Source organism: Hevea brasiliensis, chromosome 7 (assembly GCF_030052815.1).
Source record: "Hevea brasiliensis isolate MT/VB/25A 57/8 chromosome 7, ASM3005281v1, whole genome shotgun sequence".
Lineage (NCBI taxonomy): Eukaryota > Viridiplantae > Streptophyta > Magnoliopsida > Malpighiales > Euphorbiaceae > Hevea > Hevea brasiliensis.
Window position 1 is genome coordinate 3832610 of NC_079499.1, and position 72089 is coordinate 3904698.

The window sequence follows — 72089 nt, forward strand, 5'->3', positions numbered from 1 at the left end:
TATAACACTATTAATACAATATTTTATTGTTGGTTGTAATGCTATTTGTTGATTATCTTTAATATTTTTTAATACCTTATCGATATAAAAGTGTTAAAGATATTGGTTTATATATATATTGATGAGTTCAATGAGTTTTCTTGATTTTATTATAATCTGGAACCTTTAGGCGGGATTATAATAAATAACAGTTTTGTACATAATTGCTTTCTTAGCTAGATCTGCAAGGAAACTTTAGTTTTGTGATTATATTATATACATAATTCATGTTTCCTGTGTTGTTCTATTTTAGCTACTGTTTCTATGCAATTATCTGCTGTGAAAACTCTGAATGGCTCTAAGTTTGATGATTGAAAAGAGTCTCTGAGCATGTACCTAGCAATAGCCCAACTGGATTTAGCCTTAAGGGTTGATGCACCTGCTGAACTTACTAATGAATCCAATATTGCTGAAAAGACTCATCATGAGAAGTGGCAAAATTCTAATAAGGTTTGCTTAATAGTGATGAAGTATAATGTAGATAAGTCCATAAGACAAGGTATTCTTGATAAGGAGACTGTTAATGAATTTCTGTAGACTATTGCTGAAAAGTTTAAAAAGTTTGACAAGGCTCAAAAGAGTCATTATCTTTCTTTGCTGGAGCACACCCAATATGATGGTGTCAGTGGTGTACGAGAACACATCATGACACTTATAAGTTATTTCAACAAGCTTAAGTCTTTTGATCTTGATTTGGGAGAAAGTTTTATGGTCTGGCACATTCTTGAATCTCTTTCACCCCAATTCAAATTCTATTGGAATTCTATCTGATATTAAATGGGATTATCATAATATATATATATATATATATATATATAGGACTGAGAGTTGGAGCCTCTTCCTTAGTAGGTTTATGGACAGCCTGACCCATTACAGGCTTGGCCAATCACATAACCTAATCCATTTAGATATTCCTAATTACTAAATTTATTATTTGATATCATTATTTAATCTGTCAATGAGCTTAACAATTGATTATTATTAATCTACATCCAGATACAAATAAATAATCCAACAATCTCCCACTTGGATAGCAGTAATCAATTTATTAAACTAAAACAACAGATTAATAAAATACAAACAATATCTAATAACAAGTAAGCAATTTAACCTATAAAATCCAGTTAATGAAATGGCAAACAAAATAACATTGAGTTCGATGGGGAAAATAATATTATATATATGTGCTAACAGAATCTCAAAAAACAAAAACTGAATTTAAATGGAATATGTGACAAGATATGTCCAAAAACAATGGTTTAAGCATTCCATACAAATGCTAACCCAAATGTAACATAAAACAGACTCCCATTAAACCAAAGCATCATCAAAAGTTTTCACTACATCCATATGCGCAACATGCTTCTGAAAAACACTAATGGGCATAGCTTTGGTTAACGAATCCGCAATCATTCAGTTCATAGTAATATGTTCAATTCGAGTCTATGATTCATGAATCTTCTCTCGAACAAACAGGAATTTGACATCAAAATGTTTAGTTCGACTATAATTCCTATGATTTTGAGAGAAGCAAACAACAGGAGCATTGTCGCAATAGATGGTTAAGGGCCTTGAGATGCTTTCAATAACAAGCATACTAGAAATCAATTTCTTTAACCGAATAGCTTGACAAGTGGCCTCATAACAAGCAACATACTCTGCTTCCATAGTGGAGGTAACGGTAAGTGTTTATTTGGCACTCTTCCAAGAAACAGCTCCTGCAAACATCATGAAGATATAACCAGAAGTAGATTTTCTATCATCTACGCAGCCTGCAAAGTCAGAATCAGAGTACCTAATGACTTCCAGATTGCCAGATCTTTTGTAAGTCAACATATAATTCTTAGTACCCTACAAATATCTCATAACTTTCTTTGCAGCTTTCCAATGGCTCTATCCAGGATTACTCAAGTATCTACCAAGGACACTAATAGCAAATGCTATATCAGGACGAGTGCATACTTGAGCATACATCAAGCTCCCAATTGCAGAACTGTATGGAATCTTTTCCATTTCAGTCCTTTCCTTGTCATCCTGAGGACATTGAGTTTTAGAGAGTTTCTCACCTGAAAGAACAGATGCAATAAAAGATGAGCAAGTGTGCATATTAAATCTCTTAAGAACTCTATCAATATAAGTTCCTTGAGATAAATCCAATATGCCTCAAGACCTATCACGGTGAATCTGAATACCCAGAATATATGTGGCCTCACTAAGATCTTTCATATCAAAATGACTAGAAAGCATGTATTTTGTCTCATTCAAGAGATTGATGCTATTACTAGCAAGAAGAATGTCATCAACATACAACACTAGAATAATGAAATGGCTCCCACTCACCTTCTGAAAGATGCATTGATCTGAAGCATTCTCCTCAAAATCAAGAGAAGTCAAAACTTGATCAAACTTCAGATAGTATTGTCTAGAAGCCTGTTTCAACCCGTAAATGGATCTTTTCAACTTGCACACTAAGTGTTCTTTACTAGCTTCTATGAAACCATTTGGTTGAACCATATACACATCTTCATATAAGTCTCAATTTAAGAAAGCTGTTTTAACATCCATCTGGTGGAGTTCAAAGTCATAATGAGCAATTAAAGCCATAACCACATGAAAGGCATCTTTAGTGGACACTAGGAAAAAAGTTTCTATACAATCTATACATTTCCTCTGATTATAACCTTTTACTACTAGTCTGGCCTTATACCTTTCTATTTCTCTCCCTAGAAATGTGACCTAAACGTCTATGCCATAACATTGAAGAGTTCTCTTTAACTCTTTGACGTTTGTGTCCAATAACAATATTAATAGGAACATCAACATATTGAAAAAAGGAACTGAATTTAAATCCAACATGTATAAACCATTGCATAAAATAGCGAAACCAACAATATCAAATTTAAAATAAATAACAATTTTTTTATTGCCCTGAAGAAACACATAACCACACTTATCTAAAATAGGTGTTGGAATTAAATTTCTCCTTAAAGAAGGAACATAAACAGTATCATTTAATTCCAATACATGTCCAAAAGATAAATTCAAAGAAACAGTCTCTATTCTACTACTGCAACTCCATTTACTCCTAAAACAGTCTTCTCCTTTTCACTTGGCTTCCTCATGTTTTTGAACCCCTTCCTTCTCATGCTTCTTCTTAAGCTTAAAACAGTCCTCTAACTTATGGCCAAGCTTCTTGCAATAGTTGCACTTGCCTTTGAAGGGCTTCTTCTTAACTGTTAAATTATGATCATGCTTACCACCATTCTTGTTCTCAAATTTACCTTTAGGCTTCTTGTCCTTCTGAAATTTCTCATTAGTCTTGCTACTAGAGCCTTTAAAAATATAATTAACAGAAGGAGTATTACCTTTCCTCATAGATTCCTCTTCTTGGCACACAATGGCTATCAACTGATCAACTGTCCACTCCCCTTGTTGGGAGTTATAAGAAGTTTTAAGAATTTTGAATTGGGGTGGAAGAGATTCAAGAATGTGTCAAACCAGAAAACTTTCTCCCAAATTAAGATCAAAAGACTTGAACTTGTTGAAATAACTTATAAGTGTCATGATGTGTTATCGTACACCACTGGCACCATCATATTGGGTGTGCTCCAACAAAGAAAAATAATGACTCTTTTGAGCATTGTCAAACTTTTTAAACTTTATCTTAGTAGTCTCCTTATCAAGAATACATTATCTTATGGACTTATCTATATTATACTTTATCACTATTAAGCAAACCCTATTAGAATTTTGCCACTTCTCATGATAAGTCTTTTCAGCAATAGTAGATTCATTAGTAAGTTCAGCAGGTGCATCAACTCTTAAGGCTAAATCCAGTTGGGCTATTGCTAGATACATGCTCAGAGACTCTTTTCAATCATCAAAATTGGAGCCATTCAGAGTTTTCACAGTAGATAAGTGCATAGAAACAATATCATTTAATTTCAACACAAGCTCAAGTCTTTTGATCTTGATTTGGAAGAAAGTTTTCTAGTCTGGCACATTCTTGAATCTCTTCTACGCCAATTCAAATTCTATCTGATATTAAATGGATAGCAAGCTTGCCCAATCACATGACCCAATCCATTTAGTTATTACTAATTACTAAACTTATTATTTGATATCATTATTTAATCTGTCAATGAGCCTAACAGTTGATTATTGCTAATCTACATCCAGATACAAATAAATAATCCAATAAGCCCAAATACTAAAAAATATGAAAAATATTTTCGAAAAAAACACTTTTTTGAAAACTAATGGAGTCTTAATCTTTCTTTATTCTCTCTCCCAAAAGATGATAGGGTAAGGGAACAAGAATCATCCTACGTAGATTTTGCAGCTTAGCTTTTTAGTAACATGTAATCTTAGGAAGGTGACTCCATATAGTCTTCATAGTCATGAGTAATGCTTTGATCTCTCTTTCTCTTTCTTACTTAGTCAATATAGATGAGCGTGAAAATGGAAGACCCATTTTAAAGCCATTGCTCCAATACATGATGCTAGTGGCCATTACCTGAATAACCTATCTTTTAGAAATTAGAGATCACAACTTTTATCCATCCTTTAGAAAATATATTTCATTTTAACTCAATCAACCATGTCTCTATATATCAAATTTCTTAATTTCTTAACTTCTATGACTAGATGAGACTGAGATATCATGACCTCTACCTCTTCTCTCTTAAGTTGATGGTTTCTAGACCTGTGAGACGTTGGCTCTGTTGATAGGGGGTGTGTTCTTTCTTGGCTTTGGCTGGTTTTGTCCAGCCATGCATGACTTTGGCACAAGGAATCTCCTTTTTGGCTTTCAGTGAGTTTCTCCAGCCTTTATTTCCTGATTATGGCGGCATTGTGCAAGGTTGATGTCCCTAGGTCTCTACTCGGGATTTTTAGGTCTAGGTTTGGTTGGTTAGGGTTCTGGACTTGATGTTGGGCTTGCTTCTTGAGTTACGGTTTCTTTGTAATTCAGGTCCTCGGCCTTGATATGTGTACTCTTGCTTTATGCAATGAATTTGCAGTACAGAAAAGTTAGATGGTGAATTCATAATTTTTATTTACGATTTTTTTTAAAAAAGAAATTAATTAATTCATCGATTTTAATTTTTGGGTTTGAGTTAAAATTGAAAAAAATATGAATGTAGTGACCCCAAGAAATCTATAAGATAGGGAATCTAATGATCATTTAGCACCAAAAGAATGTTAGCTAACAAAGTCTCTTTCCACACTAGAGGACAATAAAATATGAAAAACATTCATGATTAGTTTGATTGAATAAAAATTCACCAAGCAATGTTAAAAGAAGGAGATACGTATAATATATACATATCTAGAGCGAGCCTGATCAAACAAAATGTTCACTCACCTGTAGTTGCATTTGATGCTGCTGTTTCTTCAATCCTGATAAGATTAAGATGATAAGATCCCATATGCATATGCCATTATCAAACCCCTTTTGCGAAAGTGGGAGAAGTTTTTATTTTAGTTTTTTATATACAAAGGTATTGTTTTAAATAAATTATTTATGAAAAAATTTAATTAAATTTTCACATAATTATATTTGATTTTTTTAAAGTTAAAATTGAAAAATTAAAAATTTTTTTTCTAAACATAAAAATTGATAAAAAAAATTAATTATAAATTAAATGATTAATCTATCTCAAAATTAAATAAACTTTGGGGAAAATTTTAAAAATTAAATTAGAATAATATGAAAAAATAATTTGTTAAACTAAAATTCTGTTTGTTTCACGAAAAATAACTTTTATATAGACCAAAAAAATATTTTTCACAAAAATATTTTTTGTTGTTTAGTTGTAATGTTAAATTAATGATATGTATTTATTTCATATATGTACAAATGTGCTCACATTTTAATAAGATTATCAAAATTTAAAAAATGAAAAATGACTACCTTTTTTAAAAAATAAAAGTCATTTTTCTTAAAAATGATTTAATTTTTCCTTTGATCAGGAAAATATTTTCTATTGATCAATTTTTCTGAGTACCCCAAACACTAAAAAATGCAGAAAATATTTTTCAAAAAAATATATTTTTTTAAAACAAATAGAGTCTAACTTATAAATACAGAGTTTATAAGCATCAAAATAAAAAGATGGTTTTCTCTAACTTTTTTTTCTTTTAAATTTATAAACTAAACTTATAAGTTTAAAAATTGTTACAAATAAATAGATTAACCAATTTTTAGAACTTATAAACTCATAAACTAAGACAAACACCCTCGGGGTATTGTTCAACCATTATTAATTAATTTCATGCCATGATGGTAATGGTTAATAGCAGCAGTCTAAGTCCTTATGAGTTCTTATCATTAAAAAGGTTGGTCTTCGAAGGAATATAAGATCAAATCAAAGAAATGCTAATTAAGTTATTGACCATATCAAGCATATATGTAATCCCAAGTGAAGATCCAGCTGTTAGGACAAGTCAAAACTCAAAGGAATACATATCTATAAAAGTGCTTTCTACCCACCAATATGAGAATAAGGTGCAAAAATCCTTAATTTCTAGCCTCATGTAATTCTGGTAAGATTAGTTGCTTAATTCAAATTGTGCACTTGGAAGATAATTAGAGAGTTTTAGTGGTCTTAGTCATTCAAACAGATTACACAAAGCTTGAGAGAAGCCTCCCACTATAATCTCACGACATTTCTTTTCACTAATTGATATTCTTCTTCATTCATCTTTTCTCTATCAAAATGAAGCAAGTCTCTAATATTAGTAAGAATATACAAATTTTTTTTTTCTTGATAGAGGGATTGGAGGAATGGAGATTCGAATCTAGCATTTGCTATCACTAGACCAAACCAATACTAGACAAATTTTTTTTGTGGAAATAATTATCGGCACAAGAAAGGTTGTTAAAATAATATTTTATTCTCTTAATTGCTCTCAATTAGATGATAACAAGAAATTAAGAAAGTGTACTACAATAAACCTGGCATTTGCTAACATTAGATCATGTCAGACTAGATAAATTTTTCAGTGAAAATTATTATCAATACAAGAAAGGCTGCTAAAATGATATTTTATTCGCTTATTTGTTCTCAATTAGATGATAACAAGAAATTAAGAAAGTGTACTACAATGAACCTGGCATTTGCTCTCATTAGATCATGTCAGACTAGATAAATTTTTCAGTGAAAATTATTATCAGCACAAGAAAGGCTGCTAAAATGATATTTTATTCTCAGTTAGACGAAAACAAGAAATCAAGAAAGTGTCAAGAAAGTGTACTACAATGAAGATTGTTCCTAAGATCATCATTTAATGTGATCTTGTGTTATATTTTTCCCTTCTTTCATGGATGGTGTTGTTGAAAAAGGAGAAGGCTCCCATATTTCTGATCCTTGATTATAGCTAAATAAGGCTCCATCTGAATTGATTAACCATTTGCATTCTGTAAAACACCTATTATAATCTTTTTTTGCATTATATGCATCAAAATGTCTCGGATACGAGTCTTCCCATTGCAAACCGCAGAAAAATAAAGTAGTACCCCAGAAATTAACATTGAAGCTCCATTGAAATTCAGATCCATTTTCCAAAATGACATAGCCAAGGTCATCATCTTTGGATTGACAATGTAAAATGATGGACCTTCCTTCTCCAAGCATATTAATCACACGAACATGAACTGTTGCATGAACAAGAATGATATAAAAGTGCATCAACACAAGAAATACAAGAACATTGTCTATTCTTTTCATGTTCTAACACTTGTTATGCACTATCAAAAGAGAGAGACAAAGAAAGAGCTCTTTGGGTTTCATTTTTATATATGAAAAAGGTATTTTTGTAGTTACTTGTTTGGTGATATATGGTCACCCAAGATAAAAGATAATGAGCATAGCTAACTTTCTTTCATCTCTTGAAATATTTCTAAAATAAGTGGGCATAAGTTGATAGGTGGTAAAGAAATAGACTTTATTTTTCTTGAGTCATCTGTTTTTCCATCCCCAGCCCCTCCATGTTGCATCACATCAATATCGAGTCGCTCGACTTGCTCCAATGGCTATGCCCCAGCTTTGCCAATTCTAAAACCATTCAATGAACTTTATTTATTAGTGAATAAATCATAAAATTCTTCTTGTTCTTATCTAAAATCCATTGGCAATACAATGATGTAACAGAACACTAAAGTTTCGTTTGGAATTGAGATTGAGAGGTTAATAAAGTGTTTCTTAGAAAAAAAATAATATTTTAAATACTGTTAAAAAATTATTTAATTATTCTAAAAATTTTTATAACTAAAAAATGTTGAATTTAAGTTAATTTTTAATATCTTTAACTAATATATTTAAATTGTTAATATCTTTAATATCCGATATGTAGACTTTCTAAAAATTTAACAAATTTAAAGAAAATCAATAAAATATTAGATTACCAATAAATATTAGGTGTAGTGGTAAAGCTCATAACTCATTGCTCTTTCAAGGAAGCTTAAGTTTTATTATAGAGAAGACATTATTAGAGGATAACCATAAACCCTAAAGATATTAGTTTGTGTGAGCCGTAGGTTAGGTTTTAAATAAATGTGGTTAATTAATAAAATAAAGAATGAGGGAAATGTTCCATTTTCTAGTTCCAGTTAATGAGCCTGTGAACTGTTGCCCAACCCATAACGCAAATGAGCCCAACCAACATATCCTTTTAACTACAGAACAGATTTCCCATAAGATACTTGTCGTTTATGATTCCCGGATCTATAATTTGATATGCTAGTTGTGAGGAGCAGTGCTACGACATGTAGTTTTTTGTTCAATCAAACCAGTGGAAATGCCCAAAGCAATATTGAATGAACCATTTCTTCCTCAGGACCTAATCCATCAATAAAAATTACAAGATATCACCAATACAGATAGGAATACGAATCAATGAGAATTATTATGAGTGTTTTTAGCATTGTGATGGGGGAGTCAAAACTGATTTTCAGGAAAAAAATGTATTATCTTAGATTACTGCACCTCCTCAAGTTTGGAGCGTGAAATATTTATAGGAGACTCAGAGAGACTTTGATATCATCTTAAAAAAATCAGTTAGGTTTAAATCCTAAATCCTAAATCCTAAATCCAGACAGAAAATTAGCTTAAGGTCAAAGGATACCCTTATTTCAAACTAATATGGGATCTTAACAGTGCTAAGAAATATTTATTTGTAGTTTTTTTGAATTACAAATAGAAAATTCCTTTTCCCTCACTTGTGAAAGACATGCTTTTCATCATTTCAATTGGGGTAATAACAACAGCCATGGTTTATAATTGAAGTGGAGTCTCATGCACCCTTGGCTTTTGTTCTTGGAGGACACCACAGCCCATTGTAGGCTGAAATCTTTAATAGCTCATCCCTCCTATTGATTAATTGAGTGATGATTTGTAAATTAAGACAGAATTTCCTAGCTTATACTATATCAAATTAGAACTGTAACTGCTAGGAATAAAGTTGAGATCGAACTAGTACCTTGCGATCTGGTTAAAGTTAATTGCCTAGGGATCAGAATCGGATTGAAACTGTGACTGTGATAATAAAAGAAATAAATTAAAACCAATAATTATAATTACATTTTTATATATGTAATGCTTGATATTTAAGAGAGAGGCGGAGCTGTTGAACACGAAAAGGAGAGGCTCCTCCAAGAAATCAGAATAATAAAAAACGCGCAAAGAATTTTTCTCATATAAATGTCGATTTCAGTGGAAAAAGATGTTCGGATGCCAGCCAAATGCAAGAACCAAAGCTATTCCTAGAGTCCAAGTCGAGTTGTTTTTGCTTTTTCTATAATTTGATGGCATTCCTTCTGAATTCTCACTTCAAAGCTCGCTGTTTACAGCACAAAATAAAGTTTAAATAATTATGAGTGAAATTAAGGCATGATTCCCACTAGACTTAAAACAACTAGATGGCTGTCAATTTTCTAGGTTGGAATTTCATGAAGAACATGATTCTTACAACAAAAAAGCATAATAACTACAGAACTTTTTACCCAATAGTGTGCATGCATTTTCTGCTTCATCTATAACAAGAAAGCAAAATAGGCAAAACGCATTTGTGACAAAGCTTACGTTCAAGATTTATGGCAAATATATATGCATTCAAGATTATCTACTGGAGATTTATGCCTCACTTTCTCCTGATTTTCGTTCAAACCAGTTTTTCTTTTCTCTACTTCGTCACAGAAGCTGCCTTCAAGCATGGGTTGAATCCTCATGTCTATGTAACCTATCGATATTTTTTAGGCTGTGCAGTGGTGTTTCCTTTTGCATATTTTCTTGAAAGGTATATGATACAGATGTGCACAAGCATAAACACTCCAGTAGCTATTAACATTATATTGAATATCAGTAGAAAGTTAATATATTGGCAGATCTTGTTATTATATGGGGTATAGAGCTTGACAGGTTTTCTTTCTTTTTTTTTTCCCCTGCAGAAAAGTAAGGCCAAAGATGACATTTCCCTTGTTTCTGGAGATATTTGTACTCTCTCTCCTAGGGTAAGTAGGACAGTACTCCTTCCTCAACATAATACAGAAAGAAAATGGAAATAATTTTGTTTGCAAGAAACAGAAAAGAACTCACACTTTCCTCTTCTGATGAAAACCAGGGCTAGCTTGACCCTCAACATGTACTTTGCAAGCTTGAAATACACCTCTCCTGCCTTTATTACATCAATGACCAACACCATTCCCAGTATTACTTTTATATTTGCTACTATTCTCAGGTGGGAACTTCAACGCTTGAATATTAACTCCGCAAAACAAGAAATCATCCATCTTAATTTTGAAGTGAACACTTAATGTTTGCCGTGTAGGTTGGAGGTTGTTGATGTAAGGAATCCTCGTGGGATAGCCAAAATCCTTGGAGCATTAATGTCCCTGGCAGGGGCCTTGACACTCACCTTTTACAAGGGACCTGAGGTGCGAAGCTTGCAGGGTGCTCCGATTCATATTAGAAGTAATCCTGCTCAACAAAACTGGATAAAAGGGTCATTTCTACTTGCTGCAAGTTGCATAACATTGTCTATGTGGTTCATTATGCAGGTACATATATGTAATTCTTCTTTCAACTAGTTATTTCCAGTATACCTTTTTTGTTTGGCTTTGACTCCATGAAAACAGTGCAATGCAAGGGAAGGCCGTGTACATTTGACCACAAGAACCTATAATATGGAAAGATTTATGCACCAAGACACCCTTTAGCAGAAGATCGATTCTTTGTTTTGAACAGCACATATACTTGGATTATTAAGCTACGATAATTGAACTAACCATGATGCTGCAATTAGAATATTTGGTTCTTCAAAATCATTCATTCCAGGAGGCTAAATTCTTTATCAGAACATAAGAAGCCAATTTTTATCACAGCTTGTACTTAAGAATATGACTGCTAAAAAAATTCATACAATTTAAAATACTTTTTCTATTATGATCTTAGATAATGTGTACCTTGTAGGTATATACATTGAAGAAGTATCCTGCACAGCTATCACTGACTGCCATGATAAACTTTCTTGGGGGACTACAATCAGCTGTCTTCACATTGTGTATACAACACAAACTGGAAGCATGGTACATTACATTCGACATCAACTTCTGGTGCATCGTTTACGCTGTAGGTATATGAAATGAACTGCATATAATCCACATATGTTAATTAGTAACAAAAATAATGCCATAAATGTTGAACGGCAGGGAGTTGTAATCTGTGCTTTAACAGTCTTCCTTCAACTGTGGTGCACAAAACAGAAGGGGCCAGTCTTTGTGACTATGTTTAGTCCCCTTTCAACAATACTGGTAGCAATTCTGGCATACTTTTTCTTTGGTGAAGAGCTGCAAACAGGAAGGTAAAAAATCGTAGTTCTGCCCCATAATTTGCCTAGAAGTGCTGATTGTTCCTAATTTATCTTTGGCTTCTTCAGCTTGCTGGGAGGAGCCATTGTTATTATTGGACTATACCTGCTGTTGTTAGGCAAAGAAGGTGATCAAGATCAGATCAAGTCCCAAGTGCAATCATCCCCAACTTATGATGAGGAAAAGGACCCCCACATAGAAATGGAAACTTCACAAGAAGAGAAAGCAATACAACAGGGTCTTGAGAAATAAACCTGCATCATGAGTCTGGTGTGAGAGAACTTATATTTAAGAAAAAAGGAAATAAATGCAATAACAAATAAGTGAAGCGACTATTTTTTTGGGGCTCTTACTACAAGGAATTCACTGCTTTTTGGGCAACTTACAAATTCCAGGTTGATCATAAGGATTAAATCCCTAGGATACCACCAAATGGATTTATAAAACTCAGCTGTTCACTCCCAGGAGTTCAAACGTTGCATATCAACAAATAGGGGACAAGTGAAATATCAAATAAGCCAAACCTCATTCTCTACTAATGTTAATTTTATACAAGTTAGGCTGCTTCAATAAACTTGCAATTTTTTCTTTTTTTTTTTTTAATTATATTTACAAGAAAAAAAAAAAACAATAACTAAACGTTGATTCCAAAAAACTAGTTAGGAAGACTAATTCAGCATAATTATTCGAAAATCATAAATCTTTTAATCACAAGTATAAAAAACGAAAAACAAAACGAAAGTTGTCATATTCATCCCTGGTTTATGACTCATGTTATGCACATGATGGATGTTGAATCTTGTCTGGGTAACATATCTCAAACTAAGATGCGTTCGTAGAAACAATCATCTAGATCTTTTTCCTCCCACGGAGAATGATGACATGTGATAGACATGCAAGGACTTTGAAGTTCCAAATACAAGTTCTCACGCCGTTAACAAACTAATATATTTAAAAAAAAAGATATAATTTTTTTTTTGGAATTGCAAAATAGCCACTTCAATGATTTGGGCTCAAATGGCAGCCACAATAATCAATGCTAAACTCATCCCTCCCGCCAATACTTGTGAAATAAACCATCAAGTCTATGTAACATGCTGGCTTATAGTGTAAGAAGACCTTGCAATTACAAAAAGGATTTGGCTTTTCACTATATTGTCATTCTGTTAGAATGCTAAACATTTACCAATATCACCAGTAGCTAAACTTCTCTATTAACATTGGCTTAAATACAAGATAAATTAGATTATCCAGGATTAGCACAACAAAAAGGGACAAAATATTCTCATGTGCTTCTACATTAAAATTTCAAGAAGCTTTCTTGTCACTTTGCTTCTTCAAGTCTTGCACGTATGGTTTCAGGGCTTGACAGTTTGTTGATGCTGCAAGACAAGGCAAAATATGATGTCAAGCAAATTAAAGCTGCATTTATCTTCTGATAGTAATTTATGTATCTTTGCTTTCAGTTGCCATTGGAAGATTTTAGCACAATCATTTTTAAGGATAAAAAGCTCCAAGAAATTACCAGAAGAGTAAATCCCCACCAGAGGCCAATTTCTCAGAGATCCATTCGGGAACTAGCTCAAGCAGCAATTTTAGCTGCTCTTCAACTTCTCCTACAAACACAAGGCATTATGAATTAAGCTTAGCTCAAGCTTCCAAATATAGAAAACATTTCTGACGTCTTTAACCAGTTAATAATACTTACTTCTATCAACAATATCAGAATGACTTGCAATTATCTTGTGTATAAGCTCCTCTTTTGTGATCACTGATCGTTTTATTGACTGAAACAAGAAATGAATCATGTTGAAGAGCTTTGGCAGGCAGGCAATCATCTGTCGCCGCTTCTTTGCTTGTGAGACGGCAGGATCTCGCTCTTCTTGGGCCTTCCTTTCTTTTTCTCTTATCTGCAAAAGTAGAGAGAGTTGTTTTATGATACATTACAGTAATTCTATTTCCAATAAGAAGCGCAGATGCCCCTCTTTAATCAGATAATTCTTATCAAGGTTGGAAACAGAGCAACTCAAGGGACTCCAACCTTGTCTCAGCATACTTTGTAGTATAATAGCAATTAGAACAAAATCTTTGTCAACTAATTAACAAGAAATTTACATTAGACAATAGCAGAATTACAGAAAACTCTCATCAATTTTGAGCACAACTAGTATGATAACACTTTCATAATCAATTTTTTTAGTAGCTATAATTCACTCCACTTTCTGAAGGTAGAAGTTGCACAATGTAGAGGATGAGAATGCAAAAGGTAGGAATTATACAAATACATGTCTCACTGTAGCATATTCATTATCAATTCCATAGTATTAGGAGGGAAATACAATATTAACTATCTTATTTGAATGATGTAATTCGCAATTGAACCACAAGGCAAAATGGAGATAAATAGCTATTAGCTATTGCAGCTACATTCCCTTTTTGTTTTGTTTTTATGTATGCTTGCGTATCTTTCCAAGCATTCCAGGCCAAGAACAATTGTGGTCGTACAGAAAATTCTATAGGAGCCTAGAGAACCACTATTCAAAGAAAAGCACCCTGAAAAAAAAAAAAAAAAGATGGAAGAGGCGATTTCATACATATTCCCAATTATAGATTAAAGTAAGAAATATAAATAGCTTGAAAAAAGAACGCGCTGACAAAAACAAAGTGGGGAACCCAAGTTATACTTACTGATTGCAGAAGACTCAAAGGGAGAATATTCAAAATATCATCATCATCATCAGCTGACACATCCTCCATATCATTAAGTTCATCCCCAACATTCTTCACAGGAGTTTCAAATTTTAGAGACCTGGTTCGTGATGGACGCCTTGTGAGCTTGTCTGCTAAGACAGTGGTATCATCATCTGGGCTCATATAACATCTTTTTGGTGGATGCAATGCAGGTGTCATTGACATTAGTGTAGAAGGCGAAGCAAGTTTTGCAGGAGTTGTCTGGAAGCCATCTATCTTTTTGGGTGAATAATCTCTATAGTTTGTGCAGTTTATCTCTTTGCAAGGAGTTGCAGGGAGGCAAGACGTAGGCACACCAACCGAAGAATCACAAATTGCTGAACATTTGTCATCGTCAGTTGATTTGAATGGTATTCTGGTTAGGGATGAGGTAGAAGCACTAGCTTCTTCACTGGAAGAGAATTTGTCAAAGCATGGCTCTGAAATTGGTGAAATTGATTGTTGGGAGCAAACCTTTGGAGAATTCTGGTAAGCATTTTCTGCTTCACTTTTTGTAATTTTCTGGGAGAAGTGCTTCCTGAAAGATCGCGAGAAATGAGATGCCACAACTGTTTGCTGCTTTTCAAGTGCCTTAGTCTCCAAAGGCAACGAGGAGTTGCGGATTTGGCCTACATGTGCATTAGCCAATGTCTCAATCGGTGATGATGAGGTGGGGGCTTTAGTCATTTCTGAACTCAGATCTAGCTTTGATCGGTTGAAAGGCTCTGGCAGCATTTCCTCAGGAATTTCATCACCCTGAATGCACAAAAATGCAGATCTTCATAAATCCTATGACAATTGAGATCACGTGCATGAATCCTAACTATACAAAATCACAGCAAATATATTTAAAACTTGAACAAGCACAGAACAAAAACAAAGGCTATAATTTTAGGCACTCGCAAACAAATAATGCATACCTCTGGGTGGGCTTTATAAAAATCAGCAAGCCGCGCACGGAAGACCTTCCTTAAATGCATATTCTTACTTTCTGATTTCAAATTACTGTCACATTCAATTGCATCTACATTTACAGTGACATGAAGATCTGGCTTCATACAACTGGTTCGCTCATCAAACATAAGCACCCTTTTTATCTCGATTGCCTCGGGCAAAATAAACTTCAATTGAGCCAAATGTCGATGAGAAAATCTCCTATAAGCACACCATTAACCAAACACATCAGCTAAAAATCAAACCCACCATTATAATTCTAGCTAACCAAAAACTGAACAGCCAGAAAAACATGTACCTATCTGTTAAACACTCGATTTTAGGGGAAATATTAGTGAAGGTAGACATGGAACCCTTCAATCTCAACAGCCTAATCGAACTATCCAAGCTATCAAAAAACTCACCCAGTATCTCATACCTGCCAAAATCATCATCCAATAAGCATATGACAAAAATAATGAACCGGATCAGGCACGCATTTCTAATTATAAAAGGAGTCAGTAGAAGCTTACTTCGCCGGAATCCTAGCTGGCTCATCTTCAACGGCAGCATGCCGTGGCTTATGCGACTCGCCGGTGGATTCCTCGGGCCAAGACGAGATCTGCCTTCGGGCGGACTTCACGATCTGCTCAGTCTGATTACAGTGAATTCCATCTCGATTGCCTTGAGCGATCTTCCTGACCTCTTTTACAGAGAGCGCTACGCGGCGGTTCCGGAGGCGGGATGGGAGTTCCGCAGGCGGCTTATCTGGGGTTTGGGTGGTGATCGCGTTTGCAGGTTTGGATTTTGGAGTTGATTGGAGAGATTTCTTTGATTTGAAGGGGACTGGAGACATAGAGGATCGTGAAGAACTCATCCTGCTGATAGAGAAATCTGAGATTTACAGTTTGGAAAGGTTGAAGAAGATAAGAGTATATACTAGGGTTTTTTGGCGGGAATGCTTAGCTGGAGCTTTGCCACGTCATATTCCCGCCAAATCGAGCCGTTGCCTCCCGCGGTTTCTGTCCTGGGCCCCAAGTCCATTGTCTTGATTGAGCCTCTACAAGCCCATAGGGCCCAGCCTACCCTAAACCCAAATCAACCTGGCAAGCTCGACTTGGAAAGCAAGCCAGAAGAGTGCAGTATTTGGATTTGCCTTGGTTGTACTTGTACATACGAAGAGGCAACTTTTGTATTTTTAGGAATTTAAATTAAATTTTCAAAACACATACTTTCTTCAATTTTATTGTTTAACATTAGAATGTAAAAAATGTGTAACATGTTTTTAATATAAGTATTAAGGATTTGTTTATGATAAATTTAATTTTATATAAAATATTTTAATAATTTTTAAATTATAAACAATTTTGTATTTGTTTTTTATTATAATTTAATTAATTTTTTTTATAAATTTAATGTAAAAAAATAATGTTATTTTATTTTAATTTAATTAAATGTTTAATTCGATAAATATTTTATTATTATTTTTAAAATAATAATGCCAAATACATTAAAAAAAAAAAAAAGGAAGAATGCCGAATCAAACTTCTTCTCCGGCTAAGCTAGCCAGGCCTTTTTTTATAACATTATACGGTTGAACATGCAATTGGAAAAAAGAAATCTCCATTAAAATTCCTTAAATAGACACAAAATCTGCAAAATTTCATCTTTCCTTCACGCTATCAAAGGCCCAAGTTCCTTTCTTTTTCTTCTCTGTTGGGTTTCTACACGATTAATTTTTCTCAATTATTCACCGCTTTAAGCCGGAACTTTTCTGTAATAAAAACGCCTCCTTTATTGTTCTATCTCTATCTGTGCCCTCTGCTCCTTTATCATCCGATTCTTTTCTTCTTTTCGACTTCAGTGCAATCAATTTTACTTGGTGCCACTGAATTCCTACTTTTCGTTTTCAAGGCTTACTGTGCTGGGTCGCAGGTAATTTCGCCATTTTTGTCGCTATTGAATTTGAATGATTGGCAGCTTTCATGCTGTGTCGTAGAAAACAATGTTCTTTTTTCTTATTCTTTTTATTTTAGTTTTGTGGGTTTTAGATATTGATAAGGGTTTTTGTTATTATTATTTTTGCCTTGAATGCTTTGTTTGATTTCTGATTGATATGGTGCGATAGGGGTCGACTTCTCATTCTCTAATCCTAGCTTCCTTTGTAGCATTTGTGCTTTCAATCTTTTCGGAATTAAATTTGGTGGTAAGTATTCCTGCTTTAGAATTATTAGGATATATGTGATCAAGAAAGCGTGCGATTTTTATTTATTAAAACGAAAAAGGATTCAAGAAAGCATTCAATTTTGAATATAGGGATATATGTGATCAAGAAAGCATGCAATTTTGCCCACTTAAGTTCAGAGAGGATTTTCATTTCCCATTTTTGGGTTTTCTTTATTTAGAGTTAAATGACTTTGCAATGTCTGCTTAGTGAGGTTATTGTTCCAATGGAGGTTTTGTGAAATCAATCTAATATCCTAAACTGTTCCATTGCTTGCCTTGGAGTCAACTGTTGAGTGAATTAACTGTTCTTTATCTCGTGCAAAAGTTTGAGCGTTTATTAGTTACAAAAGATTAGTAGGGGCTGCGTCAATACACACATTTAACAAATTAGGGGTTTTTTTAGAGCAGTGTGCAGAGAGTACTTACCATAAGTTTCATGTTTTTATACCCAATATATTTATGATTTCATTTTTTAAACCTGCAATCATTTAACTTCACATTTACTGGCAATATTTTAAGGCAGCACAATGACCAATAACCTGACTGCAAATCTGTGCTCTTGTAAAAATATACCTTTGAATAACATTTTTACAGTTGGTGGTCTTCAAATTTTATGTCAGTATAGTTTTCATGGCAATAGAGCAGAAAAGTAGCTTAACATGCTTACTTAGTAATGCAGAATAGGAAGATGATATTCCTAATATAATTTAGGAATTATATTCTATGTAAAATTAGGAAATTTAAGAGTTTTATTTTTTAGGAATTTTATTCTTATTACGTCTATTATTTAGGAATTTTATTATTTTTTAGTTTATTTTGATTTAATTTAGTATTCCTAATTAGAAATAAATTAGGATTCTAAAATCCTAATGTGATTGGGATTCCTAATTCTATAAATAAGACCTAGGGTTTCTATTGTTATTAGACAAGTTTTATTATGACAATTTCTATGAGATCAATAATATCTTGAGAATTAATTTTCTCTTCAAGGTTTTGTCCTTGATTTCTCTTATTCTTGGTTCTTTTCCTTTGTTCTACATTAATTTTACATGAAATATAATTTCTAATTTGGTATCAGAGTTTAAAATCAAGTCAAATTTCCATCGTTTTCCACAAAATTACCATACTTCACATTCAAGTCTTCCCATTTCTTATATTCCCACTGGTGTTTTTATCCTTTGAAATTTTCTTTGCTGCCTACAGTTTAAAAAAAAAAGTTGAAAACTAGAAGAACCTAGCAACTCGCCGTCAACCGATTTCTCTTCGCGTTGTCTGAACTTCAGTCTGATGCCCCTAGAGCTTTAACTCGATGGATCTAGTGTTTGGATTAGCTTCCGCACCCAACAAGCTTACCCAGCTTTGTTGTGAGCCTACAAGCAACGGATTTGGCCCCAGCAACAACCCAGATCAGATAGCCTCATCAGCTTGTCACTTGAACACTGCATCACCTACCATCACTGCCACATCATCACCGTCACATTAGCAAAATTTTAGGAGTTTCTTTCCTTGTTAAGATCGACATCCTGCATCTGGTTTTGTAGCTCATTTTCAGCAGAAACAACTCTTAAAAAATTGAATTTTGAGTTTTTTTCGTCAAGAAAGGTATATTTTCTTACTTCAAATGTCATGTAAACTTATATTGAAAGGCTAAAAGGGGAGATCAATTACTACAAAAATATTCTCGAAGAAATTAATTATGACGTTGGATTTCATAAGGGTCAATTATTATCTCTAATGTGAAAGGTATCATTGGATTTCCTTTGTTCTACATCACTTAGAAGGATAATAGATACTTTAGAGGTGTGCAATCGGTCGGTACTGAATCAAACCGAACCAAAATAAGAGAAGAACCAAATCAAACTGAACTGGTTTGGTTTGGTTCGGTTCGGTTTAAAACCGTTGGTTCCTTAAATTCCCAAAGCGCCAAATTCTTCTGTTCTCAAACGATACCGTTTCCACACTTGAACATCATCTTCCCCAGTCTTGGCTTCCAAGCAAAATCCCAATCCTCAGCAAAGAACTTTCCCAAATCATCAACAACAACAAATTCTCAGCATTAAACTTCCCCAAATCATCAAAGACAATAAATATACAAATATGCTAATCATCATTTCATTTTCTCAAAAAAAAAAAAAAAAAAAAACTCTAAACATTTCATTGAATTGTATTCTACAAAATCCAAATAAACAAATATGGAAATCACACATGTAGACCAGAGGCGATTCTTCCTTGGACATGCATAGGGGCGAGGTGAACCATTTGTAACTGGCGATGAGTTGATTCTTGAAGGGGCGATGAGCCATTTGTAATAGGCGATGAGTTGATTCTTGAGAGTACAGAGGCATGAATTGATTCTCTCACAAATGCGATGACCCATCTGTCAAAGGCTGAGAGTGGAGGAATGGGAGGACAGGGAATGAGCCAAGAACTGAATCAAGAGGAATTAGAGAAGAGAAATAGTGTAATGGCTCACGTGTAATGGGCTAAGAGTTTTGGACAGAAGAACAAAAGAGTGCTTTATAATAGATTAGTTTCTTCCTATAAAATGGTGTAGCATTGTTAAGTGAGAAAAATCGGTTTGGTTTGGTGTGGTTAGTTAGATTTTTTTACTGAATTAACCAAACCAAACCAAATAACCAAAATATTTTAAAAATAGAAACTGAAACTGAGCCGATTAACCAAAAAATCGAACCGAAAAACCAAATTAAATTGGTTCGATTCGATTTTTCGGTTAAAACTGATAAGTGCTCACCCCCAAGATATTTGACCTTCTAAAGTAGTTAGTTTTGATAAGTCTTCTTGATTGCAAGTGACCATCAAGCACCAGACGAGAGACCAACTTTGTTTGAAATTTCTCAAGAATATAATTCCTTTCGCATTCATTATTTCCATTATTATTGGTAACAGGGCATTGCAACGAGACTATAATATGTGTTCAAAACTTACTAGTTGTGGAAAAGAATACTAATGAAACCTGGCCATTGCATCTTGTATTTCCTTATTACCTCCATACTGTATCAAGCTCTGTCTTGTAAAGGAAATGTTGTAATTCAATGTGTATTTATTGTTCTCCAACTGATCAGCCATGTTTGAATTGTTGGAAATTGGTTGGGAATTAATATGAGATTTTCGTGGAATGAACACACATGAAGTTTTTAACAATGTTATTTGCCCGTTTTTAACAATGTTCTTCGCCCATGTTTAGTTTGAAGGCTGCAGATCTTTTTAATATTGGTTGCAGTAGGGTTCACTAATAACAGAAAGAGGACAGGATGTGACAAGCAAGATGGGCATTGGGATTCTCTAAGGCATTTGAAAGTTGTAAAGAGAGCTGGAAAAAATGTCATTTCTCCAAGAGAATAGTCTATAAGATGTTCAAAGGTTTTCCATTGACAATCACAGTGGTTAATTTTATAATTATTGTAATAGGCATCTTGCAGGTGGGCAATGCCATGTGTAGATAAACTGATATGGAAGTTTATAATGATAGTGCTAATGGTTATAATTGAAAAATGAAGTGTTTGGGTGCTATAAATTATGCTATGTGTCTAGTGGTGATTAACCATAGTTGTTGGATTGCTGGTTGCTTTAAACTGGTTTTGATAAACCTAGGAAACCATACTGATCCTCGCTGGTGGATATTGGATGATAACATGTGGTAATTGAATGTTTTTTCCTTTGAGTGTGTTCTGGTCTATAATAATTCTTTGAGAGTGTTGTTTATATGCATGTATTGTTTACTTGTTTGCTACTGCTTTTACAGTAGAGGTAGTTCAAATTTTTGTTGCAGCTGGACCAAAAATTGATTGGATTCCAGGAAGACCTTTGATAAATGAAAAGGTACTCACTCAGTAACTGAATCTTATAAGAGATATTGTAAAATGTAATTCTGGTTTCGTGTTTTAGGCTGGTCTGAACTGGATTCAACGTGTTAAACATGAGTGATCTTAAAGACTCATGCTGTGGTTTAACGATGTTAAAGGATGTCAGATTGCTATTTTCTTTTCTTCCATATTTCTAAGAATTTCTAAGAATTGATATGGCGTAATGATAATAGTCAATAGACAATTATACTATAAAGTTGTGCTTTTCAGGTTTAGATTTATTCTTAGTTGCTGTTTACATATTTTATGTTCTTATTAATAGTTGTTGGTCAAAATTTTGTATCCTAAAATGCAAATGACTTTTTCTTTCTTTTCTAAGTGACAATATCATGAATGACTTAGTAAGTAGTTGGAGAATTTTTATTTTTGTCTTTGTAGTTTTCATTAGTGCAATATAAGTGGTATAGATGTACCATCAACCTTTCAAGCTTCTGTATATCAGATCTTGACTGAAGAAACCAGGCTTTGTCTGTAGACTGATTCTTCTTTTATATACAGAATTTTTCTTTAACAAAATACGCATTTTTGGGAATGGACCGGTTGTCTTTGCCTACTACCATTGTTTGTGAATGATGTTCAGTAGGCAGAAGGGTTCTAATGCTCTCAGCATATTTAAATGGGGATCGCATGGTGAATCAACTTTGACAACAGGCTTGCTTAGGGATGTGCCTCCTGAGATTGAATTGTCTGACTATGGAAGGGTACCCAGTCCTGGTAGTGAGAGCCCGTCGGGGCTTCTTAATGGCGAGAGCTTGAATGTGGAACCAATTGCTGATTTGGACCTCTTCTTTGAAAGGCTGTATAGTTATTATTGTGAGAAAGGGCTTTGGTGCATTATCATAAAGTGGATTGTTGAACTTTTGAGTTTGGGGTTCACCATCTGTTTTTCGGGATTTTTCTTACTATATGTTGATTGGAATGGTCTTCGTAATGCCAAGTGTGGGATGGATGCTGTTGAATCTGGAATCAAGCCCTGTGATCTTGCTAAAGAAGCTCTTCATCAGCACCCATTAACCCCTCTAACAATTTCAAAAGCTATTATTGTTGGATATTTGGGTTTATTTTCTATCTACTGGATCTTCTGTTTTTTGAGGTTCTTTGCGCAATTAAGGGACATTCTTGGGATTCGTCACTTCTATTACAACAGGTAGGCTTGATATGTTGTGCTAAAAATTGTTTAAAATGCAGCTTTTACATTTTGTACAAACCCTTTTTTTTAGAGAAATTTGTGGATTTTCCAATGATCAAGGTCATCGTCTTTTTGCAGTCTCCATGTTACAGACAACGAAATTCAAACCATGCCATGGGCAACAATTCTTGAAAAGGTTGTACAGTTACAACGTTCACAGCAACTCTGTGTGGTGAAGGACCTTTCTGCTTATGATGTCGTGATGCGATTGATGCGAAAGGAGAATTACTTAATTGGAATGCTCAATAAAGGAGTGCTTGCTTTTCCAATCTCCTCATGGGTTCCAGGTGCTGGTCCAGTTGTCAAATCTGGTTCCAATGGAACACAATACCGTTTGATACTAACAAAGACCCTTGAATGGACCTTAAATTGGTGCATTCTTCAGAGCATGTTTGATCGGTATGTTTAATTTCACATGAATATTTGACTATAAGTAGATTATTTGCATTATTTTCTGATTGAAATCTTTTTTGGCTGCAGAAACTTTTGTGTTAGGAGGGACTTTATTTCTAATCCTAAAACCTTAAGGAAAAGGCTCATGGTAGTTGGGCTTGCAATTCTTCTTCTTTCACCATTCCTGGTTATATTCATGCTTGTGTATCTCTTTCTAAGGCATGCTGAACAGTTCTATAATCATCCAAGCACAGCATCATCTCGAAGATGGTCAAATTTATCAAAGTGGATTTTTAGGGAATTCAATGAGGTATAACTGTACTATTTCTGCTATCTAACTAAGATTAACTGGATTTTTCTTTCCTGGTTTCAAATTAATATGGGTTAATGTCTGCCTACTTTAAAATTGCTAAATTAATATGGGTTAATATTTTGTACTTTATAATAATTGTAACAAATATTAAAAAAATAAAATTTTGCTAGAGAATACTCTCTCTGTTCCATTTCAAGTATTGTTTTAGAATTTTTTTTTGTCCCACTTTATTTGCCATTTTAGAAAAATTAAGTAAGCATTAATTATTTTTTTCCAACTTTACACTTGTCTATTATTATTCCCAATGCTTCTATCTCTTTCTTATCACCTTCATGGACTCTAAGGGTGCTACAAGGATACTTTAGTTAATTAATAGTATTTATATATATATTATAAATAAAGTTATCCAATCATTTCCTTAATCATTGTGTAAAAATCTTAAAAGGCATTTGAAATGGGACCCGAGTAGCTATTATTAAAGGTTCTGATTAAAATGTAAATCAACTAATATAAGTTAAATTTGGCCAATTAACAAAAAATTTTGGGTAAGTGATTAACCAAATTGAAAAAAAAATGATAAAATTGATTAATTGATGTCAATGATTCAGATAAAGAAAATTTGTAACTGTTTGGTTAATCGAACTGTGCACACCCCTAGTTCTGCTTCTACAAATCTCTCTCTTTTTCTCCTTGCCATGGTAGATTGTAACTTTATTTCTTAATAATGGAATTTGGTTTATTTACTATTTTCATGTTTGGGGTTAGAGTACGTACGGCCTTATTTCTGTTGAAGATTGAGGTTAGTTTCCTTTTATGTATAACTCCTTTGACTTTTGAATAAGTATTCATTGGTACTTTTATTTTTTGTTTCAGGTTGACCATTTGTTCAAGCATCGGATCAATGGTAGTATAATGCATGCTTCAGATTATCTTAAGCAATTCCCCTCACCAATTATTTCGATTGTTGCCAAGTTTATATCTTTTGTTTCTGGAGGCTTTGCTGCTATCCTGATTATCATTGCATTTCTGGAGGAGTCGCTACTAGAAGGCCATGTAATATATTCTCACTTTACTACCATAAATTCGTTTGATGATTAACATATCTTGATGCTGACCTTTGCTGTTATTATGTAAAGTTTTTATAACATTCATTTTTAAATTCTGTAGATATTTGGTCGTAATTTGTTCTGGTATGCTGCTGTTTTTGGAACCATAACAGCAATCAGCCGTGCTGCAGTTACAGATGAACTCCTTGTCCTTGAACCAGAAGCAGCTATGTCTATGGTGGTCCAACATACACATTATATGCCAAAGAGGTGGCGGGGCAAAGAAAATACTGAGACTGTCCGGATAGAGTTTGAAACCCTATTTCAGGTAATACTGCAAAATTCCATGTCTTATGTGAGAGATTCACTTGAACAGTGCTAAGACCTTTCCCACACGCCAAACTCTCCAATAGCCATATGACAGAGAGTTTGGAATTGTTTTCTACTGACTGCTTTGTATTTTTTGGTTTAGTATACTGGAATGATGTTACTTGAGGAGATGGCATCGATTTTCCTCACCCCATTCTTGCTTCTATTTGTTGTTCCAAAGGTATCTATGGATTTTTTTTTTTTTGGTCATTTGTTTGTATGCTAGTCTTTAAACTAATATTCCTATGTTATTTTGCAGCGAGTGGATGACATCCTGCAGTTCATTGCAGATTTCACAGTGAATGTTGAAGGTGTTGGCCATGTGTGCAGGTTGGTCTATCGTTCATTGTTATTGATGCCTTACAAAGTGGGCAGTCCATTGGCTTTCTTATTAAAATTAATAACTTTAATGTTTGACTACTTGAATTGGCAGTTTTAGTTCATTTGATTTTCAAAACCATGGGAATAGCAATTATGGTTCACCTTATCATACAACACACAGCCAGAGGAGCTCTCAGGGAAAGATGGAAAAATCATTTTTGAGGTATGATTCTAGTAGCTTAAACTTATGGAATTCGGTTAGACAATGTGAACCGTGTGAGAGCAAGCTTGCTTCTTTTGTGCACAAAATAGTTACCTCAATGACTCAATCTGCTTTATCTGGGCATTTAATAGTTATATGTCGCTTTTGTGTTAATTAGTGGCCTAAAGACCTAGAAAAACTTTTCACACTGTGTTATTTTTGGCAAGAATGTTCTATATTATCAGTCATATCCTCAACTAATGGAGCCTTTGTTTCAATTGCAGCCAAGACATTCTTGACTAAGGCTGAAATCATAAATCCCTTTTTTATGAAATAGTGAAATTCATTTTGCTTAATACTGTTCTAAACCAAGCAAAGCTACTCCTCTCTGTCACTTGACCCTAAAATACAACCAAAAAAAAAAAACTGAAGAAAATTTATATGTATCTTAATATGTCAGCATTTCAATTCAACTCAACTATAGTAGGTCAGTATATGGATCCTTTTCTTCCATTCCACTATTACAGGGGCTTCATTGTCTAAAAGATCTAGGGCTACTAAATCTTTTTTCACTACTTCCTCTCACATCTTCCAGGGTCTGCCCTTTGCTTTGTTCTTCTGCTGTAACTTCAATATGTTCAACATTTCATACTGTTGCATTTGCTGGTGTCCGGTACATGTGTCCAAATTATTTCAATATCCTTTCTTTCAACTTCTGAATGACTTTGTGATGTAGAACCAATAAGTGTAACGGGGATTTGAGGATGAGAAACAAATTCTCAAACTTGAAGAGAAATAAATTGTTTAACTTTTATTGCTTTAATCAGTAGTCAAAATCATAATAATTCTGTAATTAAAATAGAGAAACTAAGCCCTATCTATGGAGTTTTGAAATGCTAACTACATTAGGATGTAGAAACCCTAATTCAACTCTATTTAGGAATGCTAAATAAGATAAACTAGGAAAATAATAGTAGACCTAATAATAGTAAATTCTAAACCTAATAAAATTCTAGATTTCCTAATTCTACAATAAATAAAATTCCAAATTCTAATCCTCTTCCAATGCTTCATCACTTTGTCACATTGAGTTATATATACATATATGTGTTATGATTTCAAATAAATAGCTTTTGATTAATTGTTAAATAGGAGATGGTCACAGTTGACATAAAAACTCTATAGTCGATGATATCATTGAAAGTTTTGGTTAAAATTTCAAACACATAATCCATTTGGTATACATCCTTTTTTGGTGGTGGTTGTCCAATAATTTTAAAAACTTGTATTATTAAAACGTGTTTGTTTTTGTTACTTGGTGCCTTAAAGAGAAAAGCAGGTTGCAACAACAAATGAAAACCGTGAAAAGTAGTCTATACTTGATTTATCAATTGTTTTTAATATATACGAGTTAACATTATTGGACGACAACAACCAAAAACCAAAAACTTATGGGTGCCAAACAAGAGAAGATCTGGTTTTCTAAGTTCTGGTTTTCTGGGTCCTATGTCCTTAATTAATTTGAAGTGGTTTCCAACTAGCATGAGAGGCCATCAGGGCCTAATAGAAAATAAAGTGACTTATTGATCCATGCTGATCATGTGCATGTACGTTCATAATTATAACATAGATTTTGGTGCTGCTTCCTGCCCCGTTTGATGTGTTCTGAAATCATAATTTCTATCATGACTTCTGATTATTCTAAAGTTAGATAAGTGTTTGGTAAATGACCATATGGCAATTAGTTCTGCAGTTATTTAGATCATTTTCTCTGTCTGTATGTGTGTTTCTATATTGTAAATTTAAAATAAAAATTCTGCAATCTACTAGCAAGTAGTTTTCTTAAACTATTTCTTAATACTGCTTGCTCATGCTACTTAATTATTTTGCCTACAGTTTTCAGAGCAGCTATCCTTCTTGGGAACCAAATGCCCAGGGAAAGCAGTTCCTGTCAAATCTTAGAAATTTCAGGGAGCAAAAGTTGCAAGGACACGGAGTTAGACATGTGTATTCTCATCCTAAAACATGGCGAGGAAGCCCCAATTTGAGGGGCCCTGGAAATAGAAATACCCCCTTTTCTAGGGAAATGCCTCATTCTACTCCTGGCTTTCATTTAGGCTCTCTGTGGCTAATTGATGAAGATCAAAAGAATCACCCATATCTTCTTGATTGGTACTATACCTCGCAGCCTCATACTTCAACTAATTATACAAGAGACAGTCCAGTAGCACCCTTTGAAGCGACTGACCAACATACTGAAGATTATTGGATGCCACCCAACTTTACACAAAATAAGGCTATATATGATGATGAGCATTGGCATCACCATTATCAAGATCGAACAGAATCTCACTTGGGGGCTTCCACATCTACTCCTTTCATCCGGGAGAGTGTACTTCAACAACATGATGTCAGCAATTTTGCACATTCCTATAGGAGCCATTGGTGGGCCAGAAGTGGCCAACCTGGTGCACAGCCCCAGACAAGTTTTCTTGAGCCTCCTGATTTTAACCGCTTCACTTCAGATAATTTCTATGATAATTTTTCAGAGCGGAGCTTAGAGGAACAAGAACAGCACTTGAATTGGAGGAGTTCTCACAGGTTGTCACGAACAACTTACATGGATGATGACCTTGAAGCAGGAGAAAATGTAAATCTTCATTTTGATGATGTTTACAGCAGACCACCTGAGACTCCTAAGGAATACCAAGAGCCTCCAAGCTTTTGAATATGATACTCAATTACCTCTGTAGTCTGTTTAGAGATGGGATGCATACAGGTTTCCGAGAACCAATTGCTTTCTTTAATTTGTGTAAAAAAGGAAACTCTGTATTCTTTGTTGTATATAAGATTCATCATGAGGCTGGATCCTGAACTAAGCCTCAACTCAATTAAGAAGGTTGCATATTCCAAATAGTTAGTTCATTGCAAGCCTTCTGAAACTGTAAAAACAATTACAACCCGTTGATACATTTAAAATCTGATTCCATTCATTTTATTCTTTTGTTTTTGTTGGGTTTTGTAGGGTGGTTTGTGTGAAGAAGTATATGGATGGTTAAAAGAGAAACTTGCCTAATAGGCAATGAATGTTTTGATCATTAGGTCTCATGGTTAAATGGAGTTTCTTTTAATTCATTTTTATTTTTTTATTTTATTTTTTTAATTTTATTTAACCCTGGTGCTTTATTGTTATCCTATTTTAGTTTCTGTGCATTCTATTAAAGGTGGTCTGTTTGTCTGAATTAAAGGATTCTCACATTCTAATTAAATGTAGGCCAATATTTTGAAATTATGGGATTTGTGAGACTTAAATAATTAGGAATTTAATTTTGATTATAGAGTCGGTGATACTCACCAATTAGGTTGGCTCTATATATTACTTTCTCTGTTTGTCTCATTTTAAATAATGTTTTAGAAATATTTTTAATTTAATTTTATTTAATATTTTTAAAAATTAAGTATTAATTTTTTTTTTAAAATTTTACTATTGTCAATTAGTATTTTTAATACACTTATTTTTTTTATCACTTTTCTACATTTTAAGCACATTATAAAGATTTTTCAGTTAATTATTAATTTTTTAATAAATATAAAATTATTAAATTATTTCTTTAATTTTTATGTAAAAATCTTAAAATGGAGTGAAGGAAGTATTATATTTTATATTTATGTCCATCTTGATTTTTATTTTAATATATCATATACCACGATAATAGTTATTAAATATGAATTGAATCGATTTATAAAATTAATAAATCAATCTTTAAACTGATTTGAGTTTATAATTAAATTAGATAAATAAGCAGTTATATGTGATATGATCAATTTAGTAATTGAATTAATAAATTAAAAAGACTTGATTGATTTAGTTGATTTAATTATTTAATAGAATTTTTTTTAATGTTATATAAAAATTAAATTCAAAATTTTATAAAATCTTTAAAATTAAAAATGAATTGAGTTGATTTGGTAAACGATATTGTCCCATGAAGCCAACACTATTGATATTTACTGACATGTTGGTACGCACAAATTGTTTGAACTACAACTAAACGTCAATTAAAAGCGCCAATTACACCAGTTACACAAGACATGGAAAGACGAATGAAACTTGCGGTTCTATTCCTCAGCTCAGTTGTAAGGGATTTGTCGTTCAGCAGATCAACGGATAAGACTATTTGTGTGTGGAGGAGGGATGGGAGTATTCGCGCCTGTTTGTCTTTGCTCACTGGGCACATTTGGCTCGTCAAGTGCTAGGCAGTGGAGGAGGATCACGAGCAGTTCAAAGCTAGAGATCTAAGATGGGTGGTGTACAATGAGAGCCTGTTTCCATGTTGGTTTTTGACTGATTTCCTCATGCTGAAAAAGAAGCAGACTTTGAAGAAGTGAGGAGGATCTTTTTGAAATACGAATTGGAGTTTGAGTACGAAAATGAAAGCAACACAAAAGTTTGGGGAGGTAAAGATTACCCAAAGATTTAGGGTTTTGCAAGGGTTTGGCTCTGAGCTACTTTCACGACTATATCCATAGATGACATAAGTAACCCGTCAAATATCACCATGAAAATAGCCTCAATTTCACTTCTCTCTCAACTTACTCCCGAAAAGAACAAAGCACCGACTCCTTTCCTTTCCGGAAATTACATTTCTAACGCCGCACCTTCTTCTTGCTCTTCGGCCTTCGCTTCACTCACCTAGCAATCGTCACAAACCTTGCACTTCAACCAATGGCCTAATCCCAACTCCAAGATTGACACCCTTGTTGAAACAAATGCTCAAATCTCCTCTAGGCCGAGAAAAGTCAAGGAAAATATGAACTTGAAGGGCTTTTAAGTCTGCATGCTTCAAGCTTTTAAAGAGATGGAGGCTTCTTTTGATAAGAAAGAACTTGGGTTGGCTTCATTGAAATTGGTTTAAAACTGGACCAAGAAGGTGAGGACCCTGACAAGTCTTTATTTTTTGCTAGTAGAGTTTTGAAAGTTCTTGATAAAGATGACAATAAACCTGCTTTACTAGTTGTCGTGGCTTTGCAATTAATGGGATCTGCTAATTTTAGTTTAAAAAGGTTTAATGATAGCGTAGGGTATTTAAATAGGGCAAATAGGACATTAGGTAGGATAGAGGCTATCAAGCCAGTGCTGTATGTGTAGCTAGAGTTGGCGAATGTGAAGACAGCAATGGGGTGGAGCGAGGAGGCTTTAGAGAATCTTAGGAAGTGCTTGGAGATCAAATAAATGACTTTGGACAAAGATAGCAAGGAATTGGGTGTGGCAAATAGGGAACTGGCAGAGGCCTATGTTGCAGTTTTGAATTTCAAGGAGGCATTGCCATTTGGTTTGAAGGCCTTGGATATACATAGGATGGTCTGCGGAATAATTCTGTGGAGGTTGCACGTGATAGGAGGCTTCCTGGGGTCATTTGCACTGGGTTGGAGGAGCATCAGAAGGCATTGGAGCAGAATTAGTTGTCACAGAAGGTCTTGAAGAATTGGGGTTTTGGTTCAAATTTGCTTCATGCAGAAATTGATGCTTCGAATGTGTGATAGAATTGGGCAGGTACGATGAGGCAATTAATACTCTGAAGGGTGTTGCTCAGCGGACAGAAAAACACAGTTAGACTCAAGCATTGCTGTTTATTTCTATGTCAAAAGCTCTGCGTAATTAAGAGAAGTTTGCTGACTTGGAGAGGTGTCTGGAGATTGCTTGTTGAATCCTTGACAAGAAAGAGGCAGTTTCTCCAGTTGAAGTTGCTGAGGCATACTCAGAGATAGCAATGCAGTATGAAACTATGAATGAATTTGAAACGGCAATTTCATTGTTAAAAGATAACACTTTCTTTGCTTGAGAAGCTTCCACAAGAAAAGCACTCAGAAGGAAGTGTTTCTGCGCTTCTGCTGACAGGTAAGGTGGCTCAGGCAATGCCTTACTTGGAGAATGCTGCTGAAAGGTTGAAAGAGAGCTTTGGTTCTTAGCATTTTGGAGTTGGTTATATCTTTACCAATATGGGGGCAGCATATTTGTAACTGAATAGACCACTGTCAGCTGCACAGATTTTTGCTGTTGCAAAAGACATCATGGATGTGGCACTTGGTCCTCAACGTGCAGATTCAATCGAGGCATGTCAAAACCTCTCAAAAGATATGGCGCCATGGGAAGGTGAGAATTATTTTCCATGTTCAAGAATTTTTGGTTTCATTCCAAACATCTGGCATTGAAAGTTTATTGCAAGTCTGAAATTGTTGCAATAATTATATACCACCAACTTTTGTGCTATGTAATCTTTTAGTCACTTATCCTCTTTCATAATGTTAGCTACTTCCTCATAAAGCCTCAACAAAACCTGAACAGCATACTCGATTCAATTCACCAAAATTCTGCCCCCTACATGCTACAATCTCCTCTGTACTCCTCACTCAAATCTTTCCTTCCACTGCCATATCAAATGCTGTATTTGTAATTGAATCTTTTCTTGTTTCCAAGTCTATTATGACCACTCTGATTAATAGTGCCATAATTGATACATCACCTGCTTGCGTCAAGGCGGGGAGGAAAAAAAAACCATGCTTCTTTATTGCTTCCACTGTTACTCTTAATTTGCCATGCATATTTTGGGAAACAAGGACATATATTCTTTGCTGCTAGGATAATCTCTCAATTGATTTTTTCAGCTTAAAGGATTGTCACAATTTAATTTGTTATGATTGCATTGCTTTCACATTATGGAATATGTTGTTTTAATGTCCCTTGGTTCATTTCATTGATGTATTTAGTTGCTTTATTGTTTTAGTCTTGTATTTAGTGATCTTATTTTACTGATAGAGAATTTTATCAATAGATAGTCTTAGTTTTCGTGCAAGTGTGGAGGATTTCTGTTACCCATGATAATTTTTTTACTTTTCTCTCTCTCTCTCTCTCTCTCTCTCTCTCTCTCTCTCTCTTATATAATTATTATACCGTAGAGGATTTAGTTGCTTTATTGTTTTAGTCTTGTATTTACTGGTCTTGTTTTACTGATAGAGGATTTTATCAATAGTCTTAGTTTTCGTGCAAGTGGAGAGAATTTCTGTTACCCATTATAATTTTTTTTTTACTCTCTCTCTCTCTCTCTCTCTCTCTCTCTCTCTCTCTCTTTCTCTCTCTTTCTCAATCTTATATATATAATTATTATACCTTTCAATGTTTATAAATACATGAGTAGCTAGTTATTTCACTCAAAAAGATTTAAAATCAAAATCAATGTTGTGACACTGTAGTTATTTTTATTCAGTATTGACTGTTGCATAAAATGAAGATTTTTTTGAGAGCAGCATAAAATGAAGATTGTAATCACTCTATTTTGTTTTTCAAGTAATGCATTTTCTCTTGTAAGGCACTTGTTTAATAAACTTTATCTACGGTTGAACTTCAGGTTTGCTTGAGAACAAATTCAATATTATTGGAAAGTTTGATTTTGAGAGGCAAATTTATGTTTGTTCAATAACGTTTTTATTCTTGCTAACTCTTACACCAGATAGTATGACAAAGGTTTAATGTACTTCTAAATTATCGAGTCCAATTGGGATTCTCAGTTCTTGTCATTGATGAGCTCGGTGCTTATAGGCTGTGAATATATTTCTTCATGGCTACAAGTGGGACACTACAGAGACCTTTTGGGGAAGATTAAAATCAATGGGCAGTTGAAGCCGTCAGACTCATTATAGGCGTCCTGGACTTTCACTATTCACTGAAATTGAGAAAAAGTCGTATTGGCATGCTTATACTACTGTGTCAACTGTACTTTTCACTTTGCATTTCACATGGAATATCTTGATGATGTTCATGTTGACAATATTGTTGTTTCTCATGTTGTTTTATCCATAGCTAATGGATGCTTTGTTGTTTTTCACTTCTGATATATTCAATTGAAACATGGGGAATGAAACTTATGTAGTTTTTTTGGCTACTCTCTCTCTCTCTCTCTCTCTCTGCGTGGACACATGATAGAGCTTTGCTTAAAGAGATAATTCGGTGTCTTAAATCCATAATGAAACTTTAGGCAAAATCATACATTCTGCTCTTTACCAACATCAGTATAATAGCTTGAAGAAAAAAGAGGTTGGCAGTCATTCCTAGGAAGGCCACTTTTTGGTTCACTCTTAGTTGCTCATTGTTGGGTTCCCTCTGCCGTGGCTGGTTTCCATAATAACAGCCTCTTCGACCCGCCCCCATATCTATTTACTCTCTCTCTCTCTCTCTGGAGGAGTGTACAAGCAATCATTCTCATTCATAAACAGGAAGAAACCCAAACATAATTAAAGAAAGTCATCCACCTATAGTGGTTTAGGCAATGATTCTCATACCCACGCTAACATTCCATTTCATGCTGTTTATCATATGGACCCAAGTTTACCCCACATTTTCATCTTTGGTACTCTTTCGTAAGTTCTATAACATCATTGAAAAATTCCAGCAACCGTCCTGAAAAATCCAAATCAAACGGCAACTAATGAATAAAAAAACTACATGATCTCTGAGTCATAGCTTGAACTCTATTGGATGAACTGCCTTTTTTCTGGATACCCTGTCATGACCAAATGGAAAGAATGATCTCTGAACTCTGTTACTACTTTCTTCGTTACTGCTAATCCCTCTTTGATGTGTATTTTGTTGAATAGTAGCTTGAACACCTGAATAAAGCTGTCGATCAACTGCTGAATCCAAGGAGAAAGATCTCCTCATCGGTTGGACAGAGAATTGATCATCTATCCCTCTTATATCAATACACTCATCCCCCATAATCGAGAGATGGTGGCGCTTTTGTGGTTTTAACTTTCCACGCTTCTGCTCCATTTTTGATGGCGATTGATCTCTAAGTTGCATCTGAACTTCTCTTGAAGCAGGTCTTTCCTGTCGCCTGCGAGGCAAAAGAGCTCCTTCCTCTTCTCCACCCAATTCGATCACGACAAAGTCTTCATCACCACCCATCAGGCTATCAGTGTAAGGCTGCGAGCCTTGAGGTGAAGAACTTGGTGCAATGATCTGGTCAATAGGATACCTAGTAGTGCCTGAAATGCTTGATCTACAAAGAGGGCAATTGGCATTGCTTTGAAGCCAAATGTCAATGCAATCCAAATGAAATGAGTGGCTACAATTAGGAAGAACTCTAAGCATATCCTGTTCTTGGAATTCATTCAAACAGACCACACAGCCATAGATGCTTCTCCCTTCACCTTCTCTTCTATACTGAAATGTTGGGATTTCGCGGATGACAGATTCATCGAGCCCCCTATTCCACAGCGTTGGAGAGAGAGCTATAAATGAATCTTCGTTTCTTCTAGCACGCCAGACAGAAACCCACCTTAGCAGATTAAGTTGGTGCCAGTTAGAGCAGCATTTGTTGACAAAGATCATATAGTAGCCAAATAACAAGAAAGCTGTGCTTATGATGCTTAATACAGCAACAGCTAGCATAGGAGAAGCATGGTCTGAAGCAGGCGAAGGAGGTATCAAGATAGGATTCTGCTGAGTTTTGAGCTCATAGGCCATATGATCAAAATGGGGTTGCATGAGGAATTTTAGCTAGCTTCTTGAAGTATAGAGACAAAGAAGAGTGAGGGTTGACTAATGGGTTTAGGTTCATCTCTATGGAGAAACTTATACAACAAATAAAGAGAAAGAGAGATGGAGCAAGATCATTGAAAAGCTTAAGATAAGATCTAATAATGACAAGAAGAGGAAAAAAAAAAAAGGATTATTAAAGAAATTGGAAAAGATTCACTTGAGTAAGCCATAATGATTTCTGATCGAATGAACGTGTAAAGTGTAAACTTGTGAGAAACGCTATGTCTGCCAGTATAAATTAATTATTTAAAAAAATAAATGAATTTATCAAATTCTTTTGATAGTCGTATAGTAATATTTTATCAAATTACATATAAAATAAAAAAAAATATTCTTCATTATAATGCTGCATGTGAGGTATCTTGATGGTTCATGATTATTATTATTATTATTATTTTGCCTCTTGTTATTATTTTTCTATAATTTTAATTTTCCCCTTATGAGGACCTTGCTATATAAAAGTTCAAAAAATTCAATTCTATTTTCAAATAAAAAAGTTAAATTTCAAAATTGGAGTTCAGTAATTTAAAATATTAAAGATATTCATTTCATATTTGTATTATAGATATAATAAAGAAAATACAAAGTCAACGAGTAAATAACTTAGAAAGCAATTTGGCAATTTGGAGAAGTGATTAAGTGAGAGATCTTAGCACTTGGAAAACACTGGCCAATGAGTTATAAAAATCAAATTGGACCCAACAACACATCTTTACAGAGACAAAATCCTCCACCAAAGGCACCTGCCCCGTTTCTTGGCTCCTCCTTGGGAAATAGCATTCCTTCTCTGGTCCTACAACTTCGTTTTTAGCCGCAAAATAAATCAATTAATTAAAAAAATTAATTAATGAGCTTTCTTTTATATAAAAATTGGAGGAGTGAACTGAGACAGTATTATTGAACTGGCTTGAGTTGAGAGCCTTCGGGCTCTCATATCTATGGCAAAAAGTGTGCGTGAGTTATATGGGTTAATGACTCTTGATAAAGTTATAATAATTTTATTAAAATATGGATTTTATTTTTAAATTGTATGTGTATGTGTTGCCTTTTAAAAAAAAAAAATTTAATGTCAATAGGGGTGAATTGGTGTGTGTGATCAACTCACATAAATCTCTTAGTAAAGCTGAGCCTTTGAACTTTCACATCAATTGTGAAAAACATGTGTCAGAGTTATTTGGATTAGTGAGCTTGACAAAATTACTATAGTTTTATCAAGGCGCGTGTTTTATCCCTGACTCGTGTGTGCGCATTGTCTGCTTTTGAGAAAAAAAAAAGGCTTGGAGGTTGACCCTATGAAGAAAAAAAAGGCTTGGAGGTTAACCCTATGAAGGACTGAGTGAATGGATTAGTAGATTAATGGTTCAACTAGTAAATTATTAAAAATTAATTATATATAAATTAATTAAAATTAATATCTATTAATATAAATAAATAAAATTAATTAAATTTTAATTATTTAAAATAAAATGTTAACTTTTATTAAGTTATATTTAATAAATTTTAATAGTATTTTAAAATTTTATATAAAAATATTAAATAATATAATGAATAAAAATTTCTATAAATATATTATTCTCTTTTTAATAAATATGAAATATAAAGTGACTATTAAAAATAAATATATTGAAATAAAAAATATATAACTACCAAACTAGGTCCATTGCATTTAAAAAAAAACTAGTTTAATTGATTTTAATTTTATAAATTTTTTATGAGATTTTTAGTTTAATTTTTTATAAAAAAAAAATAAAAAAGAGATATTGTATTTAGGGCTGAGTAGAATTCGGTTCAAACTGAAAAATCGAATCGAACCGAGTCAATTCAGTTTAATTAGTTCAGTTTTAAAATTCAATCGATTCGGTTCGGTTAGGTTTTACCTTATAAAAATTTCGTTATTTTGTTTTGGTTCGGTTTTGAAGAGAAAAAATCAATTAAATTGAACAGAACTGAATAGTAATTTATATATTCAAATCGAACCGAATTGATTTTTGAATTGATTTATTTTTATGAGAAATTTATGAATTATATTTAATTATATATATATATTAATTATTTAATTTCATTGATTAATGGTTATTAGGTTCAAAACAAAGTCAAAATTAGACCAAATAACTTGAAAATCAAGTCTACATTAAAAAATCAATCAAAAATCAAAAGCGATCGGTTTAAATCAAATCGAAATAGAGCGGTTCGGTTCAATTTGATTTTTCACCCATTCAATTCGGTTCGATTTCTAAAATTTAAAATTCGATTTTTATAATTTAATTCAATTCGGTTCGGTTCAAACCGAATGATCACCCCTAATTGTATTGAATAATTGAATTGGTCAGGTCATACAAATTCAACCTCTGAGTCAACTAAGTTACGATGGATCGCTTTCTTGTCTGATTCAATTACAAATTTGTACTGATTCATCAATTCAACCAATTGATTTGATCCGAGTTTAATAATTATGGACTCAGACTTAACACCTACCAAGGGAGTGATACACCTTTAATTACTGTACCAAGTTAAAGCTAGACTTAACTAATGAGTTTTAATTTAATAATATTAAAATTGAAAAGTGTTGAATTTGAAAATTTTAATTAAAATCAATTTCATATATAAAGAAAAAAAATAGTAATTTAGATGTTTTCAAATAATAGTGTAAAATCTAAATTAGTATTTTATAGTTAAATGAATTCATTATTGAATAAGCATTTTAACATTATTAATGTGATGTTATTTTTGTAGATATCACTTCAACAATCACATTAATAATTGTAAATAATCTTAAGGTATTAAATTTTTTTATTAACAAATTTAATCAAATAATATTCATTTACCAAAATTTAAAATATATAATTCTATATGAAAATAATGCAAATCACAGTTACAATATTTTTTTTTAATTTTAAAACATTCCAATTAAAAATAATAATTTTACCCATTTCTGTTAAAAAAATTTGTCTCATCCGGAACTTTATGGAGAATTTTCATCTATGTCATTTTGTTTGCACAAAAGGACTGTCCAATGAGATATAAATTATACAACTTTAATAGCTTTTTCCTTTATAATTAAAGAGAAAAAAAAAAAAAAAAACTTAGGATGTTCCTAAAATATTGAGAACAATAAAGAAAGAAAGAAAGAAAAAGTTTAATTCTCTCATAAAATACTGGTGTTAATATATGCTTACTGATCAATATATAGTACTGGTGTTAATATAAAATATCAGAATTGTAAAATGAATCTGTTTACCAGTATTCTCTTGAATATTTAACTTGTAATTGTCATTTAAATTCTCATTATTCAACCCTCAGCCACCAACATTATTGTCATAATCCTCTCCACACCACCACACACCCCCACCCCACACCCCTGCCCCCACCCAAAACAATACTTTAATCTGGGAAATGGAATATACACTAAAATTTTCCTTATAAAATTGTGGAGTTGCTTGTGTGTCAATTACAAGTTTATAATGACAGGCCACTTGCATGCAATTACAAATGCTTAATTACTTCATAAAAGCATATGGATTGTCTTCACATCATAAGACCATATTTTTCCTTCAATCGCATCAAAAAGCTATGGAGAAACTCTTCAAGCTGGTATAATGTTCAATCTTTACCTGAAAATTATATATTTCCACCAGAGATTAGACCTGGAAAACACAATGTTACCATATGCAACACCATTCCAGTGGTTGATCTTGAAGGAACCGATGCAACCTGGAAAATTCTGAAGGCCGGCCAAGAGTTTGGATTCTTTCGTGTTTTTCTTCTTGTTTTCTTTTTTTGAAATGAAACACTATTATTTTGGTAATATATTCAAATTGCAGGAGATTAACCATGGAGTTTCAGAGAATTTAATGGATGAAACTGAGTGTTTTAAAGGAATTCTTTGAGATGGCTGCAGAAGACAAGGCAAAACTCTACTCTAAGGACCCAAGTAGAATCTGCAGGCTTTACACAAGCTCTGGAAATTACGACAATGAACAAGTTCATTTTTGGCGTGACAATCTGAGGCATCCTTGTCATCCCTTACAGGAATTTATTGAACAATGGCTTGAAAAGCCAACAAGATACAGGCAAGGTAAACTTTACTTAATTTCTTCCTATATTTTTTTTCTTTTCTACATTTGTTTGTTCATTGTAATTATTTTTCAGAGAAATTGTTGGAGCAAGTTCGGTTGAGGTGAGGAAGTTGGGCCTGAGGATTTTGGGAATGATCAGTGAGGGGCTAGGACTTGATGCGGAGTATTTAAGGGGTGATCTTAGCAAAGAATTGTTATTATCAGTCAATCACTACCCACCATGCCCAGAACCAAGTTTAAGATTGGGATTACCTAAACACAGTGACCCTAATCTCATCACTATTTTGCATCAAGGAGACGTCCATGGGCTTCAGGTCTTCAAGGATGGGGAATGGATTGGGGTTGAGCCTATTCCTAATGCACTTGTGGTCAACATAGGCCTCCAGTTACAGGTCTCTTAAGACCAATTAATTCCAATTTAACGGAAATGTATTTTAAGATATAATTAGTGATCATTGTTTATAATTTTGAATGGAAATATACATGCATATTCAGATCATCAGTAATGGCATGCTGAAAAGTTCAGAACATCGTGCCGTGACGAATTCAAGTGATGCGTTCTTCTTTATTCCTTGTAAAGACAGCATAGTAGAACCAGCAAAAACTCTGACTAATAATGAGCAGAATCCCCCACTTTTTAGAGCTTTTCAATTCAAGGAGTTTTATATCCATTATGCTGCCAAAATGGGCAACACTGAAGCCGCACTGGATCCCTTCAAGCTTCAAGCCTAATTACTAGTACTATGAGAAGGGAAGCATTGATACATTAAGCTGTTGTAATAGTTAATTAGTTCTCAATAAATCCCAAATTATTCTATTCAATGAACCTGGTGCAGAGGCAGAGACGAATATGCAGATCAGAAAATGGTACAACGTTTTCACGGGGAAAATGTTCGTATAACGTGATTTTTTCAACAGTATGGTCTCGTCTTTTACTTGTTGCCAAGCAACCAGTAATTATCAATGCTTGCATTTGTTTAATAATGCTTGCTTCCAATGAAAAAGAAGGACAATGTTTTGGGGGATTGCATTCAGGACCATGTTCTCTTCAAATAATCTAAAACCTGTAATTTTGAGATGGAAAATTTGACATTGAAACCATGGAGAAGCTTATTTCAAGTCACTGAAATCTTCAATCTGTACCTGAAGATTATGTATTTCCACCAGAAATCAGACCAGGAAACTTCACATTTTCTGTATCTAACAGCCTTCCAGAAATTGATCTTGGTTTAGCTGAGGAACTTCATGGAGAGATTGGGCTATGCTAGACACTATTGTGTTGCCTATTATATATATATGCCACTGATGACATTGCTTCAAGAATAATTTGAAGATAAGTTGAAAAAAGGGAGATTGAGGTGGTTTGGTTATGTGAAGCGTAGACGGAGGCTCCAGTTAAACAAGTAGAGCACATTAGGTTAGAGGATAGAAAGAAAAAAAAGGGTAGAGCTAAATTAACTTGGAGAATAATAGTACAATATGACCCAGAAGCATTACACATTTCTGAGGATTTAACCTAAAATCGTTTAGAGTGGAGAAAGCGAATCCATATAGTCGACCCTAAATTTTTGGGGTAAAAACTTAGTTGAGTTGAGTTGAGTTGTATGCTGGTCTAATCCATACCAAAATTTTTGCCTAAACCCAAGCTAAAGCTTTGATTGAAGGTTCCCCAATTCTTTCACCAGCCCAGCCCAAATAAATAAATTAAAGTGTAAATTGCTTTGTTAGGTAGAGCAGCCAGATTCCACCTATGACCTATGTGAGGTCTTTGTTGGGTGAAAGCTACAAAGTTAAATTTAATCCTATCACCATGAACACCAAACACAAAGTTAAGCACTATCATTTAGAAGTCTTGGGGAAGTTTACAGCCCTTTTCACATTCATATAGAGGTTTAAATGCTTAATAGATAATTGTTGAATGAGATAGTGATGATAATGGAATGTTTGTCCAGTTGTGCCCTTGCAATCATCAGCCATCCCCGATTCACCATCTATATCCAAAGGCCAAAAACAACCAAAAACATGGCTGAAACACCAATATTTTTACCTTAAAATCGAAGCATCAAACAAGATTATTCATCTACTTAGTAAGGCGGCAGCAGCAGCAGCAGGATTTGCCTAAGATTTGATTAAACCTAGCTAAAGTCACCCTCCTCACCTAAGCACAGAATTTTTTTAAAAAAATATAGCTGACATTGTTGGGCCAATAAGATAGACAAGTTGCAATGTATTATAGTGCATCACTGCAACTAAATAATCTGAAAATTGACACCACCTTAGTCACTATGATTATAACACATTATCGTTGCCATAATTCATTCTCTTTATATTAAAAAGTCTGCATTTTAGCCTCTTGTCGTTGTACTAAGTAAGGTGGATGGCACAACTTTCCTGAGCTTTTGATGGATCTTGCATTGGTCGAGTAGGGTTCTCTAGTGGCTTAAACTAATACATTATAAGCACTTTTGTTTGGCTTTTTGGCTCTGAATCGAATCCCAACCAAAAGTAACTGAAAGATGAATGCACCTAATTTACACAGCCGTCCATGATTTGCACATTCCTTATCCATCTACACACAAAAGTCAAATTAATACTCAATCCACCAGAAACCCATATTTTTATATAATGTTAAAGAAGAAGAAGAGTTGTATTCAAACAAGAGAGCAGATGTATAGGGCGCAAGCAAACTATATTACCTCACCACCAACTCCAAAACATGACATAAGCCATCTGATCTCACCCTGGAATACCAATACACGTCTTTCTAAAACTTTCTCCCTTTCAGAATAAAACCCTAAATGGTTTTTGTTTATTTTATAAATTATCAAACTTCATGGGTTGATGAGCCTCTGATTAAAATATAACAAACTCACAACGTAAGCTTGATGACGAATCAAGCAAACGTAATCCTTATTTTGGGTTAAGCCTGCCTGCCCGGCCTATGATGCGTCCCAACCGCAAGTGCACGGGTCGTACAAGTAGTATAGAAAAATATCGATCCCACGAGGAGTTGTGTTAATGATTGAATTTTCGATATAAAAGTTGACTAAATTGAAGTATTTATGAAATTAAAATAATGAATTAATGGGTAATGGAGTATGAAATCTAAATGTGCAAATTTAATATTATATTCAACAATGTATTAATTAAACTAAGATTTGCATCAAATAGAAATAAGCAAGTTCAAATATGGCAATATTTAAAATGGCAAATGATTAAATTTGATTAGAAATTAACAATGGTAAAAAGGTGATTCCGGAGTTCGGGATTTCATATTCGAGCTATTTTGGGATTTTAAATTGGTTGTCCAATCTTATGAAACTTATGAGTTTTAAGGAGATTAATCCTTAAATCCTTTGAATTCCCTTTCGAGTGAGACAAAGAGTGCCTTAATCAAACTAATCCTACTTTCGTGGACTTAGAATTAATTAAGACCCATTAAGTTCTTTAATTAATCTGTTAATCCTCTTAATCCTTAGCCTATTTCTAGGTCTAAGTTAATTAAGTCCAATTTCCTGATTATCTATCACAAGGTCTTCTCCTTTCGGTGCTTCAACCATGGATTAAGAACATTACTCAATGGGATCCTACATTAAGCATGTCATTAAGCATACAAGAAATGAATAAAACTCATTAAGACCACAAAATATGGATTACCCAATCAAAATCCACAAAATATCTCAAATATTACAACCCTTACTCCAGAATCAAAAGTAAACTACTCACTATCCATAATGCTTACAAGATATGATGAGTTTAAATGGAAATAAAGCTTTAATCTAAGCTACGAAGTAAGAAATTAAACACTAGAAATGTAGAAAAATGTAAAGGAAGGAAGAAATCTGCAAATCTTGGTTAAAAATGGTGTGGAAGGTGAAAATGACTCCTCAAATTCTGCTTAGCCTCCTCCTTTCTTTCTTTGCTCCTTCCTTTTTTCTAAAATGAGAAAATGGGACTATATATAGCATTTTTCTGACATGGAGCCCTAAAATAGTATGTTCTAGGAGGAATACATTGAGGGAATCTTCTGCCAGCTCATTAATGAACTCTTTATGGGATCAGATAAGTGGACCGCATAAGTTATGCACCCATTATGCGCTACTGTTCTGGGTCACTTATGCGAAGCTGCATGACTTGGTGCATAGGTTATGCACAATTTCGTGAATCTGCATAAGGGAGGCGAGAATGTGCATAGGCTATGCAGTCTCCTTATGCACATTTCGGCTGGTTCTGGAACAGTGGTCTTCCTCCTTATGCAGAACTGCATAGCTTATGCGGCAAGTTATGCACAGTTTGGTCTATGCATATTTTAGCTTGAAAACTTGCTTTTGGCATCTTTTTGCTGTAGAAGACACTCCTCAATGGCAAAATTCTCTTTAGTCCTTCAAAAACACCATTTTTCCTATAAAACAAAGCAAAAAAATTACAAATTAATCCAAAGTTGACAATTATGGAAAACTAACTAAATAACTAATGAAATTAGCTAAAAAATGACTAATAACCAAATAAAATGATTGTGAAATTAGACCTAAATGACTATACAAAATATGTGCATCAACCTAGTGGTTGATTATAAATAGTTAAATACCCAGAAAGCAGAATTTTAATTAATCTAATTATTCCCCATTTCCAATTAAGAATCAATTGATTAACCAATTGCTTAAACAAAGCTTAGAATTAACAGAGAAAACGAAATCTGCCTGACCTCATCACCGCATCAACCTCGTAGGGACCAAAATTTGAAGAATAATTAAAAGTGAAAAGTGTTCTTCTCTACTTCTGAAGCCATCATCAGCTATTCATCACCCATATACGTTGCACAAGTCCAAATCCAAATCTATCTCCATCGTAGGGTTCTTTAGCACGTTGAATTAGTTCCAGAAATTTTTATTAATAATTATTAATCTTTATGGAGATTTGACCCATTTATGCCCAGACAAAGTGCATTTTCCACCCAATATAATGTCAGCGTGTAGCTGCTGCCAGCAGTTCGCATCGAGCTAGGTCATGGAGAAAGATCCTAATTAAGGAGGAGACGTTCGATATAGAGGTGTAAGAAGGCGGCCGTGGGGGAAATTCGTGGCGTAGATTCGAGACTCCATGAGGCAAGGAGCTAGGATATGGCTGGGGACATTTAACACAGCAGAAGAAGCTGCAACAGCTTATGATAGAGCTGCATATGCAATGCTGGGTCATTTAGCAACCCTTAAATTCCCCGACGAGCACCCTTCAATTAAGGTTATTCTGCTTCTTCCTCCTTCTTGTTCTCTTTTTCACTATTATCATCATCCTCTTCCTCATCGTCTCTTTCTCTTCTTCAGTTTTATAGAATGTGGAAAGATTTAGTGGGAGTGATAAAGGGAAATAAGTGATTGAATTTGAGTGCTTAGATGACAAGTTGCTGGAAGACCACCTTGATTTTGATGACAACAACAAGACCTACAAAGATTGAAGCTTTGTGCCATAGAATTGAATTCTAATATATATTAAAGGTTGATTTGCACAAATCATTTATAAGAAAAAAATTTAAAAAAAATTTCATATAATAAATTAATTAAATTAAATTATTATAAAATTTTACATTCTAAATAAGGGATAATATTTTTTTTTTTTAAAAAAACTATTAGTACCTTAAAGAAAGGTACCTAATTAAGGTATACAAAGAAACCATCAAAATGATACAATTCAAATAAATTCAAATCAAAATTAATGGTTTTATATATTTAAATATTTATTATAATTTAAAAATTATTATAAACTGAATTTGTAATTTTGGCGTATAAAATATATAAAAGAAATACGTGAATAATCTTATTTTATTTTATGTACATAAAAAGGTTTAATAGATCTAAATTATAAAAATTTAAAAAGTATTAAAAGAAGTAAAAACTATTGAAATCAAACCCTACTAGCTTAAAGCGAAATTCAAATAAATATATTTTTGTAATTTAATTTATTAATTTTAATTTAAATACTATTAAAATTGATTTTGTCAATTTAATTTGATAAAATACAGTGAATTCATTCAAACCGACTTATATACAGCTCTATAATTAATGTTGTAATATTTTATAGGGCCTAAATGACACCTTTTACCAAATAGTAAAAGAAAAAATTTAATCACAATAACAAATAGAAATTGATTGTATATTAAGGAAGTAATTTGATTATCTTCTTTGCTTGTGTTCCTTGCAGTTGGCTTGGATTTGCTGTCATGCTTATTAATTAACAATTAAAACTTGATTTTCTTTTAATTTAAATTGTTCAATGATAGCATAGGCCACAAAAGTGACCTCATAGATTGGAACATGGGCTGACTTTTGCTTCTTGGGCTGACATCATTATGTATAAAAATACTAACAAAAAAATTAAAAGGAAATAGTGGAAATTATTTGGGCTGTTGACTGCTAAGCATAACATAGACCACCAATTTCAAATGGATCCAAAATTATTGAATTGAAGCCCAAGAAATTTCAAAAGCCCCTTTTTTTTTTGGATTGGTGAGATTTAAATCTTGAAATTCATTTATAAAATATAAAAAAAATACATAATTTAACTCAGTAATTATAATAATAACTCATTTATATATAAAAATATATTATTTCATGCAAATTTGTAAAATATAAATATAATATTCATTTATATATAAAAATATGTTTTTAAGGAGAAGAAAAATAAATCCATATTATCAAGCCCATAATCACTAATAGAAAAAACTACTTAATTATGTGAAATTACACTGAAAAATTTTGTTAAATTAAAAATAAAAATTTGAAATTTATGCCTTCAAATTATATAATTATATAAATTAATCATTAAATACAATTTTATTAATGAGGTTTAGTTATTGGTATTTGTGTATTTTTAAAATAGCTAAGTTTTGAATTTAAATTTCTTAAAATTATTAAATAAAAAAAGTAAATTATAAACTAATATGAGGTTTATCAAAAATCACAAATCTCAATCTATATATATTTTATTGGTGCTTCATCTAAATTATACATTTAGGTAATCATCTATTTATATTTAAATAATTATATATTTTAATTATTATAATTTATTATGCACTATAACTATCAAAGGATAAAAATTATTCAAAAATTTAATTAACTCTTTATAATATATAATTATTAATATAAATATGAATATAAGTAATCATTTATTAAATAAAAAATTTAAATTGCTCAACCATGTATAGTTAATTATTTATTTTAAGCTTTATATATATGTATATATAATTTTTTTTATTTATGTAAATCTCAATTATTTTTCTTTTTTTTAAATAATTTATTTAAATTATATATCTGTACCAAAAGACAATTACTTGAATCAGACATCTAAGAAATCGTATTTGAAAAATCAAATCCAAGAATAAAATTGCAACTTACCTAAAATTTGAATTTACTCCATTATTTTTTTTTTCATAGGTAGACACATACACAAGGTTCAGAGACAGGATATAATCCCTTAATAAAATTATGATAATTTTACTAAGACATACTAACTCACATAAACCACACGCATGCATGCACTATTTATAATCGATGTGGAAGCTCGAAAGCTCAACCTTACTAGGAGACTTACGTGAGTTGGGTCATATTTACGCACACCGATTCACCCTCTTGACTTTAATTTTTTTTTTCTCAAAGGTAGACACACATAATTCAAAAACAGGACACATCTCTTAGTAAAAATATACTAACCCATATAAATCATGGCAATTTTACTCTACTACTTTACTATTTAAATGAGTGCAACATGACATATTGCTGACTCTACAATTAAAAAATAAATAAATTTGAAGAAAAGAGAATAAAAGATAGATACCCTAATTTGGACTTTCTTCCCTTCCTAGTCCTCTTTGATTGCCAAGACCAAAAGATCCTAACCTAGTACAATACACACTGCTTTCCAAATGAAGGCACTTCTTGGCAAGTTCCTATATATTGTAAGAAAATTCCCAATCCTTTAATTTTTATTTTCTAGTTTAATGTGTGTGCATGAACTTACCCATTTTTGTCTTTAAAGTTCTTGCATTGCATGTGGCCAAAACACCAAACCTGGTGATGTTGTCCCATCAAAATATATCATTATTCCAATCTTTAATTATATATTTGTTCAGTTAGCTTATCATGTTGCATACTTTAAAGGAATATTTTATTTTTTTGCCTTTAATTTGCTCTAATCATTTCCTCTTCTGACCTTTGACAAACATAAAATATCCCAAAAAAAAAAAAAAAAATCAGATAACCAATTGTCATTTTTATTATATTGTCTAGATTTTATTACTTGGAATGAATATATACTAATGTAACTTGGATTAAATGTTTGTTATTACTTAGCCATGTTGATTAGGGCATCAAATCACCAATATATTTTACTACAAAGCTAACATGAAATTAATCCACTGGGCCTTATTTAATTTGAGCCAAACTTAAAGGTCCCTCACTACCCCAAATTAAATTAATGTTCTATAATAATGGGTTCGAACTTTGGACATTTCTGGAATAGTCAAGACCATTCTAGAATTCTTTGGTTTAAAATTCCCAAGTTGCCTTGTTAGATCCTTCCCATCCTTATTTGTCTTTGATTATTATATAGATTCTTTGACCATTTCTAATCATAGAAAAAGTGAAGATAAGGAAAATAATTAATAGCAAAAAATAAAAATGCTGGGCTAGAAAAAGGCATATGCTTATGATAATGGTGTAATTCTATTTTCTTTAGGATATGTTTATATAAAAATAATTTATATAATTATTAAATTAAATATTTATATTAAAATTAAAAAATATTTAAATTTAAATATAAATATTTAATTCAACAATAGTTAAATTCATTCTTATATATATATAAAGTTAAGGTTTATCCTTTGTTATTCCCTCAATATATTTAATTTAAGGTTTCACTCACTGAAACCTTAAATATTTATAAATACTAAAAGCACTCAAGAAGGAAGATTCATGCACTTGCTTGCTTAAAGTTAAATCCCACCAATTAAGGATCGACAATTGGTAATTAAATTTTAATTTGTAAATAAATACTCTCTCTATCTATTTTTTATTTATCATTTTGAGAATATTAAAATATATTAATTTTTTTTTAATTTTATCCTTTGTTATTCTCTCAATTCATTTTTATTTATTTTTTTTAAATTTTATATGATAATTAAGAAAGTAACTAAATCACCTAATTATAACAAAGTACTCCTTGATTTAACCTAATTAAAACGAGAGAAAGATAAATGATAAAATAGATTTTAAAAAATTGTAAAAATAATTATTGAATTAATAGAAATAAAAAATAAAATTAATCAATACTCTTTAGTTTTTTCAAAATAATATATAATTTTGAATAAAACAATTTCTTAAAAACAACGAATAAAAGTGGATAAATTACACTAATATTACACTCTATTTCACACTCAATCAATCTCTCTTACATAATTTTTCTTTAATTTCCATTTAATATATAATAATATAAATTTCAATAGCTCAATTTTAAAAATCTCAATTATCATATATTGCATAATTTTAAACCCATTTATGTATGATTATGCTATTTGTTAGTACCATTTCTAGCGCCAGAGATTATTAGGTACACCCAATACATATGCACTATCTCTTATAGTTATGTGAGACATATTCTTTATATTACAATGAGGATTCACTTTATGTACACTAGGAGTTTTCTATAATCCTTCCTCTAGCGCACTCATTGGCTTACTATTCATTAGATATTGAAAAATTATTATTTAATCATTATATTTTAACGAAACTAACTACTTAATATCTTTATTTTAAAAAATGTACTATTTATTCATCTATTCTTTAGTTTGTAAGTTAATTAAGTTCTCCTATTATTTTAAACTAAAATTTTGTTCTCAACTCAATTATTCAAATTTGTTCTCAACTCAATTATTTAGTTTCTATAATTTAAATGATATAACTATTTAGTCCCTATAATTTTAAATTCATCAACTATTTAACTCTTTCAATAATTATTTTTTGCCTTTTTGATTAATTTGACTAATAGAAAAGTTAACAGAAAGAATTGAACAAGAAATTGAATAGTATATTTTTTAAAATAAAAATTAATTTTATTAAAATGCAAGTATCAAATAATAATTTATTTTCCTTAGGTATTTTGTTGGAGATTCAATTATCAGGAAATTTTGGATTGGCAATGTAGTTCGTGAGGCACAACACAAAGGCCGTCTTGCTTGAACTAGAAAGGTGGCTAATAGTGACACTTTCCAAAACAAGTTGCAATTGGTAATATAGTATTATATTTACAAATAATTGAATCAAACATTCATATTATTATTGTAGACCCAAAAATTGGTTGGCATTTTAATGTGACGAAATAGCGAATTATTCTAGCCTTGACTGTTGATTGTGGTGCCGGCGCTGGCACCGGCCTGACGGTGAAAATCTTGAATTGGATAGAGCTAGGTAGGTCATATAAGTTAGGAGAGTGTGCTGCAGTCATTGGTGGAAGGTTTAATTAAGATTAAAACAATTAAGTATTATAATTAGGATTATGAGTGGTTAATTTTATTTTAATGATGGAAGTGGACTCGGTACTATGAATCGTTAGCCAGCAATGTTTTCTCAGTGCATGGTTACTAATTGTTGTCAAATTATTAAGGACTACGGCCAGATTATGCTTCAGGGGCCCTCTGTGTCGGGGACCACTGCAGCCATCATTTTTAAGATTCAAAATTAAAATCTCATAATTTTTTATTTAATTTTAATTAAAATTAAAATTTAAAATTTTATAATATTATAGATAATTTTAATATTATCGTATTAAAAGTGTGACAAGTGTTATCATTGCAACAGATATTTGTCAGTAACTTTTTTAAATATTAACAATTAAAACTAAATTTAAAAAAAAAAAGCCTTAAAATAAATTTTTAAAATTATGACTAATTGAGTAGTTATATTTTTTGTTATAATATGTATTTGTTATTTCATTATATAATTTTCTTATATAATAATTTTATGTCAATTAAATTATTCGTATATATAAATATATTTTATTTTTTAATATTTTTTAATATTTTATTTTTAAATAAATTAATAGTATTGAAAATTTAAGTAGTGAAAATAAACTCATCATTAGCATTGATCACCTTTGTTAACCTTTAATCCATAATAAAATTTTATTGAATTTTTTTATTTATATAATAAATTTTATAAAATAATTTAATTATGTTTCAATATATATAATTAATATCTCATAAATATCAAAAAGATAATCACACATTTATAAACATCTTTTACGTATCACATATAAATATTGAATAAAAAATTATTAATAAAGCTTAAAATTGAATATTTTTATATAAAATTAAAAAACATATTAAAATATATGTAAATATAACTTAATAAATATTAATATTTAAATTTTTTAAATAACTAAAATTAATTAATAAAATTTATTTATTTTTATTAATGTGTTATATATTTAATTAATTTATATATATAATTTTTAATAATTCACTATTGCACTAGTGATTTATTGACTCAATCTCTCCATTAAATTAATTTTCATACTGATCTTGATAACAGTAAATAAAATATTTATTTCATTAAAAAAAAACTTAAGAATCAAATCAAAATGGCTTAAAACTCGATTACACCCTTGTATTTATTAAGAGAGTTCAATTCAGGTAATTTTTAACTTTTTGTTTAATTTAACCTAAAAAATTTAATTTAATCTCAATTTAACCCTAATAAGAACATCAAAAATTAAACTTCTTAATTTTTTTACTTAAATCAAGAAATTTAATCTCAAAATTGAGAAATTAAATTTATTAATTTTTTATTTAAATTAATAAATTAAAAAATTTAGTTCATAAATTTTAATTTTTATGTTCAATTAAATTTAAATTGAAATGTTGAAACTAATTTAAATAAAAAATTAAAAATAAATTAAATTGCTTTTGTCAAATCAAAATCCTATAGAATGATTAAGAAGCAATAAAATTAAAAGATTAAAGATAATATAATTAATTTTTTTTTTTTTTAAGAATAAAAGTTGAGCAGTCCGATCAAAGAGACTGTGGAAATCCTTTATTTTTGGAAGACTTTCGAGAAGGATTCAAAGATTCCAAAAAATAAATAATAATAATAATAATAATTGTTCTTTCTGAAGACCTTGAACGGTTTGAAGAAGCTTAAAACAGAGGAGAGGGGAGCTGTACCTATAGCTTTCTGGAGCTTACACCTCTGCTAGCTCTAACGTCCCTATTGTGTATGTCCTTTCAAATTTCTCCCTTGATATATATATATATCATAATCTTATTGAAAAATCATAATAAAATTTACAAATTATTAGTTAATAAAACTAAAGCTCGCAATCTAATTGACATTTACATGTCCATATTTAGCACTCCTTAGTCCTTTCCATTATTCCTCATTTGTATGCTCTTATGGCAATGCCATGATAATTGAGAGAAAAAGAGAAAGAATATATAAATCTTAATATGATATTAAAAAAATTATAAAAATTTATGTTGATTGAGATTGTGCAATACCAAATTTTAATTAAAATTTATTTTTCATTTAATCGATAGGGATGTGAGCCATTATTTCTTATCAATCATGATTTAATTGTATTAACACTCTAATAATTCTTAATACATCAAACTGATGTGTGAGAGTATACTTATAAGATTATTCACTTAAAAATTTTAATTAATTTCATATGCCGTTAAAAATTTAAAATAAGTCATTAATAAAAACTATTGATAAATATTTAGTGATATGTATAAACTATGCAATTTAAAGTTTTTAATATTACTTTTATATTAATTTACAACACTATTATGTATGATATCGTATATATTATTTATTATTTTATACGTTATATTAATATTTAGATATATTATTTAGATGTTATTTATTACTTTAACATAATGTTAAAAAATAATGTTAAAAAGCATTGTTAAAATGTAAATTTATAATAATAATAATAATATCTTAGACCATAATTATAAAATAAATAAAAATATATATACGTTCAAGCTGTATTAAATTTGATAATGTTTTAGTTATTTAGAGTAAAGGGTATTGCTAAACAAGTCTCTTTTGGATCATAAACAGTTTTAATAATAAAAAAAAAATGATAGAGAGAGAGAGCTTAGATTTTAATTTTTAAGAAAATGAAATTTTAATAAGAACATGAAGAAATTGCTTTGTGAATTTAGAAAAATTATTACCTGATATTCAAAATACGAATATCCCATTAATCAAATTATTTGTTGTTGAGTTTCTTTCTTTTCATTTGATCTCAAGAAAATTTAGAATCTTTAAAGTTTTTGTTTTTCTTGTAATGGCTATTAATATATAATTTTTCCATCTTCTTGTTTCTCTTTCTTCTTAATTATTTTCGTCTTTGAAATGAAAATTTAGAAGTTTAATTATTCTTTCTTTTCACATTGAAAATTATTTTTTTTATATTATTATATTTATACAATTTTGTCAATTTCTTAATCTCAAGACAGAAATTTGAAGCAACCAACATGTAATTAAGAAAAAGTTGGTTCACTTTTGTTAATTAGCTTTTATATACTGTTAAAATATTTTTTAAAAATAATTAAACCCAAATTAAGTTTTTCTTTTTTAATGAACTAAATTAAACCCTTATTAATTTAATCACTAAAGCAGTTTTTTTTTCTATGTTTGACTGGGGGTTTCAACCGTCAAGCTAGGTCAAGCTATATATATATATATATGAAATTTAAACATATTTTTTTTATATTTAAAATTTAAGAATTTTAATAATGATAATATAAGTTTTTCCTACTTTGTTTATTCTTTTATTGGTATATGAAATAAAATCATGTAAATAGAAAATAATCTATTAATTAACTTATTTCTAAATTTAAAATTAAATGATATATTATAAGTATAATTATAGTAATTGCTATTAAAAATTTATATATATTAACACTTGAAATAAAATTAAGTTTTTATTTAAATATTTTGGAATTTTAATTGTTAAAATATTATTTTATACTAAAAAAATTGTTAAGAATATATTATTATTTTAATTAAATTTTCAATTAGATTAGAAAATGATGAATTATTTTTTTAAAATTTATATTAGGATATATATTTAAATAATTATTCACTAAAAAATTATACATGAAATTTAAATATTTTTTTTAAAAAAATACTTTTTATATTTAAAATTTAAGAAATTTAATAATAATAATAATAATAATTTAAAAATGCCACGTGATAATTTTAAAAATGCCACGTGATAATTTTTTTTATTTTATTTATTCGTTTCTGTATTAGTATATGACAAATAATTTAAAAAATATGAAAAAAATTAATTATTCAATTTATTTTAAAATTAAAAAATAAATGGTATATTATTAAATATAAAATAATATAAATAATTATTAAAAAAAAATTATATATCAACACTATTACGCTTAGTTAAAAATTTTGTCATTTTTATAATATAATTATAAAAATATAAATTATAGAGAAATATATATTAAATTATATTTTTTAAAATAAAATAATCTGCCTAACGATGAAGATCATGCCACCATGTAGGCAAGGACGGCGCCACGTAGATAATAAAACGAATTAAATATTCAAGGCGATGAAGGGAAAATGAAGCAATTTTTGGGTCCAACCTCGCAGCCGTGCGTCATTTGACTCACGTGGGCGAATGCGGTCTCAACAGGGGAACACCAAATTGTTTTGCTTCCATAAAGTTACTATGCTAGGGCATGGCATGGTATCCAGAAAAGTAAAAACATCTCTCCTCTCCCCGTTGAACAATAAATTATATCATAAATCCATAATTTCATATAAACAGTATAAAATAGAATAATAAATTAATAGAAATTGAATATATGTATAAATGTAGATCCTAAACTTAAACATAAGCTAATAAATCTTTTTTTTATTAAATATTCATTAACTAACGTTAATTTTACTTAATTTAGTGATCAAAAATATATAATTTACACCACGTTATTTCACTAGTTTAATTTTTTATTAAAAAAATTTATTAATTAAATTCTTAAAAAAAAAGAAAAAAAATAAAAATAAGCGAGTCTTTGTCTTCCCTTCCCTTTATATCTATCTGTTTATTTATCATCTTAATATTTTAATTCTGTTTTAATTTATTGGCAATAGCCATAACCTCTCTTTTCCTTGTATATAAAGGGTTAGTTAGGTAATGAAATTTTGTCAATAACACCACCACCACATAGCTAGCAACTCAACAAGATTCAAGAACCAAGAAAACTCCATTAAAACCCCAGATGGAACCTTCTTTCTTTCATCAATACCTGAAACCAGAGATCTCTTTCGATTCTTTACAATTTCTTTCTTGGGAAGAGCCTTTTCTTTACCACACCAATTCCTTCCCATTCGACGGCAATGACTCCGAAGAAATCCTTGTTTTCGATGCTCTAGCCCAAGAACCCAAAAAAGAATTCTCAGAATCCAACTCCACTACCGGAACTAAAGAAGAGGAAGTCACTTACCAAGAAGAAGTTTCCGTTTCCAAACTCAAGAAAGAGAAATCTTTCAGAGGAGTGCGAAAGAGACCATGGGGAAAGTACGCCGCGGAGATTAGGGATTCCACCAGAAATGGCATAAGGGTTTGGTTAGGCACCTTTGACAGTGCGGAGGCAGCTGCTTTAGCCTACGACCAAGCAGCATTTTCCATGCGGGGTTCGATGGCTATACTCAATTTTCCGGTGGAGATGGTGAGAGAGTCACTTCAAGACATTACGCATAGATGTGAAGATGGGTGTTCGCCGGTGATGGCGTTAAAGAGGAGGCACTCGATGAGACGAAAGTCGACGAGCAAGAAAAGTAAAGGGAAAGAGGTAAATAGTAAGCCAAAGAATGTGGTGGTATTGGAGGATTTAGGAGCTGAGTATTTAGAAGAGCTTTTAAGCTCATCTTGCGAAGGAAGTCCCAATCCTTGGTGAATAATTAATCGGCATCTAATCTTTTGGTCCATTATTTTCTTTTTTCAGATCTTAATTCTTAATTTCTCTTTCATTTCTTTTTCACTTGTGCTTGTCCACTGCGTACAGCCAAGGCTATTTACTTTTCTTGATGCCTGGAGAGGTGCCATGGTGGGGTTCAGCTTTCTTTGTCAATCCCTGTTATTTGTTCTGAAATTGTAAAGTTGAAAAGGATGCTTATGTTTATTATGAGAAAAAAAAAAAAAGCAATGGCTTTATCTTCTCTTCAATTATTGTGCCCTACGACCTAGCCATAAACTAAATGGCAATCTCATATCTACTGTCATCACCATCTTCAGCTTTTGAAGATTCATATAAAATTCACAAGTGGGATTAAACAATTAAATGATGCTGCATAATATAGCACAACTAGCTTTAAAATACTCTACATATAATGCATATTTTGACCTTAGTAAATCTTCTGCCTCAGGTAAAAATCATAAGATCTTATTGTGTTTCATCATTATATTCATATTTAAATTTAGTACTTTACAAGTGTTGACCCATTAGCTTAAAATGAACTTTGATTTTGATTTTGATAATAATAGAACTCATATAAGCTGTAAACAACGACTATAAAAATGATTTAAATATTATTGAGTTCAAGTTCATTAACAATTTTTTCAATTTTCATTTTAAAATACAAAATTTGAGTATAAAATCATAATTTTACAAGTCAAGTTATACCCGATTCATGGGCAGCATTTGTTCTTATTGATACTGCATTTTTCTTTTGTGTTGAACTGTATGAATCCAAACTTTTTGTTTCGATATTGTGGTTTTTTTCAAGTTTTTCAATTAGCATTTCATTTCCTAAGTTGAATGTATTTGAGTGATTTATCAACCAAGGTTAGTTAGAGCTGTGTTTGCTAAGTTATTCTTGATTTCTTATATTAATAAAATTTTTACTTATCAAAAAATAAAGTTATGCCTGATTTGCGTTTACGATTTTTAATTTAATTTCTTAACCAATAGTTTAACAAAAAGGAAGGAATGGAGTTTTTGCCTCTACCTATGGCTGATCTGCTGCATAATATATATGTCCCACTCCTACACAGTATATACCTTTACCAATTATGAAAGCAAAGAAACAAGGATAATAAATGAATTATGGATACATAGTTTGTGTCCCTTATTATCATCATTTTTCTCAGTTTTCATCTTCTGGACAGAAAATTACCTGTCTCCTCTATGTATGCCATCTATTAATATCCAAGAATTTAGTATGCCATAATGAGAAGGAAATTAACACAATATTATCTTCAGAAAAAAAATATATAATATTATGAAATTGCACATTATATGGAGCTATAATGGAGCAATTTGGGCCAGTGTTAATCAGCGCTCATCACCCATGAAAATATATGAGCATAGTTATATTTTAATCAGTAAAGTTATAACAAAAATCAAATGCAGTAATGATATATACATTCGTTGTTTTTAAATAAAATTTTACAAGCAACACTTCAATAATTGATTCAAGATTTTACAGCTAAATCGATTGCAAATCAATATTATAAAAATAGTTGAATATACAATGAACAATTATTTTTTAAATCGATTATTAAATTATTGAATTTTTTTAATAAACATTAAATTTAACAATCGATTCAAAATCGATTATTAAAATATAAATTTTTTTTAACTAACACTAAATTTAGCAATCAATACACAAATTTTTGAGAGATTTATAGTAATCTTTAAAAGAAAAACATTAATAATAATAGCTTGGTCTCTAAACTCAAAAATTATACCTATGCCTATACCTATTTTCCGGACACATTTTCATGTATTACAAAAGAAATAATTTTCTTATTTCAAAATCTATTAATTTTAATGTAGAAAATTTAATTACTTTGATTGAAATTGCGAAACTTATTGATGATATATTTTTTTTAAGAAAATAACTTATTCAGAAAACTTATTGATTATAAATTAATTAGAGTTGGTTATATAAATTTTTTTATTATTTAATTCTATTTGAAATTAATTTCAAATAAAAAAAATATAAATCTTTTGATACTACTTTCCTTTACCTCATTTTAGGTTTTCAACTTTTTCTTCTCACTTTTTTCACCACTAACTTGTCACACTTTCATATCGAGCTAGGTATTCTATACCTTGTTAGATATTATCAAACTATTGATCATTTCTCATTTTATCCCAAAGTATGCTTATGCATTATATATAATATACATATATATATATATATAAAATGGTAATATCAAACAGTCATTTTAACATTCGTATTTCCACCACACTTATTTTGTAGATATGTTATAATTTAAATGTCCAACATTCATTTTCACACAATATAAATAACTTAATCACAATTGTATAGAACTTATTTTTCAAAGTCAAAAAATCTACAATCGCATAATATATACATTACACTCTTGTTTCATTTATCATGTTTTAATCCTATAAATTACATTCTCATCTAATGAATGATTAAAAGATGACTTTTCATTATTAAAATGCCCTTACATATATTTTCAATATATATATATATAATCATAGAACTCGTACATAATAATTTAAGAAAAAGAATATATTGCTTGGCTCTTTCATGGTTTATTGAACTAAATTATTAGAGTATATTCATATGAGGTAGTGATTTGGTGTAAGAAAAGATTTAAAAAGGAACAAAAAGAAAAAAGAATGGAGTGGTTATAAGAAATATGTATTTGTCGTATATTGCTACCTACAGCATTTTGTTGTGCATCTCTTTCCATTATTAACAAAACCGATGGTATTTTGTCTAATAAATATTTGTTTTATCTAATGGTTTTGGTATATTTATGACAAACTTTTAATTTTATAAATGATTTTTTTTTCAAAGAAAACCTTTGCAATAATTGTTGCCCAAATTGCGACTCGATGATTAATTTATTTCAGTAATATAAGGGGAAGATAATATATATTATATATATATAAGGTGTCCGACCCACCCTGAAAGTACTCCAACTTTAACCCTCTCTGATTATATTTGCTATAAATATCTTAATTTATTAATTTTATTTCGATATATATGGTATGAACACTAGCTAAAATAATAATAGAACACAATTAAATTAAAGTATGCATAAAAGGATATTACTTATATAAGGCTGTGTAGGTTTCTTGGGTATGTATCTAATCGAAATCAACTGATATTGAAAAGGAATTGATATTATACGAATCGAATCGAATTTATATTACAAATTTAGTTTTATTTTAATTTTTTATTATCAAAATTCAAACTGCAGAAAAAATGAAATTAAACACAAACCAAATGAAAAAAATTCTTATATTTTTTTTAAATAATAATAATAATAATTTAAAATATATAAGAGTATTATCCAATTTGCCTCAGTTTATAATGGGCAGGCAGAGGCAGGTTTTTTAAGTGACGGGTGGATTCAGATTTCGAAAAACCTAAATTTAATTCATTACCATCCTTATACGTTTATGAAATAAAATGGCTATTTTATGACATAAAATTATTTTTTTTTTAAAATAAATGGTTATTTTATGATATAAAGTAATTTTTTTACTTATTCTTAAATTTATATTTATTAATTTAAAATATTTATTTAATTTATAATTATTATATAATTTGAATTTTGTTAAAAATCAGAAATATATATATATTTAAAGTATGCAAATTTTTTCCATGATGCTGTCTTGTATCACTCTATTTGAAGGGTGAGCGTTTAATTCTTTTTTATGCTAACTATTTAATTCTTTTTTAATTGTTTTTTTATCACTATCTTAACTTTTATAATTTAAATATTTATTTTCTTTAACAATTGATCATCAAAATTCAAGATCTTTGTAATTAAATTTGTTGTTTAAAAAACGAGAATCTATTTTCACATCCTAATTCATTAGAGCCACAATCAATTTAATAAATAATTTATATAGAGACTAAAACATTCTTAATTAAATTTTTTATAAATAAAAACATATTTGAGTCCAATTTAAAATAGCTCTCTATATTATCTCTATATTATACTCTATACCCTATATTATCTCCTGTTTCTATCTTTAGATGAACGAATAAAATAAAAGTAATAATTTCCTCCATTATTTAAAATTTTTAAATTAATAATTTTCTTCTTTATACAATTTCTCTCATATTTTCTAAAAAAAATGTTTATAAAAAATTTTTTACATTATAATCTTCAAAAAGTATTTTCTTTTAATTAATATGTATTATTTTATATTCAAATTTTATAATATACATATGAAAAATTATTTTCCATCCTAGGTAGGTAGCCTATGATGTGGTGTCCGCAAGTATACAGGCTGCATCAAATAATAAAGTGATAAGTCAATTATCGTTCTTACGATGATTTGCGTTTGAATATCAAACTATAAATGAAGAGATTGTTTGAGCTAATGATAATGGAAGAAAAGTGTAATTGCAATCAAACTTGATGAAATTAATAAATCTAAGCAAAATAAATAAATAGCAAAGCAAATAAATTCTTAAGCTAAATGTAATTAAACTAAATTAACAATAGATAATTAAAATCAAAGACTAATTAATGGTAAAAATGACTCCAGAGTTGGGGTTTATACATAAATTAATTGAGATTTGTCTTAGTTCATCCAATTCTAAAAAAAAATGGGGTTTAAAGGTGATTAATTATAAAATCTTTGATATTTTTTTCAAACAAACCAAAAAGTATTTTAAGAAAACTAAACCTACTTTCGTACGATATTTGATTCACTTAAAAACTATTAAGTTTTATAACCAATCAATGAATTCTCTTAAATCCTTAGTTTATTTCTAAATCTAGGTGTTTTTAAGTTATAATCCTTGATTATCTATCAATCATTTTCACCTTTCAGTTATTTAATCAAAGATTAAAAATAATACTCAATGGGTACCAACATTGGGTAAGTAAAATAGGCACATAAGGAAAATAATTAAAACTCATATTTATATAAAATCTAGAATAAACCAGTCCAAATTCTCAAATTAATCTAACACATAGTTCCTAACTCTGAAATCTAAAGATTTTATTCACTTATGGTAATACTTACAAGAGAAAAATGATGAAAAAGAAGAGAGAAACATGATAATAAGCTAAAAATAGGAAAAAAAACCTAGATGAAAGAATCTAAGATCTTCAGACATCTCTAGCAACCACACTTGCCTAGAAAATCAATGGCGTCCTTCTATCATTTTCTTTGTCTTGTTTTTCTCTTTCTTTCTTCTTAGGACAAAAATTAGAAAAGATACTTTTATATGGTCACTAAAGGTACTCTAAAGTAGGTCAAAAAGGGGTAAGTATCAATGAATACACAGGAGATGAAGTGTAAAAATTTTCAAGTAAGCATATATTTTCACGCTTCTTAGGTGCTTGTTGATAGAGTTGTTTTACCCTAAGCAACACCATAAATAAGGTTCCAGGCACTGCATTGCCTAGCGGCACAGAGTAAGCAAGTTATTCAGCAAATCTCGACAGGTTTTGTATTTCAGTGAATTTTCGCTGTGCTTAACTTTCAACTTAACTTATGTCACATTTTAAGCATCTCAACATGCCATAAGTAGGATCTCAAGTAAATCTCGACAAGTTTTATGTTGAAAATTCTGAAGATGCTGAAATTTAGCTGCGCTTGACTTGCGACTTAACCTATGTTATAGGCTAAGCAATGTGACATGTCATAAGTAATTTATTAAGCAATATTTTAAGCAAATCATGACAAGTTTAAATTTCAAAACTTAATTTCTTCAACTTCTTCCATTCTTCAAGATTTCAAATATCTTCAAATCATCTCCTAATGCATCATTGACCTTTAAATCACTTCAAAATCTATAAAAAAAATATAAAAAATTCAAAAATCAAATATCAAGTAATAAAAATTAACAATTAAGCTAAAATAAAGCTAAAAACATAAAATGTAGTCAATTATAAAATCAAAATGGATGCAAAACTATTGTAAAATATCTATATGAAATGAGCATAACAACCTATAATTGCTTATTGATGAGCTAGTTAGTGGCCTAAAATGACAATCTCTATCCTTATCATTTGGAATATAATTTTATTGAACTGGGCTGGCTTCTCCTCATTTATTGAATTTCAATAAAATTATATAGTCTGTTTAATATTAAAAAAATTATTTAAAAAAATATATATATTAAAATCTTAAAATTTAAATTAAATATATTTTAATTATAAAATCTCAAAATAGTAAATTAGATTATTATGTTTTCAACAAATTAAGGTGTTTAATTTATTCAAAAGGAAGTTTCAACCTCTATCCAAATATGATCTAATTTATTCAAAAGGAAGTTTCAACCTCTTTCCAAATATGATCTTAGATTACTTTAATCACAAGAAAAATTAATCATATATAATTCATCCATTGTTAGCTGACAGATGACAAGTACTTAATGGCCAAGAATTAAACTTCGTTAGATTCAATGGGAGATTAATTAAGGTTTGACAATAATTTTAAAATAAATCCACCGTCCTAATGTTTCATTATTAGTTGCATATTATTTTACAGATTAAGAAAAACTGTGCTTGTCTTAATCATATATGTTCGCTAAATCTATTGAGTGCGACATTCAATTTGTTTATGAATTAAATTGAAAATTGAATCAATTTAATATAAAATAATAGAAAATTAATCAAAATCGAAGTCGAATGATTCAATTTCAAATTAAAATTATAATATTTTATTTAAAAATAACCAAAAAAAAAAAATCAATCGTTGATCACAATCAAAATCACATCAAATCTGAAATTTAAACTGAGGAGACCCTACAATTTGATTTTGAATCATAAACTTTGAACTGAAGCCTCATGGCCTCAGGTTTATTAAAAAAAGTTAATATAGTTAAAAAAAATTTTTAATATAATGGTCCGATATATTTAAAATTAAATCGGCCCCTAAATTTAAAATTTTTTGTATTTTCCTATACTATTTACTTATTTGAATTTATAGTACTTTGATTCAAATGTTAATTTTATTTTAACTATAAATTAGAATTTAAATGAGCCAAATAAAATTTTCTGTTTTAAGTATAGTATATAATGTCTTAAAAATAATTTATTATATTAATTTTTAAAGTAAAAGCTTTTAAAAGAAATAAAAGTTTTTCTCTTATATTAAATATCAACTTTAATCTAAATATTTTTAAATTTCAACTATTAAAATCATATGTCATATAAAATCATATTTATCTAATTTTTTTAAATTTTTTAAGTATCTTAAAATTTTTAAATTTACAATTCAATACATTATAAAACTATGGTCATCATTTTATATATCTCCAAAACTTTTTTTTATTAAATTTTCTGTTAAATTAGAAAGGGGTAAATTATTTTTTAAAAAATTATAATATATATTTAAATAAATTTTCACTAAAAAATCATTTATAAAATTTAAAAATTTATTTTCAAAACACTTGTTATATTTAAAATATAAGAATTTTAATAATGATAGTTAAAAAATTGTCATATGACATATATCTCTTTTTCTATCCTTTTATTGGTATATATTAAATAATTTTAAGAAATAAGAAAAATAATCTATAATGAACATATTTAGTTATTAACACTAGAAATAAAATTATAATTAATTAAAAATTTTATCATTTACAAAATTTATAATATAATTATGAAAATATAAAATATATAAAAAATACTTATTAAACTATATTGTTAAAATAGAATAATAAATATTTGCATAATGCGAGGGCAAAATGAAAGTTACTTCCCCCACAAAAAAATTCTAAATAACTTATTTATCTCTTATTTTATGTAGTTGAACAAAAAATATTTTTTTTTGATGATGATTCGTCATTATATATTTATTATTTATAAAGAAAAATGATTCTTCACTCTATTTTATGATATAAATTATATATTTTAATAAACTATGTATATTGAAAACTGTGATTCACATGTTCGCATATTCGAATCTTAAAATTTGACCCACTCATATAAACACCTATTTGAACTTTAGTAGCCGCCACAAAATTGTCGTATGTGGTTTTTGCTATTTAACTCAAACTTTTCCATGGACAATTGGGTTTAGAAAATATTCCACAGTTCACGGAAAAGAGGTGAAAATGGGTGCACTATTGCTTCTTTCTTGTTGCATTATTATAATAGGGTGTTAGCTCTCTTCCATAACCATTGGACCTCTTCTTTTCCCTATTCTCCCCAAGCAAGTATTCATCATCTTCATGTTCTATATATAAGATTGTTGATTTCTAGTACAAGGCAACACAACTCCTAGACTAGTTCTTCCTCGTTGAAAACCTAAGGATATGTTTTCATTCAACAAACAAATCCATAACCTTATCCTTATAGTAAAATATCTTTATCTTCTTTCAATCTTTTGATTTTCCATTCTTGAATGGAGGATAGATTCAAACTTTGTTCAAGTCAAAATGAGAACAGAAGACAAGGAAAATTGCTTCTTCTTTACTCAGTACTTATTAGTTTTCAAATCTCACACATATCTTCACCAATCACCATGGTATGAGCTCATTAATTTTCAATAAATTTAATTTCCCTTTAATTATTCGATATATTCGACTGATAATTTGTGTTCTTCTGTTTATCATGTATCAAGCAAAAGAAGCACATATTGCAGTGTTATGGAAGATCTAATCATTTCAATTGCTTAAGTATTTTAATTTTATCTAATAAAAATCCCTCAGCGTTTAAATAAAAGTTTTTTTTATTTTTTTGGCATTTCAACATTTAGATGAGAGATAGATATTCCATTATTGAATTATTATTATATTGTTAAACATCTATCGATGACATAGACTGGAAGAACCTCATCAAGATCTATCGTGGGTAGCCAAGAATTTTAAAATACAATTATGAACGGGTGAATTTTTTTTTTTCCTTGGAAAAGGGAGACAAAATTCATTTTCGTAGAAATTGGTGAGATTCAAAGAGGTTTGACAATAGTTTGTGAATGACTTCAGATATTTTCACAATCGAACTTGCATAAAAACATAGATATACAATTAAAATACCTAAATATATATCTATAATTGTTTTGATTCAAAAATTCAATGCGATCTTTTTCTAAATATTTGACTAATTTAAGGTAATTAATTTTAGATTGAAGTCTTTTTGGGTAATGCTAATTTAAAATGGAATCTAACCCTAAATCTTTGGATTTGGAAAATTTCGTGGACTGTTTTGGGTTGAATTTTATTTTGAAATAATAAATATTAATATTAGTATCTTATTATTAACAAATGCCATGTTTTGCAGTACATGATTGAATATATAAGAAATAAAGAGATGATTTTTATGTATTTTATAAAAATGACAAAAGTAATTAAAGTGTAAACTATGTAAAGAGGTGATTTTCATGTATTTTACAAAAATGACAAAAGTAATTAAAGTGTAAACTATATATATATATATATATATATATATATATATATATATATATATATATATATATATATATATATATTTCTCATTGAATATATATTTTACAAATATTATTACGAAAGTTCCATGGCCCATGGGAGTTTGTATTGTAATTATATTTTTTACAAAATAAAATTTATTTTTTCAATAATTATTTCCTAAATAAATTAATAAAATCTCATCTTATAGTGAAAACAACAAATAAAATTTAAAAACAAAATGACCATAGCTAATAGAGTAACCTGATTGATATTTTTACAATTTAAAAGCTGTAGGGGGTGGAGAGATGTCTAATTCAAGTCTCCCCATTTACCTCTTCCAAGAGATTATTTACCATTGTGGAGAGAAAAAGAAAAGGTTACCTCCCATTGTATAGTCCATTGTGCCTCCATTGAATTAAAAAAAAATAATAACCATAAAACACAATTTAATTTGTTCAGTATTAGATGCTTAAATAGAATTCAAAGTGGTTATGAAGTGAGTTATTTAAAACACATCATATGCTAAAAAAGAATTAAATAAAAAGAATTAAAGCCTCAGTTAACTCTACAGTACTCTCTACTTTTTGGCTTTTTGCAGGTTAATTGGGGTTTACTCTATGTGCTCTAATTATTTGCAGGGGGAATCTTCCATATATGTATTTGAAGGGGAAAATAAATTCATTTTTTAAGAGGAGATTTGGATTTAGCGGCCGCCATAAATTTGTCGTTTAGTGTATGTCGACTGTCGCATAGATTAATATTTTCTTATGCAATGAAAATAGGAACTTTCCATACTTAGCCTGCATGTGTATGGAAACCATACAAATTCAAAGTTCCAAGGTCATTAGAATTCATGGTCGAATCCGATGCCCTACTTCTTCCTCCATCAATACAAATTATATTTTCTTCCATACTGTATCGAAATCCTGAGATTATTGGGTATAATCCAGTTTTCCCCATTCTGATCAGATGCTTGGTGTTGTGTTTGATGATAATCTATTTATTATAAAAGAAAAGAAAAGTATAAAAATATATATTTTGTAATTTTAATATTTTAAAGTAAGATTCTATAATTTAGATTTTAATAAAATGATATTTTTTTTTAAAAAAATTATTATCTTATGATTAAACGATGTTAATGGCACCTGACCTGATGGACAGAAAATAATATAACATTAACAGCGATGTTGTCAATAGACTTAACTGCAAATATTAATTTATCAAAACTAAAATTACATAACCTCGCTTGAAAATAATCTAAATTGAAAGATATTTTTTTATATTTTACCAACAAAAAAAATTGGTAATTTATGGTTCTTAATTTATGCTAGGTATAATTAGCATAATAAAAAAAAATTTAATCTTTTTATTGACAGCTAAAAAAAATTGATAATTTTAATAAAAAACCTGCTTATAAAAAAAATAATCATACATGCAAAATTAACTTATCTATTCATAAACAAAAATATTACATATATTAATAAATATATGTAAATTTACGATATTTAATATATATATAAGAAAATTAGTTAATTAGTTAATTAATTATTTAAAAAATGCAAATTTTAGACTTAATTTATAATAGCCGTCATAGATTTGTCATGTAGTGTTTATCTCATATTGTGCACTATCTATGACTTTCACAATTTTCCCTGCTTTAATAAATAAAGATTTGAAACTTAGAAACATGCAATTACAGAGTTCAACGCATGCAGATCTGAATAAAAAGGGTATTGTTCCACGGATAAAAATTTTTTCGCTGGAGTCACTCAGCTGGAGCCTGGAGTTGCCTATATATTATAAGGTGCAATTCCATTCGAATTTAATTTCATCCATTTAATATGCTGGTTTCAAGGAAATAGATGCTTCAATGCACAAGAAAAGCGACACAAAGTACTGTATCAATTGCTGGTTAAAAATTTCTTAATTAAGATATGTAGCCTAATTGATTGCTTGTGGGGTGTTGTTTTGCTTGGGATGCAGTGCTGTTGTTGCTATTTGTGGTTTTGCCTCCAGCTGTTGGTCTTGTTCTGTCTTTTGCAGTTTCTAGCTGCTTGTTTTCCTGGTTTTTGGCTTAGCTTAGTTTGTATGGTCCTGTCTTTCAGGTTGGGCTTCTCTGTGTTGTGTTCTTGTTCTCGTTCTTGTTACTTCTTTTATTTTCTCTTCTTTATATTTAATAAAATTTATCTACTTATAAAAAAAAAAAAAGATGTTGAAGGGTTTGACAATAACTTACAAAAGAATTCGTATTCCAATTCAAACTCAAACATAAAGGTTATATAGTTGAACTTGTCTTAGTTTGAGAATGAAATTGTTACTTCAAATAACAGTTGAGAAATTTGATTCCCTCACCTCACCAAATTTCTTAATTATTAGTCGCATAGCAGTAATAATTTTACTTATTAAAAATATATCATGTTAAATACCTTTCATTATAATGTAACGTAAATAGAAAAGATATAAATATTTAAATTAGCTGTTGTCTGATATAATAATATTTTATATATGTATTTATTGTTTGACTAAAAATATTAATAAATTTTCTTTCTTTATGATAGACTAACTGTGATGCACATATTCGTATATATGACTTAATTAAATTTTAGCGTTAGGTATAAGATAGTGGACAGATAACTAATCTTTTTTTTTAATAAATTAAAGATTCCTATTTTTCTTGAAGTTTGAAATATTACAATTCTAAACATTGAAGCAAAGACTAAAGAAAATGGTGCAATCAACTTTTTTTTTTCTTTTTGGATATAATAACAATTCCAGTTGTATTATATTATAATTAAATGATGAGATCTCCATTCTTTTCATGGTTGAACAAAATAATGTAATGACAAATACAAAGATAATTTTTATATTGTATTTATTAAACTAATTAATCATTTATGTTGAAGTTTATTTTTTTTGAGTAAAAAAAAAAATCTAATAACACATTTGATTTGTTAGCTTAAATTTAAAATATAAAATCTAGTAAATTCTCTCCACTATTAAAAATAATAACTCCTTTCAATGTAATTAAAATGGTGTTGAGTTGCCTAATTGTTGAATTTTATTAAATTTCCACTATGGCTTCTGTGTGAGATTCAAGCACTTAACAAATAACAACATGTCTTCTGCATAATAAGCAATTGTTTTTTCTTTTAATTTAGCTTATTATTTGAATATTGTGCCTTTCTTTTTTTGTATGGGTGTACAGAATATACATGAGATTAAGTATATATATGGTGACAATTATATATTAATCAATTTACAATTGCAAGGGTTTCTGGATATACCCATATAGTTCATCTCCTCTTTTATTAAAGTAATGAACGTAATATAATAACAATAATAATAAATATTAATTAATATATCCCTAAAAAGTAACACTCTCCTCCTTCCTCTTCATCTGATCTCTATACATCGATCATATCTTCAGACTAACACCGACAATGGCTTTTTGCAATTCTTTATCTTGTGATTTTCTTTTTTTTTTTTTTTTATAAAGCAAAAATATTTTATTGAATTGGAAGAGAATAATCTTTATCTTGTGATTTATTAGTCCTTCTTTATGCTTATATATGAAATTTTACACAGAAAAAAAATTTATCAGATTTGAGCATTTGATTTACTACAAAATGAGATGTGAAGCATATTGAAAAGCAATTATTTAAATATATTTTATATTTTTAATATTTTATAAAATATATAATTATTTAAATATTAAATTTAAATGTAAAGAGAATAAAATAAAACTTCAAAAATTAAATTGTTTCAAATTGAAAAGTCATTAACGGTTAATTTATTGGATGACAAGGACTAATTTATTAATGAAATTTAAATTTAAGAACCAAATCATTACTAAAAATAAATTAAAAACCCATCAATTTTGTTAGACGTTAGAGATTTAGTTATAATTTATTCTATTTTTGAATATATTTCCACTACTTAAATTCTCAATTACTTATCACAAAATGTTATTCATTTTATTTATTTAGGAAAATTCAACTTGAATATGTTTAATGATAAAAAATTTATGAATTATTAGATCTTATTCAGTGAGGATAAATAAACAAATAAAAATACTCAATGTATATATTCACTATATAATTATAAATATTAATATCTTTGCAGTCAATTGTGACACATATATTCACATATATGAATATTTTAAATTAAAAATTTTTAATTACAAAAATATAAACTTTATAGCCGTCATAGATTTGTCATCTAGCTAGTTTTATTGTTATTGATTGGAGATCTAACTTTCAATCTTTTCAATGCCCATTGGATATATTTGAAAAAAATCTTGTGCTGTAAGTGGTGGAGACCGAAAAAGTTGAAGGCAAATTAAGGTGGAAAGAAGGGTGCACTCGTAGCTAGATCGGTTGCATATAAACTTAGCAATTAATTATTATTATTATAACCTGCGTCTCCATAACCATTAAACCTCTTTTATCTTCCTTTCCCTAGCTAGCTAGTCTGAGCTATCTTCTGCTAGAAATGGTAGCATGCATATTCTCATATTCAAACTCTGCATTTTACCGACACTGAACAGAAGGATGTGCGAAGCAATATCAATATATACTGTGAAAAGTGAAATGGGAAGGTAAGAAATCAAGCCAGCCTCCAATAGTATGCGATCGATCACCATTGAACTTGTCTCAGTTTGAGAATGAAATTGTTGCTGCAAATAACAGTTGAGAAATTAGATACCCTCACCCCCCCCAAATTTCTTAATTATTTGTCACATAGTGGTAATCATTTTCTACTGATTAAGAATGTATTATATTAAATACATTTCACTGTAGAGCAACATAGAAAGAAAAACATAAATATTTAAATTGTCTCTTGTTAGATGTATCAATATTTTATATGTGCATTTATTGTTTAACTGTAAATATTAATAAATTCTATATTTTTTTAATGGCAGACTAATCAGTAATGTATATATTCATGCACATATATATATATATATATATAAAACATGTCTTATGCAATTATTTTTTTTCTTTTAATTTAGCTTACTATTTGAATATTGTTGATTTTTTTATTAATAAATTATTAAAAAAAATTTAGCATGGAATATCTAATTAGGACCTGATAATTAGAACTCTTTAAAACACTCATCCTATAACAAAGCATGCTAAGTGAAAAAATTCTGATTGTTGCTTATTTTTTGTGTATGGGAATATAAAAATATTTATGAAATTAACTACATGGAGACAGTTGTTAATTAATTTACAATTGCATTGATAGGGTTTCAGGCTATACCCATACAGATCATCTCCTATTTTATTAAATTAATGAATGAAATATAATATTAATAATAAATATTAATTAATGTACATGCTCTAAAAGGAACACTCTCCTCCATCTGATCTCCATACATCATGTCTTCAGAACTCCATCAAAACACTGACAAAATATAGGAGGCTTTTTGCAATTCTTTATCTTGTGATTGTTAGTCCTTCCCTACTATTATATGCTGCCAAATGAGTTTGAATTTAAAACTTTTATTTATTTTTATTATATATGCAATTTTTACTCAGAAAAAATTTATCAGATTTAAACATTTGATTTCTCTAAATGAGATGTGCATTGAAGTATTAATTAACAATTAAATTAATTAACTACTACTTCAGCATATTGTTCTACAATAATGTCTATACATATTGAAAAAAAAATTTATTGAGGTGAAGGAGGGTTCAATTGGGACTATAGATTGTTTCACAAAAATCTGATTTTGTTGGTTGGTTTGATGTTAAATCATAAAACTGAGAGATGAAGCAGAGAGAGATCTATTTCCATAAGCTGATCGAGCTCTTAAAATTTAAAAAAACTAGCATGAGGATTTACCAAATCCAAATTGAGAACGAAGACGAAAGGTTAATTCATAAAGTTGTAGTATTAACGTTGTTTATCTCAACCGAACCCATAGAGATTTCTCTTTTACTCCCATATTTCAATTTTATATTCGTTTTTTATAGTTAACTCAGACACATATTTTTAAAGGTAAGTTGTAATTAAGTCTTTAAAGTATAGTAAAATCTATAAATCAGTTTCTGATTTTATTTTGAGTAATAATTTGTTCCTCAAATTTAATCCCATTAACAAGTTGGTTTATACCGTTAATTGCTTTTCATTTATAATAATTTAATTCCAAAATTTTATTTTATTAACAAAATAATTTTATATTTAAATTTTATATTTAAGTAATTATTTATTTTATAGTTAAATAATTATATATTTATAAAATACTAAATAGATAATAATGTGATTTTACAAACAATTAATTTAATGAAAATTAATTTAAAATATAATTTTTGAGAATATTTATAAATTATAAATAAATTATAACTTTATGTATTGACAAAATAAATTGTATAAAAAAACCTGTTTCTATCATTTTTCTTGAAATATTGTTAAAAGAATTTTTATAATTATGTATTTATTAAAATAGTATTACTATAAATAAAATAATTTCTTTTACATGATTATAAACCATAATATAAAAAAATTTAAAAAGTTTGGTAAAACACATTGTTAATTTGTTATTAACTACCTTTTACTATTTTATATTTAAATAATTATAACTATAAAATATTTAATATTTTATGAAAATTTATAATTATTTAAATATAAAATTTAGATGTAGAGACTATTTGTTTAATAAAATAAAACTTTAGAGATTAAATTATTTTAAATTAAAAAAAGTAATTAATGGGTTAATTATAATTAATTTAAACAGCGAAGACTAATTTATTAATAAAATTTAAATTTAAAGACTAAATCATTATTAGAAAATAAACTAGAATTAATCAGTTGTGAATTTTTCTATACCTTGAAGATTTAATTATAATTTACTCAATTTTACAATATATTTCCACTACGAAAACCTAAATTTATTAAGAAAAATTGAACTTATTCTGTCTATATACAATTATTAAATTTATTATGGTATCATAAATAATTTATGAATTATTAGGTCTTATTTGGTGGAGATAAAAAAGTAAAACAAAAATAATTTAATGTGTATGTTAATTGAATAATTATTAATATTAATAAATTACATCTATCTTTAGAATCAACTATAATATACATATTTACATATATATAAATATTTTAAATTTAAATTTTTAATTATGCAAATTTAGACTTTATAGCAGTCACAGATTTGTCATGTAGCTACTGTTATTGTTACAGATTGGAGATCTAACTTCCAATCTTTTCAATGCCCACTGGATATATTTGAAAAATATCTTGTGCTGTCAGTGGTGGAGATGGAAAAAGTTGAAGGCAAATTAAGGTGGAAAAAAGGGTGCACTTGTACCTAGATCTGTTGCATATAAACTTAGCAATTAATTAATTAATTAATTAATTATTATAACAACCAGCATCTCCATAACCATTAAACCTCTTTTTTCTTCCTTTCCCTAGCTAGCTAATATGAGTTTTCTTCAGTAACCATTAATCTGTGTTTAAATTATTTCCTTATTATTAGTTAATC

The 72089-nt window shown here is 30.0% G+C and overlaps 6 protein-coding genes and 2 pseudogenes across 8 annotated transcripts; 5 read left to right on the top strand and 3 right to left on the bottom strand.

Moving 5' to 3' along the window:
- Positions 1–7322: 7322 nt before the first annotated feature.
- Positions 7323–7769, bottom strand: LOC131181625 (self-incompatibility protein S1-like). The gene has a single exon (XM_058150485.1). The coding sequence runs from the start codon at positions 7767–7769 to the stop codon at positions 7323–7325; it is 447 nt and encodes a 148-aa protein (XP_058006468.1).
- Positions 7770–10046: 2277 nt separating this feature from the next.
- Positions 10047–12652, top strand: LOC110669536 (WAT1-related protein At3g56620). Its single transcript, XM_058149764.1, has 7 exons — positions 10047–10335; positions 10487–10549; positions 10660–10776; positions 10867–11095; positions 11508–11666; positions 11747–11898; positions 11974–12652. Exons 1-7 carry the CDS (start codon positions 10133–10135, stop codon positions 12155–12157), a joined length of 1107 nt encoding a protein of 368 aa, XP_058005747.1. The 5' UTR covers positions 10047–10132; the 3' UTR covers positions 12158–12652.
- A 379-nt stretch (positions 12653–13031) lies between these two features.
- LOC110669535 (CDT1-like protein a, chloroplastic) lies at positions 13032–16499 on the bottom strand. Its single transcript, XM_021831238.2, has 7 exons — positions 16102–16499; positions 15888–16007; positions 15556–15790; positions 14594–15391; positions 13614–13815; positions 13431–13521; positions 13032–13287 (listed from the first exon to the last, which is right to left on the bottom strand). The coding sequence occupies exons 1-7, from the start codon at positions 16443–16445 to the stop codon at positions 13230–13232; spliced, it is 1848 nt and encodes a 615-aa protein (XP_021686930.2). The 5' UTR covers positions 16446–16499; the 3' UTR covers positions 13032–13229.
- Positions 16500–17081: 582 nt separating this feature from the next.
- On the top strand, positions 17082–28509 carry LOC110669509 (autophagy-related protein 9). Of its 3 annotated transcripts, XM_058149765.1 has the most exons (12): positions 17082–17503; positions 18998–21452; positions 21558–21634; positions 22177–22825; positions 22946–23266; positions 23348–23570; positions 24447–24626; positions 24741–24947; positions 25092–25169; positions 25248–25318; positions 25422–25532; positions 27408–28509. In XM_058149765.1, exons 4-12 carry the CDS (start codon positions 22248–22250, stop codon positions 28237–28239), a joined length of 2601 nt encoding a protein of 866 aa, XP_058005748.1. In that variant the 5' UTR covers positions 17082–17503; positions 18998–21452; positions 21558–21634; positions 22177–22247; the 3' UTR covers positions 28240–28509. The 3 variants fall into 3 exon arrangements, with proteins under 3 accessions (XP_058005748.1, XP_021686897.2, XP_021686900.2); XM_021831205.2 differs by lacking the exon at positions 18998–21452; XM_021831208.2 differs by lacking the exon at positions 18998–21452 and having other exon boundaries at positions 21585–21634.
- A 1021-nt stretch (positions 28510–29530) lies between these two features.
- On the top strand, positions 29531–33438 carry LOC110669507 (protein KINESIN LIGHT CHAIN-RELATED 1-like; annotated as a pseudogene).
- A 315-nt stretch (positions 33439–33753) lies between these two features.
- On the bottom strand, positions 33754–35177 carry LOC110669508 (RING-H2 finger protein ATL16). The gene has a single exon (XM_021831204.2). It carries the CDS (start codon positions 35053–35055, stop codon positions 34024–34026), a length of 1032 nt encoding a protein of 343 aa, XP_021686896.2. The 5' UTR covers positions 35056–35177; the 3' UTR covers positions 33754–34023.
- A 3446-nt stretch (positions 35178–38623) lies between these two features.
- On the top strand, positions 38624–40035 carry LOC110652942 (protein DOWNY MILDEW RESISTANCE 6-like; annotated as a pseudogene).
- A 14313-nt stretch (positions 40036–54348) lies between these two features.
- Positions 54349–55430, top strand: LOC110669518 (ethylene-response factor C3-like). The gene has a single exon (XM_021831220.2). The coding sequence runs from the start codon at positions 54484–54486 to the stop codon at positions 55159–55161; it is 678 nt and encodes a 225-aa protein (XP_021686912.2). The 5' UTR covers positions 54349–54483; the 3' UTR covers positions 55162–55430.
- Positions 55431–72089: the final 16659 nt, after the last annotated feature.

Bases quoted from the DNA above. Each gene is read 5' to 3' on its own strand.
- LOC110669535 (XM_021831238.2), bottom strand. From the start codon at position 16,445: ATGAGTTCTTCACGATCCTCTATGTCTCCAGTCCCCTTCAAATCAAAG. The intron at 15,791-15,887 runs GTACATGTTTTT...GTGTGCTTATAG, and splicing joins ATCGAGTGTTTAACAGATAG to GAGATTTTCTCATCGACATT. The intron at 13,522-13,613 runs GTAAGTATTATT...TTGTGTTTGTAG, and splicing joins TTCTGATATTGTTGATAGAA to GAGAAGTTGAAGAGCAGCTA.
- LOC110669509 (XM_058149765.1), top strand. From the start codon at position 22,248: ATGATGTTCAGTAGGCAGAAGGGTTCTAATGCTCTCAGCATATTTAAA. The intron at 25,170-25,247 runs GTATCTATGGAT...GTTATTTTGCAG, and splicing joins TTCTATTTGTTGTTCCAAAG to CGAGTGGATGACATCCTGCA. The intron at 25,319-25,421 runs GTTGGTCTATCG...TTGAATTGGCAG, and splicing joins GGTGTTGGCCATGTGTGCAG to TTTTAGTTCATTTGATTTTC.
- LOC110669536 (XM_058149764.1), top strand. From the start codon at position 10,133: ATGGCAAATATATATGCATTCAAGATTATCTACTGGAGATTTATGCCT. The intron at 11,096-11,507 runs GTACATATATGT...TGTACCTTGTAG, and splicing joins CTATGTGGTTCATTATGCAG to GTATATACATTGAAGAAGTA. The intron at 11,667-11,746 runs GTAGGTATATGA...GTTGAACGGCAG, and splicing joins TCTGGTGCATCGTTTACGCT to GGAGTTGTAATCTGTGCTTT.
- LOC110669508 (XM_021831204.2), bottom strand. From the start codon at position 35,055: ATGCAACCCCATTTTGATCATATGGCCTATGAGCTCAAAACTCAGCAG.
- LOC131181625 (XM_058150485.1), bottom strand. From the start codon at position 7,769: ATGAAAAGAATAGACAATGTTCTTGTATTTCTTGTGTTGATGCACTTT.
- LOC110669518 (XM_021831220.2), top strand. From the start codon at position 54,484: ATGGAACCTTCTTTCTTTCATCAATACCTGAAACCAGAGATCTCTTTC.